Consider the following 71466-nt stretch of genomic DNA (forward strand, 5'->3'; position numbering starts at 1 on the left):
CCTTCAGGAATCATTCTCTTTTCTTTTCATTTAGGTGATTGGTGAATAGGGTGGTTGGTTTGTGGACTGGATGGGCACTCCCAAAAGGGTCCTCTCTACCTGGATTGTTGGTTTCCCTTTGGGGTAGTGGTTACAAAAGTGGGGGCATTGTGGGCTTGTTCAGATATGCCTGGTCCTGAGAGGTGGTCTCGTTGAAGTTCTCTGATCCTTGGATGTGAGGACATGGGAACGTGGATGCACAAGCTTGGGTATCTGAAAGAATCAGAGAGAAAAAAGGGTCTGTATGTGTGACAAACTTCATTCTGGGTCAAAATAAGGCAGAAAATCCACCATCTTGGGGTTCTTTTGCCAGGCTGGGACTCAGTCTTTGTCATGGGCTGGCTCCTGGTAGAAAACCTGTAACAGGCTTTTCTGCTCCCAGTCAACCCAAAATGGGAAAGAAGAGGAACAGAATGTCTTTGCTAATAAGGAAGGCTCTTAGTGGAGTTGAGGGAGTTGTGGGGTCTCTGGCCATGCTCTCCCATGAATGTGGAGGGTTGATTGGTGAAACCAGGTCTGAGTGGTCAGAGAAAAGGAGCTGGTCTGGGTGGAGTAGGGGCTGCCTGATCTCATTCCAGAGTATCTTCTCATCTCCTCATCTCTCTGCTGTAGAGTGAAGGTCCCAAAGCCAGGAACCCAGGGCTCTAGACTGCCATCAAGATGGTGGGTGATGGCCCCTGCCTTATCTCTGATCTGGACTGGCGAGGCCAGCAGAGATCATTTTCAGAGAGATATGACCCCAGCTTGAAGACCATGATTCCAGTGAGACTCTATGCAAGGTAAGCCAGGAGGAGGATTGGAGGGAGGTCCTGGGCAGAACTTCTAGGAATCATTTCCAGCCCATCAGGAGAGTGGACCGTGACCCTGTTCCCCATGTTGCTGCTCTATATGCTAGTCCTTTTGTCTTTCCATCCATCTATCCATCCATCCATTTTTTTCATTTATTGACCATTCACTTCATGAATCCTCCTGTCCTTTGGTGAAAGGGAGACAATAGCACATGTTTAAGAGAGCTTTCCATGTGCCAGGACCTGTTCAGGTGTTTTACAAACATCTTCTCATTCACTCTACACAACCACCCTGGAGGTGTTGTGATTATCTTTATCTGATGGGTGAGTAAGTGAGACACAGCAAGGTTAAATAACTTGCACAAATTTAATCAGGTAGATTTTGCTTTGTAACAAACTGCCTCTACATTTAGTAGCCTGAGACAATTGCCATTTATTTAGATTACAATTTTATGGGTGGGTCAGCACCTTGGGCTAAGCCTAGTTGGGTGATTCATCTGGTCTTGACCAGGCTTTCTTATGCATCTGCTGGTCAACAAGATGGTTATGCTTCTGGGGGTTGACTGGCTGGGGGAAGGTGTTCATAGCCACATGGGCTATGAACCTCGAGCAAGCTAACCTGCCCTTGATCACATAGTAATGCAGTAGGTGGCCAAGAGGATGAAACGAAGCATATAGGCCTTCTTGAGACTCAGGCTCAGAACCGGTACACCATTTCTTTCACTGCATTCTATTGGCCAAAGCAAGTCACAAGTCAGCACAGATTCAAGGTGTGGAGAAATGTCTTGAAGGAAGGAGATCCAAGGGTCTGGGATACAGGTGAGGAGAGAGAATTGGGTCAGTTTTGAACCACAGAATAAGAACCCAGGCAGGCTGGTTTCCAAGTTCACATGCTTAACTATAGCGTCATATTATAATATATATGTATTCTTAACATTACATTAACTATAACATTATAGAAAGCTGCCTTTTCTACATGAGAAGTGCCCTATAGCCTGCCCTCTGAGCAGCAGAAGGCCAAGTAGCATCTTTATAATGAGGTGATACAGCACTGCTCTCTCCTAGAATCCATGGACCAAAGATACACCTGTGAGCCCTCTAAGGTGAGAGGTGAAGGTTGAAAAGTGAGGGCTTGGTGTACCATCCTTAGCCCCATGCAGAAGAGCTCTAACTACCCACCGTTTTGGCTCAATTTACAATTTCTTTGTGGAGAGGAAATGTGGGATAGTGCTTAAGAGGATGATGGGACCCTGGAGTCAGCAAGCATTGGGTTTGAATCCCTACTTCACCACTGACCAGCTACAAGATTTTGGGCAAGTACCCTAACCTCTTTGTGCCTTAATGTTCTTGTCTATGAAATGGGATCATAATATTTCTCAACTACTTATCTCACTGAGCTGTTGTTAGGATTACATGAGGTAATGCATGACCTCATCATTAAAGTTACCCTTTAGGAAACATTTACTATGCACCAGGCACATAGTACCTTATTAATATTATCTTAGCTTGGGTTCTCCCAAAAGCAGAGGCTGAATGAAAAACTTGGATGCAGGTAGCTTCTTTGGGAGGTGATTTCAAGAAGCAGGAGGGAAGATTTAGGGAGAGTGAGGCAGGGAAGGAGAACATGGGGTGTGTCATCAGTGTCACTGCTGTAGACATGGGGACTGGATTCTACTAGGTCCCCCCAAGAAGTGTACAATTTTCCACCCATAGGATGGGCGTTGGGACATTTGTCCGTGGGCTCCTGTACTCCATTAGTTAGGTTTTCTTCTTGGGGACATTAGCCTCTTGCAATTCTGGGCTGCACTTATGCTCTGAGAAGACCCCAAACCCAGTAGTGAAAAGAGGTACAGGGTATCTGTGAGATGGGATGCTGTCAGCATGAGCCTGAGCTGCACAGCGCTGTCCTCCACATCTGAGATCGGAGGTGGATGTGACAAAGATTCTTGACCACTGCGCCACCAGGGACTGCGACTCAGGACATCTTGACAGCATCTGCTACACATACCAAGCTCTTTCAGGGCCTGGAATATAACAAACACTCAGCAATTAGTAGATACCACTCTTGTGTCTCTGACTCTCATTCCATCTTAGATGGCTAGTTCCTCAAGGGCAGAAACATATCTCTTCCTCCTTCTTCATTGTTTCTTCCTTTTCTTCTTCCTCCTCTACTTCCCTTTCTCCTTTCTCCCTCCCCTGTCCTCCTTATTTTTCTGCTAGCTAGTATTTATGTAGCAGCTTACATGTATTAATCCTCACAATAAACCATGAGTTTGCCTCTAGCTCTTGCCTCCTTGGACAGCCTCACCTCTACTTTGGCACACTGTGCTCTGACCCTCCGCATCCTCCTGAGAGCAAAAGCCAGGCGTCCAACTCCTCTGATGATCAGCTACTGGGTCTCCATTTCCTCATGCCAAATGGAGCAGGTACCCTCTTTCCCATGGGGTGGTCACTGGTAAATATTCAACAACTGGCTCACTAAAAAATTCCCTGGTTCATAGCATTTGTCACTCTTTTGATGTAAATTCTCCTACCATGGCTGATTTCAACGTGATGTCACTGAGCGCAAAGTTGGGAACAGATGTATGGTCATAGAGCCCTATCCTGTGTGGTATTTCCACCACAGACACCACAGACTTAAATAATCTAAAGAACAAATACGAGTAAAATCTAGTAAAATAATCTTGGAAGCTATGAGTTTTGAGTATTGATTGCCTTTGTCTTTAAGATAATTTACTTACATTTATGTAATTTAATTTTTAATATAGGCTGTGTTTAAGAACTGACTTGCAGAATTCCTAAAAATCGAACAATCAGCTCTTGCAAGCTGGTAGGAGCTGGCCCAGCACACCGCTGCTCATGGGGCTGATGATGTGAGTCACAGGTCTGAGCGTGGCTGTGGTTATCACTGTAGTTAAGAATTCCAGCCAGGGACTCAAGGCAATGACCCCAACAACCTGGAACACCGAGTGTTTCGCTTGTTTTAGGCTGGCACCCAACCCTGTGGATGACGCAGGGCTGCTCTCCTTTGCCACATACTCTTGGCTCACGCCAGTGATGATGAGAGGCTACAAGCACACGCTGACTGTGGACACCCTGCCCCCACTGTCACCGTATGACTCATTCGACACCAATGCCAAAAGGTACCAGGATTTGTCTGGGTCACATCTAGAGAGGAGCCCGCTTTGGGAAGGGACCCGTGAGTCCTTGTGTGTGCTCCCATTTCCCTTTGCGGAAATCAGCGCCCACTGGTTTGGTGGCTGTTCTCATGGCTTATCTCTGAGATGAGGGCTGGGCTGACTGACCTTCTTGGCCTAGTCTCTGGGGAGGTGAGTACTGGGGAGGTTTGGTAGGGAGAATGAACTTCTTGAGAGCCTGAGGCTTCAGGCTTCTGGCAGGGCCATCAGCTATTTTGTAGGATCACCACATCAGGGCAAGAGTGGCCGGAATCTCACTTCGCTCTGTGCTGGCTGGACACCACCTGGGCTGCTTCCAGGCATGGTGTTGTATTTCCCTTTAAAAATTGTCATTGGACTTTTAAAGAAATTTTTTATTTTATATTGGAGTATAGTTGATTAACAATGTTGTGTTAGTTTCAGGTGTTACAGCAAAGTGATTCAGTTACACATATACATGTAACTATTCTCTTTCAAATTCTTTTCCCATTTAGGTTATTACAGAATATTGTGAGCTTTTATATTACAAAATATGTTTAGGTTGAACCAAATGAAAACTTCCAATATTTGACAATTTTGGCTTGCAAAAACATGTATTTCATTGATTCAACCTAATTCAGATTCATTATAGAAATGTTAAAGTAACAGAAGTTCAAGCAGTGGAAGTATCCCCACCGTACTCCAGCCCCACTCCCCAGAGGTCAGCACTGTTAAATGCTGGTGTGCATTTGTCCTGGATTTTTTCTACTCAGGTTAAATACACCCTGTGCTACCATCTTCTGCAGATCAATACCTCTTCTTCTTCCTCCTTACTCACAGGTCATCTTTTTTTCTTTGAACAAAAACTGAAGCATACTATCTCATGGTTAACCATTTTGCTATTTTCAGTGAAGAGTTTATAAAGATTTTTCCACAGCCCAGAACCTCAACTTCATTCTTTCTAACAGCTGCATTGAACTTCAAGGTTCATGTCTTAAACAATGGGGAAGATCTCATCGCCCTCTCTCTGCATTTCTTTCTTCTGGAATTCTCTTTCTCTTCGGCCTCATATGCTTGAAGGGCTGGGAGTTATAATCATGCTCTTGCAATTGCTCCTACAATTGTGCATCCCCTCATCTGTGTCCTGCAGAAAACTCTGTCAGTAGTAGTTTCTAGAATCTATAGTCTGGAGAAAGTTGCCAGGGAGCACGGAGAGAAAGGGGCTGGACCAGTGCCTGTGGACCAGGTTTTCCTTCTACCTCTCTGTCGGTTTTTAATGTTGCCTTCCATCTACTCAATATCAACTTAGATCCTCTTCCCTTCTGTGCTAATGTTCTCCTCCAAAGGCTGACCCACCAAACACATGTTGACAACCTTAATAACACACTGCCTTCAGTCCACGCCTCTCTTCCAGACTCTGAGTCCATACACCCAGCATCCGACTGGACTTGGATGATTCACAAGCATCCTGTATCTAAAGCTGCATTCTTTTTTTTGTTGTTTTGTTTCTGTTTTATTTTTTGCGGTACGCGGGCCTCTCACTGTTGTGGCCTCTCCCGTTGCGAAGCACAGGCTCCGGACGCGCAGGCTCAGCGGCCATGGCTCACGGGCCCAGCCGCTCCGCGGCATGTGGGATCTTCCCGGACCGGGGCACGAACCCGTGTCCCCTGCATCGGCAGGCGGACTCTCAACCACTGCGCCACCAGGGAAGCCCTAAAGCTGCATTCTTGATCTTCAGCCCCACCTGACGATGTTCCCTCTTCCCCCTTTCCCCATCTCTGTGAACTGTATTCCCACAGTTGGTCAAGTCAGAAAACTGGGGCCCCTGATCCCCCTTCGCCTTTTCTCCCACATCTAATTCATCAGTAAGCCCTGTTGTCTCCCCTGACCACCTTTCCCTAAATCCAGTGTCAAGCCACTGCCACCTCCCACCTGGATGCCGATAGTCTCCCACTGTGGTCTCCCTGCTTCCGTCTTTGCTCCCCACACCCATAACCCACTACTCTCACAACAGCCAGATGTTCTTTTAGACATGTAAAATAATCTTGTCATGTTGGTTTAAAAGCCTGCAGTGGCTTCCTTGGCAATCTAATCTCCTTCTTGAGGACTGTGAGATCCCATGAGATCTGGCCCTGCCTTGCCTCCCCGTGTCCCCACACGCCTGTCACACTGGCCTCCTTTGAGATCTTTGAAATGGACAAACTCCTCCCTGCCCTGGAGAAGATTTTTTTCTTGGTTTCTCTGTTGCCTCAGTGTTTTTATCACAACCGGTATTGTGCCAGAGACAGGCAGGAGGAGGAAATCAAGGCCCGGAAAGAGCCCAAATGCCAGATACCAGCTTGTGCTGTGTCAGGGCTCTGCCCGCTGCCTCGCTCATGTCCCATCCACCCTCCAGAAGAAGAAGGGAGAACAAATGCTATTCTTCTGAAGCCACCACTGCCAGGGATGGGGGTTGTGCTAAGAATTCTTGCAAAGTTTTTTCCATCAGAGTAGCTTTGAGCAGCAAGTGGGAATGTAAATCTTTTTCCTTCTTCCTGTTCTTTCATCACAGATTTCGAATCCTTTGGGATGAAGAGGTAGAAAGGATGGGTCCCGAGAAAGCCTCTCTGGGCCAAGCGGTCTGGAAATTCCAGAGGACGCATGTTTTGATGGGTATCGTGGCCAATATCCTGTGCATTATCACGGCAGCCGTAGGGCCGGTGGGCGCGCTGGCCCTTCTTCCGCCTTGTCTCCCAGGTTCCCAGACTGGCAAAGAATGTCATTAGTTATTTTCTCTACGATCTGGTGGGTCTAGTACGTTGTTGTTATCTTTGCGCTCCTTGGGGGCGAATTTTCATAAAGCTAATCCTTTGTCAAGCACAGCAGCAGCAACTGAAATTAATTAAAAAGTTTGCCTCATAAAGTCAGCTTGCTGACATTATCTGAGGCCTCCTGTACCTACCCTGACCCCCAGCAGCACTCTTCTCTCTTCACCGCGCTGTTTTACAGATGATTCTCATTCCCCAAATCCTCCAGCAGACCCAGAGCATCTCCAGGAAGGTCTGGGTTGGCGTCAGCCTGTGCACAGCCCTTTTCACCACCGAGTTTACCAAAGTTCTCTTTTGGACCCTTGCCTGGGCCATAAATTACCGCACGGCGATCCGGTTGAAGGTGGCCATCTCCACCCTGGTTTTCGAAAACCTGGTGTCGTTCAAGACGCTGACACACATCTCTGTTGGTGAGGTAAGTTGGTCCAGAAGGAGTTTAACTTTAGGAAACTAAATTCCGAGTTTTCTGAATATGTGTGAGATGTGCTTCCTGGATGGAATATCTGCCCCCCTTTTGGTTGTCAATATCCTGCCCATCATGTCCCATCTCCTTGCTTAGTGAAGTGGTGGAGACTCGAAACACCAGAAGAATTCAGAGAAAGGAGAGCTCCATTCAAGCTGGAGAATTTGGAAAGGCTTCCCTGTTCCACTTGGAACAGGGCTTAGGGGTGACCTCATCCAATCCCTTTGACCGTCAGTGAGGACACTGAAGCAGTACAGAGAACACTACAGTATTTAATAAAATTGATTGACTAATGGATCTGATGATTCCAAATGTGTAGTATTTGGGATGCCAAGCCCCAACAAAGACCATGCCTGTTGGACTTCAGAGCTGACATTTTCTTAAGCCCTTAATCCTTAGCAATAAAATCTTCGCCCTTTACGCAAGAACATTTCCCTGGCCAAGGGAAACCTGGGTGGTGTGAGGTAAGGGAAAAGACTTGTTTCTTTCTTACACTTGCTCTTTCAGTTTGTTCAAAATATCCTGTATCAATTATGATTAGATTCAGTTGCATATAACTGAAAACCTCCCAAATCAGTGGATTAAACAGGATGGATTTATTTCACTCTGTGTAAAAGGAGTCTAGAAGAGGATGATCTGGGGCTGGAGTGGGGACTTCCAGGCTTTTCTATTTTTCTTCATCACTACCTTAGCATGTGGCTCCCATAATGGTTCAGGATGGAAGCTGCAGGTCCAACCATCCCAACCATGTTTCAGAGAGCCGGTAGGAGGAAAGAGACTTCCAAGTTGAGTTGGCTCCCTCTAAGAATTCATCCCCAAAGTTCCATTCAGCACTTTGGCTTATACCTCATTGCCCTTAACATAATTACATGGTCACCATGCTTCCACAAAGGAGGCTGGGAAATGTGGTCATTTTGCTGGGCCCATGGATGCCCTGATTAAGCAGGGTTGTACTAATAAGGAAGAAGGAGATAGAGCTATCAGGTAGGCAGCTGGCAACCTCACCGGCATGTTCCCAGGTGGTACTTAAGCCTTTCTTCATTGGGATTCTCAGTTCTAAAAGACAGGCCTCTCCAAAGTCACACTAAAATGAGACCCACGAAACTCACCCTGTTGGTCCTCTGACAATTCTCTCCCCCTATAAGTCAGTTTTTCTCTTCCTTCCTCAGACCCCCTCAGCCATTCCAAAAGCCTTCAGTTGAGGAAATGTTTAGGTGGCCCTTCCAAAGGCTGAACCCATGTGCTTTCTTTCCAGGTGCTCAATATACTATCAAGTGATAGTTATTCTTTGTTTGAAGCTGCCTTGTTTTGTCCCTTGCTAGCCACCATCCTTATCCTAATGGCTGTCTGTGTGGTGTACGCCTTTTTCATCGTGGGGCCCACAGCTCTCATTGGGATATCCGTGTGTGTGCTATTCATCCCCATCCAGGTAATGGCAGGTCTCTGCTGTTGTACTTCACACACACTCTCACTGAAGTGGACTTTGTGTCCAGGGCCTGGCCCTGAAGCCTGGGCCCTTACTTTGAGCTCACAAACAGTACAGTTCTTTTACAACTTGAATTTGAATACCCTGGGGAAGGGGAGCATGCTTCTTCAGTTTGGCAAAGTCCCCAGCACTTTCCTTGCATCCTGGCAATTCATGCATTGGCCTCATCTGCCCTGACCCCAGTCGTGTCCCCCAGAGCACGTCAGCCACAACTCAAGGGAAGGATTCAGCTGAGAATCTCGGGCCTGACACACTCCAATCCCTGGATTTTTAGGCCAACTGCAACTCAGCAATTCTCTGAACACACTGTTTGTACCTCGATTTCAGATGTTTATGGCTAAGCTCAATTCAGCTTTTCTATGATCAGCAATTTTAGTGACAGATCAGCGAGTTCACACGATGAATGAGTTTCTGACCTGCATCAAGCTGATTTAAATGTACACCTGGGAGAAATCTTTTACGAACGCCATCCCAGGTAGGATGAGCAGTTGCTGAAAGAACCACTTACCCTGTAGAATGTGCTCTTCTAAGGGGTTCTTAAGGGTCCTGGGGCCGGGCATTCTGGAAGTTGGCTGAAGCGACCCCCGAGCTGATCTGTAGGCTTTTCAAAAAATTACAGAGATTTTAGAATAGACCCAAGGGCTCAGCAGGTGAGTGACATATGGTTTAGCCATACTGAGGTCAGTGAATCCTTGTACTGGCCAGTTACCTTTCACAAAAATAGTCCACTAAAACATTACGAGCAGGAGAAGAGCTGGCTCAGCCTATTTCCTTGACTGGGAAGATGTCCACACGGACACACGCACACACTAACACTTACACACATGTCCCCTCCTTGCCGGCAGCAGCCTCATCAGGATCGGATGTCTCACTGACTTGACATGCTTTGGGCAGATAAGAGAATGCATATATAGCTGTTTTGTTTTAAAGACGATATGAAGACTATTTCAATCAAATAAAAATGCAAATCTAATTGCAGGAATAGTTACATAATTGCTGACATAGACTCAGGTGGTTGACCGGTTAATGATTTGAACCACCGTTACAACTAACTCTCTGGATCCACAATTACACTTTTAGACCAGCATGTAATTGGGCCCGAAGCTGTGTATCCACATTTTAGGAAGCAGCTTTAGAGAATCTGCTTTTGAGACTGCCAAAGGAAGTGCCCCAGGTTGGGATGCTGGCAGCCCTATTGTACCCTCTTTGAAGACACAGAAATACTTCCTCACACTCTGAACTCACATTAATACAATTTATTTGATGTGATTAAATTTGATTCCATTTGACATCATTCAATTTAAAACTCAATTTAATTCAAGTCAGTTTAACTCAATAAATATGTACCAAGTTCCTACTATGTGCAAGGCCATGGGAGTCACACAAAATAATTAGGAAAAGGGTCCCTAGTTTTAAAATTGAGGGAGGATGAGTTAACTAAGCTCAAAAATAGCTATTAGTTTGCTGGCTCTACTTCTAGAATATATCTGGAATCTTTCTGCTTCTCTTCATTCTACTGTCACCCTAGTCCAAGCAATGTCCTCTCCCTTCCAGCCTATGGCAAGAACTTCTAGATGCAACCCCTGCTTTCCTCCTTCCCCCTAAAACCCATGATGCACTCAGCAGCCAGAGTGACCTTTTAAAAATGTCAGTCAGATCTTGTCTCTCCCCTGCTGAACAAGCTTTAGTGGCCTCTTATCACACTTAGGTTTTTTCACGTTTAGGTCTTTTGGATGAAGTCCAGATTCCTTCCTATGGGCTATTAGATCCAGCACAGTCGGGCCCCTGCTGACCGCCTGACCTCATCACATCTTATCCCAGGCCTTGGTACCTCAGCTTGAGCCACAGAAACCTTCTGTTTTTAGAACAAGATCCACACCCGTTCATGCCTCAGGATCTCTGCCGTTGCTGTTCCCTCTGCCTGGAATGTCTTCTGCTAGATGTTCATGCTGACTTTGTCTTGACTTTGGGTCTCCTGAAGTCAATGTCACTGACTCAAGAGGGCTTCTTTTTTTTTTTGCGGTACGCGGGCCTCTCACTGCTGTGGCCTCTCCCGCCGCGGAGCACAGGCTCCGGACGCGCAGGCTCAGCGGCCATGGCTCACGGGCCCAGCCGCTCCGCGGCATGTGGGATCCACCTGGACCGGGGCACGAACCCGTGTCCCGTGCATCGGCAGGCGGACTCTCAACCACTGCGCCACCCGGGAAGCCCTCAAGAGGCCTTCTTGACCACAGTCTCAAGCAGGTCCAGTCCCCATTCACCTCTTAATCACTTCATCCTGTTCATTTCTCTCATATCACCCAACACAGTTTGTAATTATCTTATTTACTTATTTGTTTCTTTATTGTCTATCGCCCCTACTGGAAAAGCTGAGACCCTGTTTGTCCCTATATTCCCCAGCACCCAGCACAGCCCCTGGCATATAGCAGACATCAGGTTAAAATGTGCTGAATGAGTGAACATGTGAATTAATTATAGGATAAAATGGGTAAAATGCCACAAAAGAAACTGAGAGGAGCTCCATGGGTGTGAGAGATGAGCCTCCTGGCAGAGGTAGCGTTTTAGACAGGCCCTGAAGGATATAGCAGGGATGTGGAAACAGATGGAGCTGGGGAAGCCCCCTGGGCAGGAGCAAAGGCCTGGAGGCTTTGCGTGGGGAGAAGGAGGTGGCTGGTGTTCTTGAGGGGAAGGGCGTGTGGACAGCATGCTTTGGATCCCAGCCTCTTAAGAGGCAAGTCACTTAACCTGCTAAGCCTTTCCTCTACTGTCAGAAGGGCATAATGATGGCTTCTGCTGTGTCACACTGTGGTGAGAGCAGCCGAGGGAGAGCGTGCCTGTGCAGGGTTCAGCCCAGCACCTGGTCTGTAGGCAGCCCTCAGCGAGAAGGGCTGTGACACCATGTTGCTAATGTGAAAGGGGTTTTGCAGAGGACGCTGGGATTGCCATTAAGGACTCTTTAAACAGCAGGGGAGGGAAGCTTGAATTTTATGTGTGAGTGGTGCGGAGTCATGGCCTCATCTGGACTTATGGAAGGGAGATGTGCTCTTGGGTTTTTGCAGCTGTTCCTGAGACAAAGGGCAGGGGCCTCAATCTGGCAGTCTTCAGGCTGGCATATGTGTTTTGTTTGGCCCCTACAGTACTTTAACTTTTTCAATTAGTTCCCAACATTTAAGAGTAGGGAGATGTCTCATAAAATTCCACATTTCAGACTTCAAAACAGTCTGGTGAGCCTGGGACATCCTCGCTCTGGTATTGCTCTCTGCCCACTCCCTTCATTTACCTTACTTGCCTGACCCCTGTAGGCATCTGAGTGTATGACTCCTGACACACAGAGAATCAGATCAGGAGGGACCTTGGAAACCATCCAGCAATGGCAGCTGACATGTACTGAACCCCCAGTACATGCTGGCATTGTGCTCCGGGCTGTCTGTGCTTCCTCCCATTTAAACTTCACAACAAGAGCCCTTAACACTCATCTGCAGGAGAACAGGGCAGGAGTAATATGTTTCTTTTTTTAAAAATTGAAGTATAGTTGGTTTACAATGTTGTATTAGTTTCAGGTGTACAGTAAGTGATTCAGTTATACATATATATATTATATATGTATGTATATAATATATATATGTTCTTTTTCAGATTCTTTTCCATTATAGGTTACAAGGTATTGAGTATAGTTCCCTGTGCTCTACAGTAAATCCTTGTTGTTTATCTATTTTATATATAGTAGTGTGTATCTGTTAATCCTAGACTCCTAATTTATCCCTCCCCCTTCCCCTTCCCCTTCGGTATCTATACTTTGTTCTCTATGTCTGTGAGTCTCTTTCTGTTTCCTAGATAAGTTCATTTGTATTACTTTTTTAGATTCCACATATAAGTGCTATCATATGATATTTGTCTTTCTCTGTCGGACTTACTTCACTTAGTATGATAATCTCTAGGTCCACCCTTGTTGCTGCAAATGGCAATATTTCATTCATTTTTATGGCTGAGGAATATTCCATTGAGTAATACGTTTCTTAATGCTGGTGCTTGACAAGCAAAATAAGACCACCGTGGACTGCTTCTATTTCACAGATATAAGGAAGAGAGAAAGGAGATTACTGGAAAAAGCTGGATTTGTCCAAAGTGGAAACTCAGTGCTGGCCCCCATTGCATCCACCATAGCCATTGTACTGACATTCACCTGCCACATCCTCCTGAGATGAAAGCTCGCTGCCCCAGTGGTAAGCACCTCTTTAGAGCTGGCCTCTTCTGTACCCAACTCTGCAAGTGCCAGGTGGGTAGCTCCTCTGGCACTGGCATCAGATCACCCAATCACGGTGAGCCAGAAGACAGCAGAATTCCACCCTGACTTCTAAGACAAGTACTTGAGCTGACTGGGAGCCGAGGAGAGCTTAGTAGCAACTCTTATTCAGTCTACAGCAGGGCAGGGGTAGTAGTTAATGCTGGAACACAATTTTTCATTTGGACATTGAAACCAAAGGAGCCCTTGGCTATTTTATTCTTATTTATCCATATATACGCCAAGAAAAGAGTTGGTGAAAGTTCTCCGGGTTGGAGGGGTGTCAGTATTGGGAGAGGCAGTGTGGTGTCCAGATCAGGGTCCCCCTTGTTTAAAGCCTGACTCCACACTTGCTAGCTATGACTTACAGCAATTCACGGAACCTCTCTTGTCTCGGTTTTATTATCTGTAAATGGGGTGATGACAGTCCCTATCGTAGTGAGGATGGAAGTTGTCTTCCACAAAGCACTCGGTCAGCACCTCGAATGCGGTAAATGCTGCGTAAGTTGTTGCTGTTCTCATTAGCCTTATGCTCACCCAGGCCAGGCATATTCGGGTTGAAAACCTCAGAAGGAGAATTGGAGTGAACGTGAGGGGCTCAGGACCTGAGCTAGAGAGGAAATGGCCCCTGACTGAAATAAAGAAACAAACATTTCAGATATTAAAGCAGCGTCTGAAGGGCAAGTTGGAAGAAAGAACGTAAAGGCAAGAAAAAGAGAGAGAGAGAATGAAATAAAAAAGGAGAGGTATGCTCACCAGAAAAGAATTGCACCAAAAATCAGGGATCTGGAGGGGAAGGACGTTTGAGAAGGCAGGATCCTCTTCTGGGGCATTCACTGTGGCGCTGTCAATCCAATTACTGCCCCGTGTTTCTTTGGGAGATACTTTAATTTTCTTAGTTTCTCCACACACATTTTTCTCTCACACACTCTGGGGGCTTGAACATAGCCATGAACTGAAAGCCAAAACGAACAGCAATGGTTGATGTACAGAATGAATGTTACTGGATTATAGTGGCTGCTTGTCTACCATCCCAAACCAAAAAATTTTTTTTTCCCAGAACACACCAAGCAAATTAATTTGAAACCAAATTGAGTGCACATTGTTAATATTTTTTAAAACAATGATTTAGAAGAAATCTAGACCAAGAACAAATTCCCTGAATGCGAGGCTCGTATTTCTTTGGCCTAAGAATCCCTTTCAGTCTCCTCCTCTGCCAGAGCCACATGAGTAGGAGGTCAGCCCTGAGGAGCTGTCACATCAGGCAGCCCGGGGACTCTGCTAGCCAGGGCCTGGGCTTCCTGAGCCAAGATAGTGCTCTAGGACCTGGGGGAGCTGAATTCTCTTTGGGGATGTATTTAGGACCAGATGTGATGAAGGGAGCATCTTTCATCATCCTCTTAATGAACTAACTAGGATTAGTTGAAGCCTGGGGGCCCTGTCCATGGGGCCCATTCAACAGCAGGAAGGATCACTCCAGATTTGTCGATGGAAGTTGTGTTTTTAATTTCTTAGATGGGTGGTTAGGGAGAGGCTGCTAATTACAAGGACAGATGAGAAGATGAAAGCTGAGAGATGAGATCATGCCCCCTGTGGGGCACCCACAGAGCAAGGAAACTTGTCTTCATTGAGGCTATATGATATTATCCACCCACCATGCAGGGCTCAGTGGGGAAGGCCCTAGTGAAGGGGGGTCATTGTTCATTGTTTTGGAAATGACAGTGGAACCAAGGCTCTCAAATTGGTCCCTTATGTGTGTGTGGAAGCAGGGCATGGAGGCCAGACCCTGAGGGCAGGAGAACCAGCAACCAGCCTGGGCCAGGCACATAATTCTAGGGAGCTTCCACCTTCAACACTGGTCTCTGTGTGGTATGTAAAAGGATGCTCTATCTCTGAAGGGTCAGATGCCTCTGAAGCAACTGAGAGAAGGGGATAATTTAGGAAAAATCTGCATAGGTTTTTTTTGTTGTTTTTTTTTTCACGGTACGCGGGCCTCTCACTGTGTGGCCTCTCCCGTTGCAGAGCACAGGCTCCGGACACTCAGGCTCAGCGGCCATGGCTCACGGGCCCAGCTGCTCCGTGGCATGTGGGATCTTCCCGGACCAGGGCACGAACCCGTGTCCCCTGCATCGGCAGGCGGACTCTCAACCACTGCACCACCAGGGAAGCCCTGCATAGGTTTTTGAAAGAATGGTCTAGGCCAAATAAGGATATGGTATGGATGGAGATTTCCAAAGGTCCTCAATTAGAGGCCCTTTTCAGACCTTATCCTCTGGATTGACAGAGATAAGGGGATAAGCTTCCCACCATTTTGGTGAAAATCGAAACGCAAAATAGTTTAAGATGTTAATACCTTCAATTTGCCAACCCATGATTTCTGAGCCATGAAATGAGAAAATTTTTCCTCTGAGAATCCCAACTGTGCTACTGTTTCTCATCTCAGGAAGTTTAATCCCCATGGACTTAATGGTTCAAAGCCAAGGCAACATCCCATCCTGAATTCTATACCTCTCTTTTGTTCTTCAGGCATTTAGTGTGATTACCATGTTTAATGTAATGGAGTTTTCAATTGCAATCTTACCTTTCTCGGTCAAAGCAGCAGCTGAAGTCAATGTCTCTCTAAGGAGAATGAAGGTATAACTAACACTGGGTGAGCAGGGAAGAAAGTTCTCATTTGGGGGCAGGAAAATTCCCAGATAAGGGGAGGCTGTGTCAACCCATTGGAGGGCTGGGTCACTGGTTTGGTGGGTGTTGGGAGAAAAGCCTCCATTCAGTGTTGGATACACAAATATGCATCAAGCAGGATATAGGCAGAGTATTATAGGTGGCCTGCCCTTTTAGTAAAACTGAGATGGAGTCTGCACCCAGGGCGATGATGTTCCTGACCCTCTACTCTTTCTCCAAGCCATGAGTCTTAACTTGTTCCAGGAGTGGAGCTCAGTTTGCACTGAGCCATCTCCCCTTTGCCTACCTAGTTTGTCCTAGGATGTGTGTGGTGACAGAAGTGATGAAGACGGTGGCGGGGGGAGACACCATATTTATACACTCATTTAGTCATTTTATTTATTAATTTATTCATTCATCAAAGATTTACTGTGTGAGTCCCAAACAGGATCAACACAAAGAGAACCACATAAAGACACATTGTAATTAAAATGGCAAAAATTAAAGATAAAGAGAGACTATTAAAAGCAGCAAGGGAAAGCAGCAAGTTACATACAAGGAAACTCCCATAAGGCTATCAGCTGACTTCAGCAGAAACTCTGCAGGTCAGAAGGGAGTGGCACCATATATTTAAAGTGATGAAAGGGGAAAAACTACAACCAAGAATACTCTACACCACACGACTCTCATTCAGATTTGATGGAGAGTTTAAAACTTTACAGACAAGCAAAAGCTAAAAGAGTTCAGAACCATCAAATCAGCTTTACAAGAAATGTTAAAAGGACTGTTCTAAGCTAGAAAGAAAAGAACACAACTAGAAACATGAAAATCACAAAAGGAAAAAGTTTATCAGTAAGGGCAAATATACAGTAAAGGTAGTTAATCAACTATGTATAAAATTGGTAGGAAGGTTAAAAGACAAAAGTAGTAAAATCATCTAAATCCACAATATATAGTTAAGGGATAACAAAACAAATTGATGTAAAATATGGAAAAACAGTACTTGTGGGGGAAGAGAGTAAAAACTCAGGGTTGTTAAAATGCATTTGAAATTAGGAGATCAGCAACTTAAAATAATCGTGTATATATATGTATAGATTGCTATATATAAACCTCATGGTAACCACAAACCATACATTTATAATAGATAAACACACACACAAAAAAGAAAGGAATCCAAACATAACACTAAAGATAGTCATCAAATCACAAAGGAAGAGAGCAAAAGAAGAAAAGAACAAAAAAGAACTACAAAAACAACCCCAAGACAATTAACAAAATGACAATAACTACCCATTATTACTTTAAATGTAAATAGACTAAATGCTCCAACCAAAAGACATAGAGTGGCTGAATGGATATGAAAACAAAACTGATATACATGCTGCCTGCAAGAGACTCACTTCCGATCTAAAGACACACACAGATTGAAAGTGAGGGGATGGAAAAGGCATTCCACGCAGATGGAAATCGAAAGAAAGCTGGAGTAGCAATACTTATATCAGAAAAAATAGACTTTAAAACAAAGACTGTTACAAGAAACAAAGGCATTACGTAATGATCAAAGGATCAATCCAAGAAGAAAATATAACAATTATAAATACATATGCACTCAACATAGGACCCACTTAAATATATAAAGCCAATATTAACAGATATAGAGAAATTGACAGTAGCACAGCAAAGGAAAGCATTGGCAAAACGAAAAGACAACCTACTGAATGGGAGAAAATATTTGCAAATGATATGACTGATAAGGGGTTAATATCCAACATATATAAACAGCTCATACAACTCAACATCAAAAACCCAAACAACCCAATTAGAAATGGGCAAAAGAACTGAATAGAAATTTTTCCAAAGAGGAAATGCAGATGCCAACAGGCACATGAAAAGATGCTCAACATCGCTAATCATCAGGGAAATACAAATCAAAACCACAATGAGATATCACCTCACACCTGCCAGAATGTTTATCATCAAAAAGAACACAAATTACAAATGTCGGGGAGGATGTGGAAAAAAGAGAACCCTCGTATACTGTTGGTAGAAGGTAAATTTGTGCAGTCACTATGGAAAACAACACTGTGGAGGTTCCTCAAAAAACTAAAAATAGAACTACCATATGACCCAACAATTACTCTCTGGGGTATATATCTGAAGAAAACAGAACACTAATTTGAAAAGATACATGCACCACAATGTTCATAGCAGCATTATTTACAAAAGCCAAGACACGGAAGGAACCTAAGTGTCCATTGAGAGGTGAATGGATAAGGAAGATGGTGGTACATATACACAATAGAATATTACTCAGCCATAAAGAGAATGAAATTTTGCCATTTGTAGGAACGTGGATGGACTTGGAGGGCATTATGCTAAGTGAAATAAGTCAGACAAAGAAAGACAAACACTGAATGATATCATGTAAATGTGAAGTCTAAAAAAGTAAAGCAAAATACCCTGAATATAACAAAAAGGAAACAAACTCACAGATATAAAGAACAAACTAGTGGTTACCAGTGGGGAGAGGGAAGGGGAAGGGGCACGATAGGAACAGGGGATTAAGCGGTACAAACTGTTATGTATAAAATAAATAAGCTACAAGGATATATTGTACAGCACAGGAATATAGCCAATATTTTATAATAACTTTAAATGGAGTATAATCTATAAAAACTTTGAATCACTATGTTGTGTATGTGAGACTAATATTGTAAATCAACTATATCTCAATTTAAAAAAAGATTTACTGTATGCTTCCTATATGCAAGGCACTGTGGAAAATGCAAATATAAGGAAGAGAGTCTTTACTCTTAAGAGCCTCCAGTCTAGTACAGGACCAGGTATCCCAGTAATTGCTATATATAGTAAGGGTGAAAGTGATGTGTAGGAAGGGCAGATAAAGTGGTTTTGAAGTTGAGGCAAGGAAAGGAAAAGGAGAAGCACATTTCAGTCAAGAGAACAGTGCGTTCAGACCTCTGTGAATTGATTGGAAGATCTTATTTACTCACGTCTGAAATGTGGATGTCATTTTAAGCATCCTAGGTGCCTGTATCCCTCTTCTCCCTTACCATCCACATTGAACCAATCAAGAATCCTGTTGGGACTTCCCTGGTGGTGCAGTAGTTAAGAATCCTCCTGCCAATGCAGGGGACACGGGTTCGAGCCCTAGTCCGGGAAGATCCCACATGCCGCAGAGCAACTAAGCCCGTGCACCACAGCTACTGAGCCTGCGCTCTAGAGCCCTTGATCCACAACTTCTGAGCCAGTGTGCCACAACTACTGAAGCCCACGTGCCTAGAGCCTGTGCTCCGCAACAAGAGAAACCACTACAATGAGAAGCCTGCGCATTGCAATGAAGAGTGACCCCCACTCGACACAACTAGAGAAAGCCCGCACACAGCAACGAAGACCCAATGTGGCCAAAAATTTAAAAAAACAAAAAAAGAATGACACAAATAATAGTTAAAAAAAAAAAAGAATCCTGTTGACTCACCTCCTGATCACTGTATTCCTTCAATTTTAAGAGGCACCATTTATGAGATTGGATTGGAAGGTGCACTGTTGAGTTATTACATTTTGAACAAAACACAGACTTAACCTCATGACATTAATTGTGTAATGATATCCAATATCTTAGAGTAGAGGAACAATGCTATTTCTTGACTCCACAACCTCCACTCTGTCCCTAGTGTCATCACCTTCATTCAAGACTTCATAGTCTCTCATCTGAACTATCACAGTGACTGAAGAACCAATTGTCTTTTTCCAATGTTGTCCTTTTCAATCCTTGTCCTTCACTCTCCAGGACTGAGCCTGAGTCCTCCATCAGCACGTCCTCAGTTATGTCTCCACTTCATTTCTTATCCCCTTCCTACCTTGAGCTCTGGCCCTCGGTTATACTGAACTTCTCGTCTTATACCTCTCATCCCCCCAAACCATGCTATTGCCTATTTTTGCTCATGCTGTGCCCTCTACTAGAAAGCTCTCCTCCCCTAACCCCTCCCTCATCTTTGCCTGTACAGCACTGTACAGACTCAGCTCAGGCATCAATTACATGGGCCTCAAGGTTGTGGAGCCAAGTGTCCCATCCCTGGCAGTTACAGGGCTTTGTCCCTGTCACATTTCACTGAAATGATCTGTGCATGTTCCCATCTCCGCCTGGACTGCAGTCTCTTCAAGGACAGGAAGCACGCCTTATTACTAATATTTGCATTTCTGTCGTTTACCCCAGAATCTGGCACAGAGTAGGCACTTGGCAGGTGTTTTGTTGAACTGAGCTGAGTGGGGACTTAGGAAGAAGACACAGCAGAGACAGAACATGTGACCTTGGTTTCATAAGCATTAGTGTCAAGCAGTGAAGCCAACCACCCAAAGACTGGCAAAAGCTGGCCATCTTGGGCATAAGGGTAAATTGTAGCTGGGATCAGCATTCTCCAATGTGGGTGACCCAGATACGCCTTGTGCTTAAAAAGGCATCTGTTCTACATAGTATGAGCTAATCGACTATTTTTGCTGCAGCTTCTCCTGGGGGAGTATCTTCAGAATACCTTTCCTGGATGTCCCAGGTAGAATTCCCAAGATTATGATTTGGGGTCATTAGAAGATATACTGGGATGATTCTTGCAAATGGATGACGTCTGCCAAGTTAACTTTGTTTCTTTACTCTTAGAAAATTCTCATAGCTAAAAGCCCCCCATCTTACATCACCCAACCAGAAGAGCCAGATACGGTCTTGCTTTTAGCAAATGCCACCTTGACATGGGAGCAAGAAACCAGGGGGAAAAGTGACCTAAAGAAAGTGCAGAATCAGAAGAAGCATCTTCTTAAGAAACAGAGGCCAGAGGCACACAGTTTGAGTCCATCAGGTCAGGGAGTCACCAGTGCCCAGGAGCAACATGGCAGCCCCAAATCGGTTCTGCACAATATAAGCTTTGTGGTGAGAAAGATGGGTATGTGTTCCAAAGGTGTGGCCTCCATCCTTCTTCCTTTTGTCACGGGACGATGGCCTTCTCAAGGCTGAATATAATTCAATTTGAGCAGGAGGTCGTGGTGGGATGTCTCCATTTCTCCCCAAATTTTAAAGCTATGCAAATGAACCCTGGAGACATCTCTTCAAGCTGAGAGAATACTGTTGTCTTAGTGGTTGTATTAGTGCCGATATTCAAATTCCACAGGAGTTGAGAGCCAGTTGCAGTGTTTAATGGACAATCCATTTCAGGTGGCTAGACTCAAACTGACTAGCTTTCATAAGTCTTTTCAGATTTGTTCTTAATTTCACGTTGAAGTCCAGTAATAGATTATAATAGCTGACAGTTATGAGCAATTTCTGTTTACGAGGCACATAATTAACTCATTTAGCTACCCCAATAACCTTACGAGGTGGGTGTATAGCTGCCCCACTTTATGACTGAGGAACCAGAGACACAGCAGGTTAAATAACTCGTCCAAGTCATACAGCTCGAAAGTGGCAGAAGAGGGCTTCACACCCAGGGTGCCTGGTGCCACCACCTGCTCTTAACCACCAAGCGACACTGCTCTTGTAAAAAGCAAAATGAGTGCCACAAGCAGCTTAGGAACAGAAGCCGGCCAGATTCTGCTGACTGCCTCCCTCCCCTCGGGATTTGGGGGTGGAGTCCTTAGAGCAGCTCTGCATTTGGGGAATGTTTGACCTTCTCTTGCATGTGGTTTTCTTGCCCTGGGTACTCGTCAGCCCACAGCCCGATGGCAGTGTTGATTTTGCTGCAAAGGGCTCAGCATTAATCTTGTGCCTAATATTTTAATCTCCCGTCTTGTTGACTCACCCTTTCCCCATGTGAGCACTATAGAGGGAGAGGTTCTTATGTATTATGTGACGCTAGGCTCAGTAACTGGGGTAGAGTGATACCTCGTAGCTAACAAGGCTCTCTGCACATATTCATTGGAAATGATATTTGGTTGGCTGAGTGCAATTGAGCTTGGCTCTCAGTGAAGTCTTGCTGTGTGCAGCCCACTTTCTTTCTCATCACTCTTCCCCGCCTCTGACGTGCAGCACCCAGATTACTTCAACCATGTCTTCAGTGTTGCTCCAGAGAGGACTCAGTGAACAGCTCTCGTGTTGTAAAGAAGCCTCCTCAGCCCTTCAATCGCTTTCCTCCTTTTCAGTACGTTGGTGGCTCATGACTTGTCGTCAAGGACATGGTCAAATATTTTGTGAAATAAGGTGAAGACAAAGGGTGCAGCACAATATCTTGGGGATTAGGGCTATGCCTCTCTAGCCTGGTGGACCCGGGCTCCAGTCCCAGCCACTCGCCAGCTGCATGGCCTTAAGCATATTGTCTAACTTCTTCAAGCCAGTTTCTTTACCTGCTCCATGGGTATTTTAATAATAGTACCCACTTCACAAGGTGGATGGGAGGATGGAAAGACACATCACGCACAAATGCTAAGTCCCCACGGACGGGAGCTATTGCTGTTGCCTTTTTCCTCTAACAATCATGTCCAGCTTAAGTGCTGCCCTTAAATGTCCTAAACTCAAGGCATCTATGTTTTTCCAAATTTAGTTCTAAGATTCCATTAGACCATAGCCTCCTTGAGGTCAGGGTACGTATCTGTGAACTTGTTCACAGTCGTGTGGCCTTACACTGAGCCCAGAGCCTGGCACAGAGTAGGTTTCCAATAATGTTTCCCAAATAATCAGAAACTCAGGGGTGCAGGCCTCATGGATTTCCTGCTGAAGACAAGGATGAATCTAGAAGGCTTAGATCTGGCCACAAGTAGTGGACAGGACTCAACTAAGAGCCAAGTGTCTAGGGAAGCTGGATCCATCCGTGTCTCTTTGTCCCAAAGTCTTCACAATGCCCCGGTTCCTTGTCGTCCTTTTGGTGGAATTAAAATGGATCCGCTTCACTTACCTGCAGCGCCAGGGACAGTAAAGGCAAGGACTGCATCTACCTTGATCACTGCTTTATTGCCAGTGCCTAGTGCAGTATCTGGTGTTCAGTAAAGGCTTATCCAAGGGCTGAATGATGACAGGCAACAACGCTCTTGTGCTGGGGGTAGCAGGCAGGCGAGGGGCCCTCTGGTCTAGCTCAGGTAGGAAAGAAGCCACATTTGGCCCCGTGCTGGGCATCTTTGCTCTGAGGCATCACTGGGAGCAGGTCTCAGTGAGAATGTTCTAGATGTTCCAACTGCTGCATTGCAATATCTGCTTGAACACAAGAGTGGTCTCACCTCAGAGTCTCCACATGGACTCCTATTCTGCCAGCCATGCCCCCCCCCATAACTACACAGCTCACTCCCTTGCCCCCTCTGGGTCTTACTCAGACATCACCTGTAGCAGGTACTGTCAGTGACCCATCCATGTGGCCTGGCCATCTTCCAGCTGCCAGATCTGCATCTGTGTGCCTGAGGGCCCTCCCCACCACCCTCAGTAAGCCGAGGGAGCAGCTCTCAAACACTGACTGTTGACTGTTTAACCTGACTCCCTCAGCCATTGCGGGGACAAAGCCATGCTCAGTTTCCGCAATTCCTTGAGTTTCCCAGCGGCATTGAGCTTCATTTGCCTCCTGTGGGAGCTGACCTAAGAGCACTCCCTCGATGGGCCACCTTCCTCCTCCTGTACCATCCCCCTCCCCCCAGCGGGTGTTTTCTGCACCTCCCCAGCAAGCTACCTTCACTCAATTCCTGCTTCGGGGTCTCCTTCTGAGAGCTCAAGCTAAGAGGTCCACGTGTCCAGTAACGCTCCCCGCCCCCATCTCCTCGCTGCTTTATCTGCTCCCACGGCATGTATCTGATATACTCCATATTTTACTTATTTATCTTGTTTACTGTCTCCCCAACTAAAACATAAGCTCCGTGCGGGCAGACCCAGACTTTTGACTGTGATGTTCTCTGCTGTATTGTGCTATTGCTGGTGTTCAGAACAGCACCTGGCACAAAGCAGGCTTTAGCAATGATTTGTCAGCTGGATTGATAGATCTGCGGCTGTAGAAAAGTCCATGAAGCCAACACGCTGGAACAGCGTAACTGCTCAGTAATTTCAGACTGAGTTGTGATGGAGGAAGGATGCTCTAAGAGGACTTTTAAAAAGCACCCGGCCTCCTGTACTTGCAGGCTGTCACTGTCCCTCTGGGTTGTGCAGCCATTGACGTCCATTAGATTTACTTTCCTGGAGTCAGCACAGGACCACCCTCCTGTTCAGGGCCTGTGTGTCCCAGAGCAGAACATGGCTATTCTGCACCGGTGCTTATACATGACTTCTAGAAGCCCTCCGGGTGCTGTGCTGGGGTGTGCAGAGGAGGCTCTTAATTAAGACTGAGGCTCCTGCCTCCTATGAGGCCGTGTATCAGGGTTGGGGGGTGAGGCTGCAACTGCCACCTCACAGAGCCAGCAGTGTCCCACTGGTCCCTGCCTGGCCTGGCCAGTGCAGTTTGGTGGTGACCCTCTAAGAACTCGGAGAATGACTGTCTTTTTTCTGTTTCTCTGGTAGGGGAAGGTCTTGGGCATCTGTGGGAATGTTGGAAGTGGAAAGAGCTCCCTCCTTGTAGCTCTCCTAGGACAGGTAAGCTGTGTGCTAAGCGTTGTGACGATGGAGTGGCTCCCTGTTGGCCGCGTTTGGGGCCCTGGGCTCGGCCGCACTGGACTCTGTGCTCATAGTTAACGGTGATGCCCAGGAGGTCAATGCACTTGGCAGTTCCAGGCCCATGGCAGGTGGGGGCCGGGCCTTCCACGCACTCTCCCCAGTTTGCCTCCTGAAGACATGAGTTAAGCAGCGATAGCTTCCTTGCCTGGAGCTCCATCTTGGTCAAAGGAAGCAATGGGTCATTAAATCCATGGTTTTCTCATGACATTCTTGGCCTGTGCCAAATAGAAAGGCCGGCCAGGCAGCTTGGCGGGGAAAATCCCAGGAACCTGCGACTCTCAGTGACTTTAGATCCATCTCCATTTCCCCAGCGTCTGCCCTGAGCAGCTGTTCCTCAATGGAGGAGGGGCTGAATGAATGTGTGAACCAAAGTACACCTCATGGTAGCAAGGGAGGGCGGGTGCACTCTCCTCCTTTGTCTGCTGCTTCTAGCTGCTTGACCCCAGGGAAATGGCCAAGCCACATCCACAGTAAATGAATAGTTCACAGTTGCCAAGGCTTCTCATTCCAAATGAATGAGAAACTTTCTGGGGAAAGAAATTAAGTTCTCTTTCTCTCCACTCTGTGTTCCTAAAGGGAAGGTTGGACACCTGGGATTGCCTTTGCCTGCCATAGAGACAGGGGGATGCTAGGCTCAGAAGAGCCCCTCCAGACCAGGGTGACTCATTCTGGCCTCAGCTGACTCATTTGTAGAAAGAGTGACAACTCCTTCCCTGCTTGAAGGCGGAGGCAGGGGTTGAGTTAGGTGAGCTGTGGCGGTTCCTCAGGCTCCGGGATTCAGCGTGAGTGCCTTTGATAACCCTAGAGTCGGTAGGGGCATTACAGGTGACCCAGCCCAATTCTCCACCTAATAACATGAGTCCTTTCCACTGAATCCTATAAGAGATGAGTCAACCTCTGCTCAGATGCCTCCAGTGATGGGGAACTCATTATCTCTTTAGAGAGATTTGAGGTATATGGGAGTGAAATTTGCCTCATTTTAACTTCTACCCTATGGTCTGCTCCTGTGGAATGTCCCAGAGAAAACAGAATCCATCTCCCATGTGACAGTGGTGGGATCAGGCCCCTCACGTGGTCACTTGGGAGGCCCCTCACATGGTCACTGGGTTAAATGAGTGGGCTCTGGACGGCATGGTTTCACCAGCTATCTCAGTTTCATGAGCATGGATAAGTCACTTAACCTCTCTGAGCCCTGGTTGGCTCATCTGTAAAATGGGGCTAAGGATGTTGTGATGAAGACTAAATGAGATAACTGATATAATAGTAGTTACAGGACAATTCCCAGCGCCAGCCACAGTGATTAGCATTTTATATGTACTTAACACAGTGCCTGGCATACACCCTATTCATTTTAGCTATTATTATTATAGTTGTTGTTGTTATTGTTATTATCATTCTCTCTTCTCCAAGTCTAATGTTCTCTATCCCTTAGACCATTCCTGAGGAGGAATGGGGTCACATCCCTCAGCCACCTTGGCTATCGTCCTTGGCTGTGCCCAACACACTGCCGCTGGCCCATGAGCACCAGTCCTGAGCACCACGGCCTGCCTCATACACCCTTTCCTGACAGCTACAAGCTGTCACCACCACTAGCCTCTCCCGTTATCTGCTGAGGCTCACCATGGAGGGCCATCTTAAATGAACGTGGGTACTCAGGGTCACAGGCCGGAGCCCATGCATGTTTCTTAATTGGATTCCTCATTGTTTTGAAAGTTCAGAAGTTCTACATGAAACTAGACTTTGCAACTCCTCTTTAAAAATTAGAAACTCGCCACAGCAGGCTTGCATCCTTGCTTGGCACCAACTGTGCAATGGAGTCAAGGTTGCTTCCTTAGGATGGGGCATGCCAGGGCCACCATCCACAGCAGTGCAGGCTGTGCCCTCTCCCTGGGGGCCTGACTGAGGAGGGTGGGGTCTAGCCAGTGCACCTGGGGGAAGAGGGAGCCTTTGTGGTGGGTCTGCTCAGAAAGCATCTCATCCTAGCTACACAAAGGTGCACATGTGCCAGCAGCAGCCTTGCAGCCTGTGCTCTCCAGAGCACAGGGCTCACCTCTGCCCCTTCTGGAACATGCCCACCTGGGCTCTCGCAGATGTTTGACTTTGAGACCCTTGGTCGGCACAGCCGGGCTTTGCAGTGTGTGGCAAGACAGCTTGTCACCCTCTTGCACCTTCCAAATTAATGCTCATACATTAAGTGGGTGGCGAGTGTGCAACAGGCCCCACCCCCACCCCCGCCGAGGAGAAGGTGGCGAGGCCTGGCTCCTGAAGGTTCTCTGGTGTTGTTGCTCCAGATGCAGTTACAGCAAGGAATCTGGGACTCTGGCCTACGTTTCCCAGCAAGCATGGATCTTTCAGGGAAATGGGAGAGAAAACATATTATTTGGAGAAAAGTATGATCACCAAAGGTAATATTAACTTTGAAAGCATGAGGCATTTTAGTATTTGGTATAATCTGCTACAGATGCTGATGCCATTGGTAATGATTGCTAACTGGGTTTCTTTAACGAGTTCTGATTAAACATTTGTCAGATCCAAATGGATGTTGCTTTTTCTCTTCCTGATCCAAGAGTTCTGGAGAGGTGCCTTCTGCAGACCTTTTTCTCTTCCTGATCCAAGAGTTCAAGAGAGGTGCCTTCTGCAGACCTGTGATCACGCTCTCAGAAACGTACGGAATCGCCACTCAATCCCAGTGCAGAGTAGCATATGTTCTGAGGTTCTCTGTAACAGTGCATATGGTGTCTGACTGGAGGAAGAGGAATCTGGCAAGTTTGCTTTAGGCCAAGTAACAAGAACTTTCCTTGAAATTGAGTGCAGCAGGTATGCAATTAGTCAGCCCTGAAACTATTAATTGACACCAGTTTTCAGGATATATCACTGCTGATGTCCCCAAAACGACCTAATGGAATGAAAACAAAGTTCAAGTCATAATTTTTGAATTCACTTTGGACCATTATATTTAAGCTCTGGAAATAGCTTCCTAAGGTTCTTTGCCGAGTTTGGTGTGCTGCCATGTACATTCTCTCATTAGAGCCCCATAATCACCCATTTAAGGGAGGTCCTGGCATCATATCCCCATTTTACAGATGAAGAGGTTGAGGCCCAGAGAGGAGAGCTGACCTGCCAAAGGTCAAAGCTATTAAATGTCAGAGGAACTGCAGGCCAGCATCATTTGTTCCCACTGGAACTGCCTGACAGCCCCCTCAAGTGCCACGATGCTGAAGGAAAGACAAATGGGGTTGGTTTTACAAATCTGGCTGTCAGCTCTTTAACTGTGGTCTGGACTTTCACATCTTATTGCCTGAACCCACAAACTCTATCCTTACTGACACCATCGGCCAGCATGTGGGTTCTCAGCAAGAGATCTGTTACTTCCCCTCCTTTTTCCTGGCCACGACATCCTGTCATCAAGAGGCTCAGTCAGGGAGTCCTTGGCACCAGCCGAACTGCTCTGCTCAGCATCTCCTGGACTGCCTTTGCCTGTGCCTCCTCCCAGCCCCGCCTGGAATGGCTTCTCTTTCGCCAGAAGCAGACTAGAGGGAGGGATTCCTGTCTTTTATTATTAGGACACCAGAGAGCAAATATTTACCAAATACCTGCAAGACACAGGACTATGCAGGACCATGTGGGCCAGCAGGGTGGCTCAGGTGTAACTTTGACCTTGAGGTGCTCAAGTCTGTAAAGGGTTGTAGGAGATGCATAATGGGCCAAGGAGGAACGTGCCAAGGGCAGGAGACTGTGGTGGACTGTTCAGAGGCAGCGGAGATCACAAGAGGGAAGAGAGGGTGGCGCTTGAATTGGGCTTGAAGGATGGACTGAGCGCCTTCCTATGTGGCATCTCTAGCAGGGGTTCTCCTCCTGGGGTGGATATTGAGACTCTCAGGACCACAGGAAGCAGGAGGGTGGGAGGAAGTTTAAGATGGGGGTGGAGCTGGCAAGAAGATGAAGATGGGCTGAGCAGTCTGAATCTCACAGTCAAAGATTGGCAAGGTGATAACATTCATTATAACTACCGCTGATGGAAAACTTGCGCACGACAGCATGCTCTTGGCTGTGTTCCCACTTCTCACAACCCAATGAGAGTTAGTAGCCTATTGTGTAGAGTAGAGAGTGAGGATCAGGGAGGTACAGTCATTTGTTCAAGGTTACCCAGATGGATTCAAGCCCAGGTTGTTCTGATTCCAAAGCTGCTGGCTTAACCACCAGGCACACCAGCCCTAAAGTTGACACATGGGCACAATGCTCAGGGCGTCAAGAGCTGCCAGGACGTAGTGCGCCACCTGCCGGGTAGCTACCTGTGACCTGCCTGCTCACTCTAAGCTGGCACCGCCCACACGCTTCTCCTCGTCTACTAGTGGTCTTGCGGCCTCTGGGAGGCCCCCTCCAGCGACCTCAGCCCTCATTGGTGACTCCCTGCTCTGACTCCCACGAGCAATTTTCCCTTCAGGTGTTTCCTGTGCACTGATTTCATCTTTCTCGAATGGTGGGAAGCCTGTGAGCAGAGGGGCCCTCCCAAGTCAACTCTGCATCAGGTAAGCGGGGCAGAGGTCAAGGGGAAGCTGCCCTTGGACATCAAAGACCAAGCAATCAGCCACCTCCTCACCTGCCCATGGCACCAGCGCACCTTTGGAGCAACCTAGGGCTGCATGGGCGTGGGGTCTTTCTCACCGTGCTGACTTCTAGCTTTCCACCCACAGGTATCAGCACGCGGTTCGTGTCTGTGCCCTTCAGGTGGACCTGAGCACCCCACCTTACGGAGACTTGACTGAGGTGAGTCAAACCCAGAGCTCAGCCCCACAGCGGCTCATGGCAGATCAACCGCCAGGTCCAATGGGCTGAAGCTCTGCAGGCAGCAGCTCCTTCATATCCGTGTACCCCAGAGGACAGAAAGATCCCGGGAAATGTGGGGAAAGTCAGGTTCTACCGTTCTGCATTCTCCACCTGGGTCCTTTCTTGGGAGATACCACAATGGATGTGACACCAGCTCCACTTGTGCTGGGCTCAGCCTGGTCACTCTTGGGGTCACTTCCAATTTGCCTGTCATCTCAGGGAAGGTTTCTGGTGAAAGGTGCTTCCTCACCTCCTGGGCCAGCTCTGTCATCCTAAGACAGAGGTCAAGGGTACAGCATTGTGGCTGGAGGCCCAAGGGCCCCTTCCTGCCTCACTGGCCCTGCCCGCCCAGGAGTATAAGGGTCATCTCCAAACATTGCCCCCCAGGATTTGTTTAAAGGGCGGGCTGGGTCCTGGGCTGAGCCTGCCAACTCAGGTGACCCAGGGGAGTCACCGGGCCACCTTCTGTCTTCCCATCCCAGTGTACCCTCTGCACAGTCTTCCCACTCTGCCCAGGAGCCCAAAGAATGAGGCATCCTGAAGAAAGCCCAGTTCAGAGCACATTGTCATTCTCTGCTGGTACCTCCGTGTACCTGCATCAAAGAAATGGCCGTCACAGCCACTGCAGCCCTGGCCTTCCTGCCAGCGTTTGCTTCCACCCACCCCTACCTGCCTGCCTAGGTGTGCGCTCGCCTTCCAAGCTCTAGACCTCTGCTTCTGCCAGTTGCTACCCTTCAAGTTCCCACCCCAAATCCACACCCTTGAGGAAGACTTTCCCCAGACCCAGAGTCTAAAGTAATTTGCCCCAAAGTACTTAGTTTATGCTTCTCAGTTGGCACTTGTTAAATTCTTCTTTGTGCCATTATTATGTGTATAACTAGCAACTGCCCCCGCCCCCCCCCACACCGCTAAGATGCTAGTTCCCAGTAGACAGGGGAATTTTCTGGTCCCACTTCATGTGTCCAGCCCCAGTGCTCAGCACAACAGCTGGCTGAACTCCTGGAGGCTCACTTTGTGTGGTGTGGTGCCAGGCCTTAGGGATGTAATGACGAAAAAGGCTGACATGTCTGTTATCTTCATGGAGCTTAGACTTGCCTAGTGGGGGCGGGGAGTTGATCCACAGGTAAACAAAGAGAGACCCCTTGTCCCTCTTCTCCCAGACAGTTTTCCTTCCTGTTCACTTGTCCACTTGCCCAGAGCTTCCTGCTCAACAATGCCCTTTGGTGTTAGTGGTCAAGATGGAGCCCCTCCCTACAGGACTGCACTGGGATGGGGCTGTTGTGAGCCAGGTGCCTCTCGCTCAACACTGGAAGGAACTTTTCCCTGTTTGCCACTGCCCACCAGGCTTCCTGCAGAAGTGGAGCTTTCCAGGGTAGCTGGTGTGGCCAGGGGGTTCCTATAAAGGGGTGATGAGCAGTCTGCAGAAGATCTAGAGAAGCTTCAGGAAGTTCCTGGTCCCCAAGGACTGCAGGGTGGGGAATGGAGTCTGGTGGTGGACAGTAAGTAAGTAGCATTGCCCTTGTCTGCAGATCGGGGAGCAGGGCCTCAACCTCTCTGCGGGGCAGAGGCAGAGGATCAGCCTGGCCTGAGCCGTCTACTTGAACCATGAGATCTACCTGCTGGATGACCTGCTGTCGGCCGTGGACGCCCACGTGGGGAAGCACATCTTTGAGGAGTGCATTGAGAAGGTGCTCAGGGGGAAGACCGTCGTCCTGGTGACCCACCAGCTGCAGGTGACTGGGACCAGCAGGACCCATGAGGTCATGAAACGGGTGCGGCACTTGATGCTCACAGAGTCTCTTCTTCTGCCTAAACCTGTTGTCCTCACCTGGACCAGGTCAGGGAAGGGGAGAGGTGCACAGGAGACACCGTGACCGTCCCTGGCCATCCTGGCTCGCACCTGGCCCTGCCTGCTCCTCTCTGTGCACGGCTTCCGTTGCCCTGCCTTTGGGCTCAGTGGGGCCAAGACCTTTCCTCCATCAGAGGGAGATTCTCCAGCTCTGGACCACTGACCCCTACCTATGGGGTGGACACGGGGCACCTTCTCCAGCTCTGGACCACTGACGGTGGGGAGATGGGAAGTCGGGTAGGAACACTTAGACCAACCTTTCCTCCCGCAAGGGCTGGGCAGGCCTGAGGTGGCAGGGGATGACAGATCCCTTGATGAGAGGCCCAGATACCCCTGGCATCACTCCCCAGGGGAAAAATGCTGGAGACCAGGACTTCAGAACTAAGGCAAGAAGCTTCTCCCTGCCCAGAGCCACGCTCTCAGGCTTAGGAACATGAATATTGCCCAGGAAAGGGACTGACTGAATCCCCTGAATGAGCTTGGGAATTTGGCAGGGTGGGGACAGTTCTTACAGTGTCAGCCCCATGTAAAGGGTTCTGGATGCCTGGTGGGAATCCAGGACCCCTCTCTACCCTGAGATAAGCCAGGTTACCCCTGTCCTACAGTGACTCCCCAGAGATGTGCTCTGTGTGTGTGTGTACGTGTGCATGCACATGCGTGTGCACGCACATGCGTGTGCGTCCCCTGCAGGAGGAGAGAGCCCACAGGACTGGCCTGTAATGAGAGGTCAGTTGGAACAGAGGCAGCAGAAGTCCTGTCTTCTGACTCTCCTGCCACCTGTGGGGAAACATTAAACTAGGGGTAAGAGGCAGGACTCTCAGCCTTTGCAAAGGTAAGTCAAGCTGGGATGAGAGCTGGCAGCAAATGAAGTTGCCATGGCTACAGGATGCTGTAGCCAGCATCTTTAGCCTCCTCTGTCAGTGGCCAGAAGGGCTGGCCAAAGAGGAAAAAGTTTCTTCAAGACCTAGGAAAACCAGGCCTTCCTATACCTGTGGCTTTGCCCCCAGCCTCTGCCTCTGTTTGCTGAGAGCTAGAGACCTCAGAATAAGCTCCAAGCATCTGAATTTTGTGTGTGGGGATTGCTCAGGTTTCCTCTGAGTGGCATCTGTCACCTCCAGGAAGCATCCAGCTGGGCTGGTGCAGACAAGACCTCCTCGTTCCTCTGCTGGGCAGGGACCAGGGTGAGGAGAAGGTTGGATTTCTTCTGGGCCCCCATGAGGTGACTGGGAACGGGCTCTCGCCCATCTAGGGTGCTAAATATGGTGACCACAGTTCTGCAGTGCAAGGGTCCAGTCCCTGGAGACCATGTGTAGCAGGGAGGGCTGTCCTCCTGGAGTCCTGGGGGTGCACAGGGAGACTCCTGGCACCTGACGGATGTGGGTCAGAGCTGTCTTTGCAGGAGTCCTCAAGGGGGGAGAATGTGACCTTGGCCCTGGCCCAGTCTCTGACCCTCACTCACCAGCGGTATGAACTCAGGCAAGAACCCAGGAGGCCTCAGAGACTCTATTTTTCACCAAGGTCATTTCATCTTACTTTTTGTGTGTTGAAAAATACAGGCAGCCACCAGATGGCACTGGAGTCTCAGTCTGGCCATCAATTGTTGGGGAGGAGGCGCTCAGAGCCCGGACCTGGAGCCTGTGGGCTTTTCCAGAACACTTCTCGGGCTGCTTTTACTCTGGGGCCCACAGGCAATCTGTATGCTTCCCGGTGCTCAGGCTGGACGATTGCCCTTCTATTACTTGAGGAAACAAATGAAATGAGGCCGCTGGCCTGCCACTGAAATCCAACCCAGGGCCAGATTTCGTGAGTTTGCAGAACAAAGCTGCTCAGATCACACCTAGTCTCACTGGAGAGAACTGGGAGCTTGCTGGCCAGAGGGGCTGCACCAGGAACTTCAGGGGCTGGAATGTGTGTCCTTACATCTGTGCCTCAGTTTCCACATCTGAGAAATGGGCTGATAATAATGCTGCCTGCTTTCTTCACTGGGTTGTGGGAGACTGAGAGATAGGAGACGAGATCGGCCTTTGAAAGTTAGAAGATGCTGTGCAAAGGTGAGAGGTGATTTTCAGGAAAATGGCTCTGTCGGAAAGTGTCTCAACTGGACATTAAAAGCCAGACTGTCCCTCCTTGGGCTGTCTGGGAAAGTGGACAGGGCAGTTAGTACAAAGGACGCAGAAAGGCTGGAGCTGTCCAAAGCCAAGCGAAACTGCTGTCATTTGGCCTTTGGGGCACCACCCTCTTCCCCGCAAACCCAATCAGATGCACAATGACCGAATGCAGCTACTTCTTTCAGGGTTTCAATCAAGAGCATCAAAGGTAGATTTGACCTTGGGCGAACCCCAAAGCACAGGGGAAAGACCTGTATTTCAAGGCCATGTTTTGGCCGAACCATCTTAGATCTCACAGCATCTTGTCCACCTCTAAGAGGGTCTTCCTGCCCCTAGATGGGCTGATCCTATGGGGAGGGCTTGGTCTCATTCCAAAATGAAAGGAAACTCCTCTTAGCAACTCTTTGATTTCAGGCATGTTATGGAAATGAAGGGAACTCAAATTAGAAAAACAGAAGTGCTTTGGGCAAAATGTAGGATGCTATCATGAAATGCGGCTATATTTTTATTGTACAGATAAAGCTGGTGTAAACTCCTCAGGCCAGGTCGTGTGGCCTGGAGGCCGGAGACTGCACGGTAGGCTACATCACCTGTAGCCTAGATGAGGATGATGAGGTGGGCTTGTAATGTTACAACAGAGGGAAGCCATCTCTGAGGTCATATTTCCCCTCTCCACCAAACCTTGGCTGCAGGGACTTTGTCAATTTCATACTCCCAAGTCTCCATGATGAGATTTCTCAGCACAGCAGCTCACATAGGAAGCAATAACAAAGGAAGGCTCAGTATGCTTCACGGTGGCAACCAAAGGTCTCTTTTATACTCATGAGACCCATGGGCACTAAATCAGTGCTTCTCAACTGGGGGCCGTTTTGCCTCCTAGCCGGCACTGGGCAATGTCTGGAAACGCTTTTGCTTGTCACACCTGGGGGAGGAGGTGCTCCTGACATCTGGTGGGTAGAAGCCAGGGAGGCTGCTAAATATCCCACAATGCACAGGTCAGTCCCCACCCCACCCCACCCCCCAACCAAGAATTATATGGCCCTCAATGTCGGTGGTGCCAAGGTTGAGAACCCCTGGCCCAGATGAGCCTGGGACGCTGCTGAACGGGAGTCTGGCACGGCTCTCTTCTCTCTCTTCCAAGGCAGGAGCTCGTTGTAGATTGCTTTAATACCTCTGCAGTTCCTGGAGTGTCGTGACGAAGTCATCTTGTTGGAAGATGGAGAGATCTGTGAAAAGGGAACAGTTAATGGAGGAGAGAGGACTCTATGCAAAACTGATTCACAACCTCTGAGGGTTGAAATTCAAGGTAAAACTCTTTGGCCTTGGGTGCAAAAGATTGGGTGCCTTCCCTCATGATTTCTGGCCTGGAGAAGTTCTTTCATTTCATTTTCAGAGGAATTTCATTTTGTCTCCAGGATCCTGAGCACATTTAGGATGCAGCAGTGGTGGAAGCCCTTAAGGAGAGCCCTGCTGAGAGAGATGAAGAAACTGGTACAATCAGAGTTCCAATCACGCCTCTATTATCACCCATGGCTCACGAGTGGACACAGATCTCTCCTTATTTCTCACCCTAGTTTTGGCTCCAGAGATGAGAAACATGATGGAAAAGAACCTGAAACAGAATCAGAGTCTGTAGACATAAAAGGTATTTACTTTTCATTCCCTCAGTTACCTACTCTTAACTATTTGCTGGGCACCTACCATTTGGGACAGAGAAGTGTAGGCACACTGTATGTCCTTTGGGGCAGCTAGAATTATGTGGTTTACTATAGTGTGAGCCTTGGAGCTCAACTGCCTGAGTCCAAATTCTGGCTCAACCACTTACTAGTTTTATGACTTTGAAGCAAGGTACTTGGCCACTCGGAACCTTAGTTCCTTAATCCATAAAATGGGGGAAATAAGAGTACCAACTTCATAGGTTCTTGCAAAAATTACATTAGAAACTGTACATAGAATGAATAACACAGTGCCGACATATAGTAACCCTCAGTAGTTGTTGTTATGATGATGATGATGCTTAGTTGGAAAGATCAAAGCAATGCACAGAGATTAATTACACGCAAAAGTGCACACAGGAGATGTTTCCCAGTCTTTATGGGGAGCATTGAGAAAGAATTGTGCAACCGTGAAGAGACTGAGGTGGGATAAGGTTATTCATTCTTTCCACAAAAGGACTCAACATTCTACTATGTGCCAGGCACTAAGCTAGGCTGGGGAGAGAAAGAAAATATGCCCCTGTCCTCGGAATCTTTTGGTCTGGTGGGAGCCACCTGCAAGAGGATAATCATGGGAAACTGTGATAAGAGTAATGGGGAGCTGGGGTGGGAGTGAGAAGTCAGGGAGGGCTTCACAGAGGAGGTGAACTTTGGACTGGTCCTTTAAGCATATGTAGGAGTTTGCCAGGGACACTCTGGTGACGAGGAGGGGAAAGGGGAGGACTTGGGCTCGAGGGCATCAGGCAATTCCAGGAAGGCAGAGAGGAGAGATGTGGGAGATAAACTTGGCGAGCTGTCTCTCCTCCTTAGACTCTGTTGCCTTCCATCCCTTTATCCAGTCAACATTTGTTGAGCACCTACTCTGTGCCCTGCCCCTCACTGGGCACTGAGAGGGCAGAGATCAAAATACCCCTAGCTCAAAGTGCCCACAGCAAGGTCCCTCAAAAATGTGTAGCTGAAAAAAACCCTTAGCATATTTGATCAAATTTAAGATGCCATCCATTTTGCGAGCACCATCGTTTTATGTAGCACTAAGAAAAGTCTCTGCCAATTAGATGATGTGGCATACTACCGAATGGGACACATCCTGATTTCAGAGATGCTAAAATGCAGGGAAAAAATGTGAGTCTTCTTATCGATGAAAGTTGGCACCATTAATGGTGCTTGTGACAAATGCGTGCCCATTTGGAAAGACAATATATTTTTATCACTCTGGAGGCGGCCAAGGCTGAAGTGGGGGGGCCTGTAGTCTCTTCCACGCTTTCCCAGGGAAGCTCCAGGCTGCTCAGGATTTGGGGTCCTGTGGGGAGAGTAAATCCTGCCCCTCTTCTCCTCCTCATGCCCCTTCTCTGGAGAGGAAAGGGAAAGTGTGAAATTAAATGCTCTGAGAGCTATAGGAAGGGAAGGGTTGAAGGTGACAGCCCACTGGGCTGGCACGAGGGCATTTTCCAAGGGCAGCGAAGGTGAGCAGAGCATCAGCAGCACGGCTGACTGGGCGGGGGCTGCAAGGGGATCTGACAGTTCCTTTTACGCTCTAGGGTGCCATTCGTTAGGCTCTGCCGACCCATCGAGGTGACCCCCTCATGCTGCAGCCCCAGAGGGAGACACAATGAGTGAAAGTCAGGCTGAACATTTCAAAGAAGCGCGAGGGTTCCCAGGCAGAGAGGATAATGGCAGCTCTATTCGTGGAGGCGCCTTTGAGATGGGACAGTTTTCCTTGCCAGCACAGGATGCAGAGAGCCCTGCGAAGGGGGGCCCCCTTGTCTGGCTCTATTTATCTCTGTTTACAAGAGCCAGGTATAACTACAGCATGCTGCTTTGGAGTGGACATTTTCATGCTCCTCTGTGTAGGAGAGGGAAGAGACGTGCATTCAACCCTGGCTTCTGGGAGCTCTTAGGCAGCCTCCCTGCACTTCTGAAAGCTGTTTCAACGAGAGCTTGACAGTCATTTGCCCTCACCCTTTGGGAAACGGAGAGGACTTGGGACAGCCACGTGGAGGGAATCAGGAATCCACCTGGGAGGATGCCCCAGGTTTCTTCTCATGGTGTGAGCTCCATGGTAGATGCCTTCTTGTTGGCCCTGTAGTAGATGGTGTGGGTGCCCTTAGCACTTCTGCGCACACAACCCAACACCCAGCTGCCATACCTGCATCCCTTTGCCTGGGGCTCTCTCGTAGCTGCCAGCTGCAGGTCAAGGTAGAAGTGCTGGGGAATTAGCCCCTGGGGAGAGCCCTCACCCAACAGCCAACGGGAGTTTGTGTAGAAACATCCCAGATCCCGCTGATCACGAGAAAGACCTCTGAGTTGTAGTTCTGTCCCAGCCTGAGATTTCTCTGTGCTGGGTTAAGCTCCCATCGCCCACGGGTGCTGCTGCCTTGATGAGATACCTTTTATTGTTGCCTTCCTTTCCCTGTACCCTTTAGCTCTGGAGTAAACTGCATGCATTCACATCCTCTTCTTAGGATCTGCTTCTGCAGAACTAGATCAAGACAACCCCTGTCTCCCCAGGGCTGAGCACGTAGTAGGTGCTTAATAAATATATTTCTCAAAACACTGAAAATCACCTGCCTCACAGGGCTGTAATGAGGACCAAATAAAACAAAATGAGCAAAAGTATGTTGGAAATTTCAAAGCATAGGGCTAGCGGAAGAAAGGATGGCAGTTGGCCCTAGTGGTGGTCGGGAGTGGGCGGGAGGGGGCCTGCCCTGCCGGGAGCGCCGCAGGACTTGTGTTTGTCCCCACCGTTCCTCTGCACCAGCTCATCCAGACTGAGTCCCCCCGGGGAGGAACCGTGACCTGGAAAACTTATCACACGTACATTAATGCTTCTGGAGGTTCGGTAGAAAACAACGGGTTTCTTGATTTAATTTGCATTAAAAAATTCTTTCTTAAACTGTTGGGTTCATGTTTTATGGTTTCTTTAACAATTACTCTCTTTATGCTAGGGTCATTTATCAGTGCTTTTATTCTTTCCTCCTAAAAATCTAAAGTCTGATAAAACAGCCTTTTAAATGGAATCATCCTTTATCTCCATTAAAGCTGCCAGACTCTCTTTATTGAAACTGAGTGAGCAGCAGCGTGACCCAGCTGTGGTTCTTGTAACCTCGCTCTCTAATCGCTGAGGACAGCAGCCACCCACTCGTTGCCTGCCTTCAGTGCAAGAGTCATCTCCATGAGCAAAACATCCCTGAGCGTTTCATTCCTTGTCTCCCCTCAGCAAGACTGGGATTTTGTTTGTTTTAAAATACTGAGTCATATCTATTAAAGTGAATAGTGGTGGTTTTTTTTTTTTAATATGTTGACCATTTGGACCCATGTTCCAACCAGGTGGAACAGATGCTCCCATGGGGGGTTCAGGGACCTAACACTCAGACTTGTCACATCAGCCTAGAAAGTGGTTCCCGGGGTAGAGGCCATTTTCCTACAGGCTTTGATTTTCCCACCAGGGTTGGACCCAAGGAAGAGGAGTCCCCGACAGCCCCCTGGCCTCTGTAACCCCTGGCCCTCTATCCTCCCCTGCAGGGTACTTCCTCTCTCCGGGGTCTCTCTTCCTCGTGATGATCGGCAGCTCTATCTTCAGCGACGTGTGGCTGGGTGTCTGGTTAAACAAGGGCTCACCGCTGAGTTCCCTTTTGGCTTTGGGAAATGCTGAGTCAGTTGCTAATGGAGAGTCTGAACACCATACAATGAGCCTTCCACAGCCCTCTCCACGAGGCTGAGGTGAGCTGCTTACACTACACAACTCAACTTCTGAAATCCCCTTTGATTTTTCAAGACAAGCAGGGCATCCAAATTTGTATGTGCCACGTTCAAATGTTAAAGGATTGGCGGAAAAGCTTGTGCCAGCCAATGCAGCGTGGCTGGAGCTGTGCACATGCAGGATAGGGTCAGTTCTGCGACCTCTGTTGTAAGGCACCTCTGAGGAGTGTCTGGGAAGGGCTCGGGAAGCCTAACACAGATTTCTGTCTTCTTGCCTCTGAAGAGAAACTGGCATCTTGTCATGGACACTGTCTGGTGTCAGAGATTTCTACCTGGCTCTGCTCCCCTACAGGAATAAGACATTCAAAAGTCAGACGGGGTCCCTGGATGTGCTGTAGGGCCATTGGGGGGCCTCTCTCTGCCTCCCAAGCTCTCATCTAGGCCAAGCCCCTCCTGGGAAGGACGGATAAATCTGCTCTCCCTCAAGCTTGCTGGAAACTCTCCCAGATTTTGGCCTATGGTTTCAAAGCTTTCCTGGAGCCCCAGGAAATGCTGTGGGGTTGCCTGCCCATCCTCCAAGATTACATTTTGGTACAGTTCTGTTGCTATGACAACCAAAGGGAGGAGGTCCTGGGAAGACATGCGCAGGGGAGAGGATGCAATTGCCCTCCTGGAGTTTGGCATAGCTTCCTGAGACCAGTCCCAAGGGGAGAAGCCAAGGGGTGGCCTTCTCCATGCAAAAAGAGAGCCATCTCTGGAATGTCCCCCAGATCCCTGCTTGCTCATGAAGAGCCCTTTCCTTGGAGAACCCAAGGGGTGAGTCAGAGCGGAGCCTCTCCCTATGCGTGGTGCCTCCCCAGTAGGCCAGTGCCATTCTAATTGGGCAGCAGCAATGACGGCTGACCCACGCATTGGCGCCACCACCAGACACTGTGGGCATAGCCCACAGCGCAGCGAAACCTCCTCTTCAAGATGGTCCTTTGGTCAGTTAGCTCCCCAGGGATGCTTTTGCTTTTACGGATGTTCATCCATCAGCCTCTGGTTTACGTTTCCGCTATTGCTGTAAGAAGCAAAATGGCATTTAGAAGAAAGATGCTTGTTCGCTCCCCAAAGGCAGTCTTGACTTTTAGCACATGGCTCAGAGAAAAGCAAAACTGCCAGTTTTTCAGGAGGAGGAGATGGCCTCCCTCCAGAAATGCAGGCAAAAACACGTGTTCTCCTCGTGCAAGATGGAGCCAAGTGTGGTCTCCTTGAATCCTCCCAGAGCCCTTGGTTCATCAGGCTCCCTCCTCCCACCGCCGACTCCAGGGCAGTGGACCAGCGCCCTCCTAGGTGCACCCTGAGAAAAGGAAAGGCAGAGGGCCCTGGGGGGGCGCTGGCCCATCATACAGAGAAGCGCCTGAGTCTCCCCGAAGGCCTGGTGGTTTCTGCCAGCAGGTCTCTGATTCCCTGGCCTGTTGGGCTGCCTGAGTGTTGCTCGGCCAGCGTATGGAACACAGATATTGTTGCTTCTGTGATTTTCCTGGCCCAGCATCACCTCTGGTCTCCTGAGGTGCAGTTGGTTTCTGAGATGACTGCCCTGTACAAGTCTGGTTTGTCTGCTCTGCTTTTCTCACTGGCTGTGCTAAGCCTCGTCAGCCAGGGGCCCTTGGGGGCCCAGCGGCCCAGCAGGAGGACCATGCAAAGCTCAGGAGTCCCCACAGGGAACTGACTCATTCTTAACAATTATGCACTCCTTTTTAGTTTCTTCTCCCTGGAAAGATTCTCTGAAAAATTCCCATTCTTTTGACAGTTGATCAATTCCTGGTGCCTCTTGTTTTCCTCCCAAGATGACGTGTGGGCCTCACGGCATCATGAGCACGTGCGAGGTGGGCCCGGTGCAGGCAGACACCGGGCCGAGCGTGTACCAGTGGGCGTTCGCAGGGAGCATGGTGTCCGTGCTGGTGTTTGGTATCAGCCAAGGCTTCACTTTCACCAAGACCACGCTGATGGCATCCTTCTCACAGCACGACCGAGTGTTTGACAAGGTACAGGCTCCCCATCTTGCGCCCCAGGGGCTGCCTGTGCATCGGTACATCAGTCAGTGGGGTTTATTGATCACCTGCGATGTGCCAGACACTGTACTCCGCTCTGGGGTGGACACTGCTCACGGAGCTTATAGTCGAGTCTGGGAAGAGTCTCCCAGTATCTACTTATCAACTGCAAAGGCAAACTTCAGGGAGCTGTGGGTGTGTCATGGGCCCAGGCAGGGCTGGGGGTGAAGGTGTGAGTGGTCACGAAGGTCTCCCTGGGACACTGCCCTGGAGCAGACGCGTGCAGGCCCAGAGGGCATCTCCTGATCCAAGGAGCTCTGAGGACATCAGGCCCCCTCTTCATTCCGCTGTTGCCATGGAGGGCCCTGGCCGGAGCACACAGGTGTGCCCCCCATCCCACCCCGCCACACACACACAGGGGAACTTGGCCTTTTATTGCCCTGGGCAAAAAATCCCTCCCTCCTCCAAGGAGGCTGAACCCCTCCACGGTCACTCTCATCCACGGTGGTGGCGAGAAAGGGCCGCATTCTCGCTTTCCCAGGACGGCCTGGCACATTGTGTTGGCCCCCAGAAAAAACCTCAGGCCTGGCTCGCGATCCCAGCCCCAGGGAGCGCCGGACGGGGCAGGGGTGGGGGTCACCAAACAGGCACCTAGCCCCTGACCCTCCATCGTCGCCCACAGATCCTGGAGAGCCCGATGAGTCTCTTTGACAGGACTCCCTCCGGCTGGCTAATGAACCGTTTCTCCGAGGACACGAACGAGCTGGATGTGAGGCTGCCGTTTCATGCCGAGAACTTTCTGCAGCGGTTTTTTATGGTGCCGTTTATCCTCGTGATACTGGCTGCTGTGTTTCCTGCTGTCCTTTTAGTCCTGGCCGGCCTGGCTGTAGGCTTCTTCATTCTTTTACGGTAGGTCAGTGCATGATTTAAAGAGGAGCACACGAAACCTATGCATATTTGGTTAACCCTGTGCAGTGACCCGGTAGTATCCGGTGGTACTGAGTCCTTGCTGTCTTCTCTGAATGGTGGAGCACGTTGATTTTTGGTGATGTGCTAAGTGCTCGGCATACATCTGGCATTTGAGCCTCAGAGCAACGCGGAGGGGTGGATATGGCTGGGAGATTAAGTCACCGGTCCCAGGCCAGGAAATGAGCGACCGTGGTTGCTGTCTACCTGCTGTTATGTTCTTAACCGCTGGGCTTCGCCATTCCTGCTGCTGGAGGATAGAGGAGACCAGTCTCTCCGAGCTTTGAGAAACAGCCCCACCTGGCCACTGATGTGGTGAGAGAAAGGCCTTGGCTGCTTGGCACTGAGGGGTCCCCGTGCCCACCTTCACACCCACCCTGGGGGAAAGCAGGAGGGCAGCATAGGTCCCAGCTTTCCTGGAAACCCAGCTCCTCAGGCCCTCCCTCGCCCTGGGCGAGCTGGAGTTCTCAGCAGGCAGCCTGCTGGGTATTGCATGAGGGCTAAGGATTGGAAATCAGTTGAAATTTGCAACAGGGTCCCAGCTCTGCTGCCAAACTAGCTGGAGGACCTTGGAGATGTCAGAGGAACGCTGCAGGCCTCAGTCTCCTTATCTCTAAAATGGTAATCATTGGAACATGCGCCTCGCCTGTTCTGCAAGGGTTCTCAGAGGATCAATAAGTGTCTTGTAAATTAGAAATGGAACACAATATTATACAAACTTTGAGTTTCTATAAAACTCAACGAAATGTTTATCACGTTCCTAAATGTGCCCAGCCCTGGTCTGGACACGGAGGGTCTTGAAGAGGGTGCCCAGATTGCAAGGATTCAGCCCACAAATCGTAGACCCACGTCCACCTGTAAGCAGGAACATCACACTCAGAGCTGAGTTTTAGAAATATTGCTGCGGCCATTGCACAGTGTGGAGGGTGGATGAAGCTACAGAAAGATTGAGACAAAGCTATAGGATTGGAGACTCTTGCAATATAGAATCTGAGTGAGAACTGAGACATAGGCAGCAGCAGTCAGGACAGAAAAGAGGTGGATTCGGGAGCCATTTCACAGATAGTCCGTTGGGGTTGGGGGATGGGAGAGGCCAAGGATGAGTCCAAGATGGGGAGTGCTGTGAAGACAGATATGAGTGATACAGGAGGAGACGCAGTTGGGGGTGATCAAGATTACCGGTTTGATTTTGGATGGTTCAAGGTTGTGGATCAAGTCCACAGATGATGCCACAGACAGTGGGGAATGTGCGTGTAGGGATGCATGGTCAGAGAGGCTGACTCCACATCCTTGGCCGAAGCTGGCGTCGCCATGGGAACTAGCACATGTGCCCTGGGAGTTGGGGGAGCCGGGCTCTCGCTTCAGTCTCCCACTGCCTCCTTCGTGACTCTGAGAAAGGACCCATGGGCCTCAGTGTCCAGATCGAATTTATTGCAGCGACCAAATACAAATAATTTCTGCAAGTCCTTTACAAACCATAACAGGTCCTGGGTGCCACTTCTTAAAATGGATTCCTTGGGCTGGTGTTTGTTTTAGTAATCTGTGTGTTTATCTGACCATTGTTCCTGTCTGTTCTCCCCTCTGTGCTGTTGACTTACTTAGTAAAAAGTTTTTCTCTGCCCTGCACCCCTACTTCTTGCTACAAGACAGGCCAGATCAGGCTGATCCAGACTGAGTTACCCAATGTTTCCAACTAAATCATTTGAGCTCTGAATGAGGTTTCCCTTCCTCTCCCCTGGGTGAGTGTCAGCTGAGCCTGGAGTCCAGATCAGATTCGCTGTCACGGGCCAGCTGCCAATGTGCGTGCCGAGGGCAGTGGTCTCGCACTCACCGGGGCCCTGGGGGAGTTACATCCCCTGGAGCATTTGGTTTTAAAATCAGCTCCTGAGGTGACAATGTTCAAATGTTGTTCAAAATTACCTTAGAAAATGTCTTTAGAAGATCGCATATTGGCAGTTGACACACCAGATCCAGATTTTCCTCCACGATTGGAACAGATCCCTTTTTCTTTGGTCGGGTACCCAGAAGTAGCTGGCTTGTATTTAGGGGCTGCACTGTGTGAAAAACACTAGTCTTCAAAGAAGAGAGTCACAGCTCGTGCAGCGAGACACATGCTGCAAGAAGCCTTCAGAACTGAGACCACAGGAAGGAGTGGCTCAAATTTCTGAGACCCCACCCTCACACACAGGGATGGGCCCCCCCCAAGAGGAGAATGGCGGGCTAAGCCCCTTCTCCCTGGTTAGATAGCACCGTCCGTCTTAAATGTCTTGAGTGCCCAGTTGGATTTGTGTGAGCTGCGGGGAGTATTGGGAGACCCCATTTGGGGCCCTCCGGGCCACACTTGGTTTTCCCAAAGCATTTTTTTTTTTTTTTTTTTTTGTACGCGGGCCTCTCACTGTTGTGGCCTCTCCCGTTGCGGAGCACAGGCTCCGCACGCGCAGGCTCAGCTGCCATGGCTCACGCGCCCAGCCGCTCTGCGGCATGTGGGATCTTCCCGGACCGCGGCACGAACCCGCGTCCCCTGCACTGGCAGGCGGACTCTCAACCACTGCACCACCAGGGAAGCCCCCGCAGCATTTTTCACAGAGGAGTCCAGGAGCTCAAGAAGGTCGAGAGCGTCAGCTGGTCCCCCTGGTTCTCCCACGTAGCCTCGTCCATGCAGGGCCTGGGAACCATCCACGCCTACAACAAGAGGGAGGACTGCGTCAGCAAGTCAGTCCTGGGCAGGGCCTGGCCCAGGGCTTCTGCTCCCTGTCAGCCCCAGCGGGAGGCCCAGAAACGCCGGCTGCTCTGGCTCTGAGGAGGGAAGTCCGGGTGGCGCGGCCTGACTGTGGACGGAGAGCCAGTAGAACGGAGGAGGTGCCCCTCACACACTAGGCCTTTCTCCCCAGTGTCCGAGGCCCCCAAAGACTCGAGCTCATCCAATGACAACCTCAGTACAGGGCTTTACATGTTTTATTTGTTTCTCCCTAAAAGTAAAATGTGTTCAGTTCAGGAAAATAGGAGAAAACAGAAAAAAAACAAAAAATCACCCATGGACCCCCAACTCAAATCCTATTAATATTTTTGTGTATTTCCTTCCAGTCTTTTCTTTTTTTCTATTTCTGAAGTATTTACAATCATTTTTGTCTTGTTTTATTTTTAAATAGCATTTTTCGTGTTATTACATATTCCTTGTAAGAGTCATTTTTAAAGACATTACATCTCACTTCGTAGATGGACCAGTTTTCTTCTTTTTAAAATGTCGGGACTAGATTAATAAATTTCTCTGGAGTCCTCCAGCTCCAAACTTCAAAAACACCATATAATCACATATAATTAGTGTGTATCAATCACAGTAGGCTCACTGTGGTAACAAACAACTACAAATTTTAGGGGCTTAACACAATACATATTTATTCTTCGTCAAGCCACACCTGAATGGGGGTCCATGGGGCAGGGGTAGGGAATTCTGCTCCACACTCAGTTACATGGCCTCTCTCCATCTGGGGCTTTTCCATCCTGAGGGCCTTGGGGACCCTTCCAGGATCCTCTGGTCTAACTGGAAGGTAAGAGGAGAGATGTGGGTGGAGGACCCCAATGAAGGCACTCATCATTTCTGCACACTCATTGGCCAGAGTTCAGTCACATGGGTACACCTAACTGCAAAGGAGGCTGGGAAATGTAGTCCAGCTGTGGCCATAGGAGGAAAAGAAGATGGAGTTTGGTGAATCTATAGCTTCTCTGCCACATAGATGGTCTTTTTCCACCCCCATCCTTTCCCTCCTTAAAATCCTAAGACACACTTTAAAGTTTGTGTCTCTCTCTCCCCACCACCCACAATCTCAGTGTGGACCTGGCACCCCGGCCTGTCTTTAGTTCAGTCAGCAGCTAGCCCCGTTACTGGCGTGACCTGAACATCATCTATCAAGAGTCCTGCATCACACATCCACCCTTCCAGTGTCCTGGTCATGGGCCATTCATCAACTCACAACCAACTGAACAGATTCAATCCTTGTCTTCCAGCAGATTCTCCCCCAAGGTTTCCAAAATGATCCTATAGGAGAGCCGAGCCCTATGCCATTGATGGGCTCTCCCCTCTTTTAATCCTTTCGTTCCTTTCATGGAGTTTCCAGAGGGCTTGGGCTTCTCACTTGTACTGCTTCTGTGAACAGACAAAAATGCTACAGCACTAAAAAGAGGTTCGAGGTCAAATTCCAATTCGATCCCTGCCAGTGATTCTGTTTCTGCACAACCTAACCAACCACACATGTAAGACCGCAGATGACTCCTAAGTCACTTAAGCTGTAAGTTGAATTTGTAGGCTTTATAGAGACATGGTAGAAAGATGAAAGTGTTTGGAAGAATATTTTAACTAAGCTCTGGGAAAAATTAGTTGGAGTGGAAACAGAGAGGAGGGTGCTACAGGGCCCAGCCTGGGTAGTCAGAGGGGCTTCCAGCCAGAATCCTTTGAGGAGGTTTAGAACAGGATGGAGTAGCAATGCCCGAGGACGTCATGACTGCACCAATGGAGGAATCTCAACTCTTTAGGGGTTTAAGCATGGAAAGTTTTTATTCTAATAATTTCTACGAGTTGTTCTGATGAAGCCCCTTTCCCAGTAAGTCAGGGGAACCTTCAGTGGCAATTGTGATTAATGTCCCTTCTGGTCAATGGTTAGCTCAGTCCAGTTAAAACTTCAATCTTGAAGGTACTCAGGTCACAGCCCCCCACCCTCCATCTGCTCAGAGGCTTGGCGTGGGCATGCTGTGCTGCTCTATGTGTCGGGCAAGGGGGCAGGGTCACTGCTGGGAAGCACCCAGTCTTTTCTTTTAAACACTCTCTCCCTTTTCCCTGAGCCTGGTTCTCTGAGGCTGGTGCAGGGGGATGGAGGTGGGGAAGGACACATCCTCAGGTGACCACCCTGTCCAGGTCATTCTCCTTTCTGCTGCTGATTTCTTCTGGTCCAGCTCCCAGTGCAGATGAGGTGTGGCAGGGAGAGCCCCCAACGGGACCCAGGTCCCCAGCCGCTCTGCTGGGCACTGCCGATGGGCAGGCTCTGGCGGGTCCTCCCATGAGCTCCGCCTGGCAGCCTCACACTGCTTTCATTTTATGTGGGGCCTCTTGCCTCATGCCGATCAGTGTGGCATCAAGACTGCAGCCTCACATGCCATCTTCCCTCTGCACCCCAACTCTAGGAACTGCAGGAACGGGCAGGACCCACCTTCCGTACATCTGGGGACCGAGCAGCTCCGGGGCTGGGTCTCGCCTTCATCCCTCGGCGGTGTCACCTCTCTGTCGCTCTGCCCTGTGCTCCTTCTCCTCTTTGGCTCAGGGGACATGCAGCAGGTGTACAAGATGTCAGCTTTCTTTTTTTCCCTCCACCTTTATAAACAATTGCCTTGACTCTTCTTTCCCTGACCTGGGGAGGAGAACCAATCCAGCACCCTCTTTTCCCTCCTCTGCCATCACAAACATTGAGATCTCCTCACCTCCCACCCTGTATAGATCAAAGGGGTCAATGGTCATTTCCACAGGGCCTTTGGGGGGTGGCTACCTCCAAGACAGCGGTCCTTTCGAGGTAGAGTGTGAGGTTCTCAGCCCCTTTTTTTCTCAGCTGTGGGTTCCAGTTGCCAGTTCTGGGAAAGATAGAAAGAGCCCACTCAGCACCATATGCTACTGCCATGTAGGATTTCTCAAAATACGTGCAAATCAAAGATGCCCATGGCAGCAGATTTTAAAGAGTATGAATATATGCTCATCTTTGTAAGAGATTCCTATATAAGAATGCATTGGGGGCTTCCCTGGTGGCGCAGTGGTTGACAGTCCACCTGCCGATGCAGGGGATGCAGGTTCGTGCCCTGGTCCGGGAAGATCCCACATGCCACGGAGCAGCTGGGCCCGTGAGCCATGGCCGCTGAGCCTGTGCGTCTGGAGCCTGTGCTGTGCAACGGGAGAGGCCACAACAGTGAGAAGCCCGCGTACCACAAAAAAAAAAAAAAAAAAGAATGCATTGGCCCTTGAGTAAAAATTCCTCTCGCCCTATTTCTCCAGTAGCCCTAACCCTAAGTCTGTGGAAGCACAGCCTGACCTCCTGTTTTGTCTGATTTCTTAATTTTAGGTTTCAGATGCTAAATGATGAAAACTGCAGCCATCTCCTGTACTTTAACTGTGCTCTCAGGTGGTTTGCTCTAAGGATGGACATCCTCATGAACATCATCACCTTCATTGTGACCTTGTTGGTGACCCTGAGTTTCTCCTCAATCAGTGCTTCATCCAAAGGCTTGTCATTGTCTTACATCATCCAGGTAACACCTAGTGTAAGGCTGGGCCTGGCCTGGAGGCTCTGGCATAGAGTGTCTCAGGGAAGATGGACATAATAGAAAACCCAACTCAATGGGTTTAAACAATAAGGAGAGCTCAGTGGTGAAGTTCACATCATTAAAAGGTCTGGTGCCTGTATGGGCTTCAGGCACAGTTGGATCATGGCCCCTGAGTTTGTCCTCCTCCTGGGATGACTTTCTTCATTGCTGTGCAATGGTGACTGGCAGCCTCTGGGGGCTATAGCAGGAAGGAAGCAGGAGAAAAGCGTTTCCTGCCCCAGCCACTGAACAAAAGCCCTGTGTTTACTTTCACTGGATTAATTGAGGCATCCCCAAACTAATTTGTGCCTCGATGGGGTGCGGATGACTGGCTTAGGCCAAAGGATGGAGTCATACCCCATGCTGCTCTCATGTCACACACCGCTGCCCCACAATGGGGAGAGGGAAAGGAATGCTGGGGGGCAACCATGATGTCCATGACAAATAATCACCAACTTCTCTTTTTGGTTGCTTTGGTGTTTTTCTTTTGAAAAATAAGAATAACAGGGAAACAATAATAATAGGGAATAATAATGATAATAGGGAAACACATGTCATTTTAGGCACTGTTGTAAGTTCTTTACATAAATTAACTCATTTATCCCCACAATAACCCATGAGGTAGGGATGCCATAATCCCGGTTTTACAGGTGAGGAGACTGAGGTCCAGAAAGACTTGTCAGAATCACACACCGGCATGTGTGAGAGCCAGGATTTGAACCCACGTCATTTGGGTCTGATACCAATCTGAGTCTGCATCTGCTCCTTGTTACATACCTCACACGTCTGTCTTTGGAAGCTGTTCCCATGCAGTCCTTATCCTCGGTGCTCTGACATTCCAGGACAGTGAGTCTGAGTGGGGGTCTGTTTCCACTTATTCTGTTCAAGACTGGGAACAGAATAAAGTCAAATCTCTCTTCAAGTGGAAAAATTTCTCCTTTTCCTCCTTTATTCCTTTTTCTCCTCTTGATAATTTCCTTGTCTCCTTTCCCTTTGTTTTCCTTTTCTGTCACTCATATTGGTTGAATATTGGTTGAATATTGGTTTTCTTGCATCAGTCCTCTATGTTTCCTTTCTTTCATCTCAAAGTTTCCATGTTCTTGTTTTTTTATCTTTATTCTGGGAATTTTCCTTTGCTTTGTCATTCGGCCATTCTCTTGAATTTGAAGATCATATGTTCGTATACTTAATTTCCACAAACTCTTTCTTAGTCTCTGAGTTTTTAAGCAAATCATTTTAAAATGGGTGCAACATATTTTTAATCTCTCTGAGGATATCAGTTACAGCTCCTCACCTTTCTTAAACTCTCCTTTCTTATTTGACTGATACCTGTTTTTTCCAGGATCAGTTTTTTTGTTTGTTTGTTTGTTCATCTGGTTCTTGCTCTTTCATGCCATTGATTTTGTTCATATGTCTCTTGATCCATTTGTGGTTAAGGCTGAGAAACTTGTTTGGATTTTCATGTTTTCATCTGCCTTTGTATATGCCTTGGTAGGTCTCTCCTGATGGGACGTTTTATAACTATGGATAGGTTGGTTGGACTTTTCCACAGTCTGGCTTCACTTCAGGAAAGCAGCCAGAGAGCTGGCCTTCAGACACCCAAAGGCTAGATTTAAAGATATTTTATCTAGGATACTATTCTGGGAGCCCCATTTATCCCCAAGTCATTTATCCACTTTCTTTAGGGAAGTGTGTGTGTGTGTGTGTGTGCGCGTGCGTGTGTGTGTGTGTGTGTGTGTGTGTGTGTGTTTTGGCCTAGGGATAAATTGCCCAGCTACCTCTGGTTGGGAGGAAGATGAGGAGGGGCAGGAAATGGGCCCAACGGGAGTAGCTGTCTATACGCCACCTCAGTCTGTCTCTTTGTGGACCCCTTCTCTTACCTGGAGCCTCTCTGACTTCTGCTGGAAGAAGGTTCTGGAAGCTCCTGCAGTACACTCTGCCTCCATCCTATCAAAAGGCTTTCATCCTCTTTCCATCTTCCAGAAATGTGTAACTCTCTCCTTCAATGATATCTCTTGATATCTCTTCCCAAGCCCCTTGCTGTTAACGGTCTATTCCTTTTTGCAATCTCTGTACTATCATTTTAATAATATTTTGGAAAGGAAGAGGAACAAATATATGCTCAGGACTCTATGTTAAGTGAGGGAAATGAGTTTTCCTTGGGTAGGCAGTTTCCCTCATTGATGGATGATTTTTTTTTTTTTTTTTTGTGGTACGTGGGCCTCTCACTGTTGTGGCCTTTCCCGTTGCGGAGCACAGGCTCTGGACGCGCAGGCTCAGCGGCCATGGCTCACGGGCGCAGCCGCTCCGCGGCATGTGGGATCTTCCCGGACAGGGGCACGAACCCGTATCCCCTGCATCAGCAGGCAGACTCTCAACCACTGCGCCACCAGGGAAGCCCTGATGGATGATTTTATTTGTTGTTACCTAGTAAAATATTAAACAGATGATGTTGAATAGATTCCCTTACTTGGTCCAAGTGAAACCACTTTCCTCAACTGAGGTTATGCTCTTGGGATATATCACCAGCTTTCTATGAGACTGTTTTCAAACATTCCTGTGAGGCTGGAGAATTTGCACACCTCAAGATCTAGGGGGTGTTTCCCCTCCAGCTGGCTTTGGAGCTTTATTGAGCATTAGCCCCCCTTTGGAGAATACAGAAAATCCAGCTGACAGAGCTTCCCTTGAGAACAGAGGAGATGCCCTAGGTGGATGAGAAATTGGTGTGAAGTCCCACAGAGCAGAAAGTGAGTGCAAAGTAACATCACATAACATCACAGACGAGGATGAGCACTTCCTGGGGCCAGCACTGTGCTGATAAGGGAATTCTAACCCCATGGAGGGCTGCCCGGGGCCCTGAGAAGCTGATACCCTTGAACTTAACAAAATACTTATATGCCCTTCTCAAGAGCAGAGTTCATTCATTCACTCAGCAGACGTGTCCACTGAGCACCTGCCAGGAGCTGGAACCATGCCAGCTGCTGTGGGTTCAGCAGTGAACAAGCTGGACAGGTCTCTGCACTCATGGAGCTTACATGCTAGTGGGATATAAAGGGATATAAAGTGGGATGGAATAAATAAGTGTGCAAGTAAATAAATAAGGAGGCTTCAGAAACTGTTGAACTGTTATGAAGATAATGAAGCAGGGTAATTGACTGTAAGTGGGGAAGCAGCATTAGACCCCCATATAGTCAGGGAAGGCCTCTGCCGGGAGGTGACTTGCAAGCTGACACCTGAATTTGATAAAGAAGGAGCCAAGGAAGTGCTTCAGTCTGAGGGGCCAGGGAAGGCTGGGGGTAGGCAGGAGACTGGTGCCTTTGGGGAACTCAGAAGCTCCTGTGGCCTGAGCAGGGTGGTGGAGAATACGATATGAGGGGTCGGCGGGGCTCTGTCAGCCGTGGGCAGGGGTGTCACCTGTCTTCTAAGAAAGGCTTTCTCGCCTGCAGCACTGTGGACATTTGGGCCAGATAATCCTTTTTGACAGGGGCTGTTCTGTGTGTTGCAGGATGTCAGCAGTCTTTCTGATCTCTAACTAGGAGATGCCAGTAGAATCTCCCGCCTCCAAGGTCGTGACAACCTAAAATGTCTCTAGACATTGCCAAATGTCCCAGGGACAGGGTGCCTAATCACCCCGGCTGAAAGCCAGTGCCCTAAGAGAAATGGGAAGCCAGTGGCATGTGTAAAGCTGGGAGGCAGCAAGGAGGCCCACTGAGATGAGCTCTCGGAGGGTCTGGACCCACACTGCTCTCACCTCATCCACCTGCTCAGGACACACTGCCTCCTTCCTGTTAAGGCCCCTTGCTGCTACCCAGAGTTTGCTTGGCAGACTCTTATCATGAATGCTTCAGCACACACCATCTTCTTAATCACCCCAACTAAGGTAACGCCCCAGCCCAGCCCTAGCCCCTCTTTCACATCTTACCATATAACTGACATTCTTAGGGTTCCTGGACATTGCCTGTGTCTCATCCCGCCGGCCCACTAGAATGCAAGCCCTGGGACTTCAGGGGTCTTGTCTATCACGTTCACCCCTGGGAAACCAGCCCCAACTGTGCCGGCACCCAGCCACTGCTCACCTTGTGAAGGCCTGGTCCTTCCTCCAGCCCACTAGCCCACGCTGCGACTGAGGCAGGTGCTGTTGGTGGCCCCCCTTCCAGGGCAGGCCAGCGGGCCTCCCACTGCTGCGGGAAGGTGCTCAGTTCAAGGCTGAGGCAGGTTGCACCTGCGGCATGGGGAGTCCTCCCAGCGCCTCAGCAATGCCTGCAGGGAGTTAGGGGAGGTGGAGCCGCATCCTCGGGACAAGTCAGGTGTGTTCCTTGCGGACTCCCAGGACCCCCAGGGGCGTCAAGCTTCAGTTGCCCACCGTGAAGCCTATCCGGACTCTCCTCCTCTGTGCCTCAGTTCTCCCAGCTCCTACTGGGACTTTTTGGGTCCACCTCCTGGAGGTGTTTCCTAGGGCTGCTGTAACAAATTATAAACTAATGGCTTAAAACCAGAGAAATGTATTCTCTTGTGGTCCTGCAAGTTGGAAGTCTAGAATCAAGGTGTCTCTAGGGCCATGTTCCCTTGGAAAGCTCTAGGGGAGAATCTGTTCCTTGTCCCTCCGGCATCTGGTGGCTGTTGGCTGCCTGGGCTTGTAGCTGCATCCCTCCAGTCTCTGTCCTGTCTTCATGTCTCCTCCTCCTCTGTCTCTTATATGGACACTTGTTGGATTTAGGGTCCACCCAATAACCCAGCTTGATCTCAAGGTCCTTAATTACACCTGCAAAGACCCTTTTCCTAATGAGGTAGCATTCAAGGGTCCCAGGGATTTGGATGTGGAATATCTTCTGGGGGGACCTCCATTCAACCTGCTTGCCCTCAAATCTCAGGGTTGGCTTCTGGGGGATCCTGGCCTAAGGTGGGTGACCTTAGCAGGCCACCGTCTAAGCCTAGAGTTTCTCATGTCCGAAGCAAGCAGATGGGCTTGATGGTTTTCTTCCACTTCTGATACCTGTGGTGATTGGGTTTCAGGTGCTTCCAGGATGCAGGTGGGATAATCGGGGAGGGCACAGAGGTGCAGGACCCTACCAGGTGGCTGCAAGTGCTGGGTTTCCAGCAGTGTGGAGGCCCTGGGAGAATTCCTGCTCACAGCAGTTCCCCACCCCTCCAACCAAGAAGCTTGTGCCTGAGCAGTGCTGTGATGGGATGACTCTGCCCATCTGGAGTGCCAGGGAGAATATAATTACCATTTGTTTCTAAATACAAAGGAAGTGTTTAAAGGCAAAACACCCCAACAGGAGTGTCTTTACATCTGGACACTTGGCTGGGAACGCAGGCCTGCTTTTGGTGTGGTCCTGAGTGAGACGGAAGGGGTGACTCACAAGCCGGCCCTGAAGGCAGACAGGGCTCTGACTGTGGCTGCTTGTGGCCCCCTCCACAGCTGAGTGGGCTGCTCCAACTGTGCCTGCGGACAGGGACGGAGACCCAGGCCAAGTTCACCTCCGTGGAGCTGCTCAGGGAGTACATTTCGGTAAGAAATCAGTGCAAGAGGAGGAGCCAGTTAACTCTGGCAGAATTTAGGTATTTGATCTTTTTACATGTGAAAGGGATCTCTTTAAAAATTGAAATCGGACCACAACCCCTTTTCTTAACACCCATATTTACAATATAGTCTAAAGTCCTTGATGATGAGGGAGAGGTTCTTTTCAAAAAAATTTCCTCAAGGGCTGTTTCTGTACACAGAAGAGAGAATTCAGTGGCTTACTTTAGTTTCTAAAAATTAATACTTATTTGACTAAAATTGTAAATTGAAAAAAACTGTCTTCTTTAAAAGCTTTTATGTTCCCCTTACAAATCCTGCTATTCTTTGAAAAGCAGTCTTGCCAATTCAAGCAATCATTTTTAAGGGCCTTTGAACAGCATTTGGCCCCTCTTAATTAAATACTTTAAAACATTTTAAGCTGCATTTTAAAATTTAATGCATTCCATTTCCTTTTTAAGTACCTCGATAATCTGATTTAACAAACAAACCTTCCTGAGCTTATATAAATCTAATAAATTAAACTTATAAATATGGTGAGCTTTAAGTTCTCATGACAATCCCAATGCTGTATATAAACAGTAAGTTTTTAAACTTAAAACCATGTTAAAATAAGTTATTCAATTTTACATTTTAAATTAGAATCACAAGCCTGAATGTTATTAACATTATGAATACTTAAAGCACCAAATATGCAGATTCCATAAACTAAAAATACTACTATTCCAATCATGCTTCTCTTAAATATTAATATTACTAATTCTAAATCTTCTAGGGATTAAAAATACTCACTGTCTAGGAATACAATTCTTTTTTCAGCTAATTGTGGTTGCCTTTCGACCAGCGATGTGGGCTGGTCAGCCACCCTAATGGGGAACACGGGAGCTCTATTTCTCCCGGTTAACAGGTACTTTATAATTCAGAGGAGGGGTTAGTCTTATAATGCAGTCAAGTTGCTCTCCTCCTTAATTGGAGGAAATTTGCATTTCTTGGGCTCTTATAAAACTTTAATTCCTCTTCCATGTAACTCTGAACTTGACACCCGGTGCTACTGTCATCTTCCTGCTTCTAACACCACAGTGACTCTTGCAGATACTGAAATTGTATCTGATCGAATTCTGCAAATCTCAAGGCTTGGTCTGGATTTGTCACACAGCTTCAAGGTCACACTGCTGACACTTGCCCAGGCTCACAAGGCCCAGTATGAGCTGCCACTTACAGTCATCCATTCTATTCACTAAGCTCTAGCCACACGACTTTTCTTTCTGTTCCTCAAAGTCCCCACACTCATTCTGGCCTCAGGGCTTTTGCACTAGCTGTCTACTCTGCCTGGAATGAATCTTTCTGTAGCTGACATCTTCTCAGCATTCCAGGTCTCAGCTTGAATGTCACATCCTCACAGATGCCTTCCTCAACACTTAAGTAACTTTTACCCCTCCTACCCTTCCACCCCACACATTGTGTGTTCTGTTACCATACTCTGTTTTATTGTCTTCATTTCTCATCTCTTTTCTTGTTTATTATCTGACTTCCCCACTGCAATGTGAGTTTCTGGAGTGCAGTGGCCTTATTGGTCTAGTTCACCAGCATGAATACCAGTACCTAGAATTGTGTGAATGAATGAAATGAATGGAAAAGCAAATGACTATTAACCCATCATTTGTTATTCTGCTTTTCAGACCTGTGTTCCTGAATGCACTCACCCCCTCAAAGTAGGGACCTGTTCCCTCGACTGGCCCAGCCGTGGGGAGATAACATTCAGAGACTATCAGATGAGATACAGAGACAACACTCCCCTTATTCTCAACGGGCTGAACTTGAACATCCAGAGCAGGCAGACAGTTGGGATTGTTGGAAGAACAGGTTCTGGTGAGGACAAGCTCTGATTGTGTTTCTTTTAGGTTGTTTTCTTTGCATTTCCACTGGGCATGCTAGTTAAATCACACCAGAGGGTGATGTGCATGCGTGGCAGATTGGTTGTTTTTTCCCTGACATCTCTTTACTGTAAATTAGGATATCAGGTTGGATGGATGTGTGGAGTTAGAAGTAAACACACATCAGTTTTTGAATTAATTAAATGAGAATCATTCTGGTGAGATGAGGCCCAGAGGATGAGTCATGTGTTAGTAGCCCCTGCAGGGATGGACCGGTTAACTGTATTAGGGTAGCTGAGTGCCCCTGCAGAGTGGGATTTCTGTCTGCACAAGGCCATTTTCATTGCATTAAAAATTCCCTTGATTAGATAGATACTCAGGTATGATGAAATACAAACTGATGTTTGATTTGCTGCTGTTGCATTTATTGTTCCCAGGCAAGTCGTCCTTAGGAATGGCCTTGTTTCGTCTGCTGGAGCCCGCCAGTGGCACAATCCTCATTGATGGCATGGATATCTGTACTGCTGGTTTGGAAGACCTCAGAACCAAGCTGACTGTGATCCCCCAGGATCCTGTCCTGTTTGTAGGTATAAGGTAGCTGTTTTTGATCGTTGTGCATCCGTATTTTTGGATAGTGAAATCAGACCAGCAAGAGCTTTGTGAAGCGCCCGCGCCTTGGCTGGCCTGGGGCTGTCCTATCCTGAGTTGCTCGCAAGCCTTGGGAGGAGCTGAGGACTAGGGGCCTGAACATTACTTGTGTTTTATAAACTACATCACAAATACGCAAGATGCTTATGTGCAGGGTGAGCAGACATCCCAGTTGGCCCTGGAGAGCCCTGATATATGCCTGTTTCAGCATCCTATCAGGTTTAGCAGTGGCCACTCCCTGAATTACCCCAGTTTGCACAATCAAATAAATGGTTATTCTACGTATGTAGCTATCCTTTCGGAAGTACGTCAATTCATTCCCACTAAGAAGTGAACAGAAACTGCTCAAGTCCAAGAACAGTAGGGTTGCAACTTTTACAGGGCTCAAGATCTGTTGTCAAGGCACAAGAAGAAAACCACAGTTACTCACTTACCCCAGTGTAGCGGCTGCCCCTCTAACAAGAGGGACATTTCCCCCATTGAGCACCAAATAAAGTAGGGGGCTGTATTGAGTGTTGAATGAAAAGGACCTTCCGCGTCTTGAAATGCTAGACTCACACCCTGCATGTAAGGTGCTCACCCTCTGCAAGGCCCGGGAGCTGCAGATAAAGCTTTTGCCTCTGAAGGCAGAGTGAACACACCGGGAGGTGGAATTGCTCGCTGCCTCTCTCTCTGCCAAGAATTTGCATGAGGTCAGATCCGCTCTGCTGCACACGGCCATGGAGAGGACCAAATGTGTCTCCCTGGTGCCTCGCTTGGGGCTATCTCTTGGCAGGGTTGGTGGTCTGCCCATCTTGGTGGTTTCTGCTGCATCCCAGAGTCATGGGTCCTCGGTCTCTTGGCCTGAGGTTGGTATTTCATGAACCACTGCCCTGGACTAAGCACTGCTCTTGTTGCTGTGGCGTCATCACACACCACCTCCCGCTCTCCCCCTCATGCTGTGGAAAACATGCTCTCCCATCCTCTCGTCCTCAGAAATTCAGCTTCCTCTCCTTTCCTTCATTGCAGGTACAACTTGGATCCTTTTGCGAGTCACAGCGATGAGATGCTCTGGCAGGTTCTGGAGAGAACATTCATGAGAGACACAGTAGGTCTCTGGGGCTGGCTGGGATGAGTCCGATTCCCAGCATCAGTGCCCCAGATGCCTGGCTCAGGTTTAGATTTGGCCAGTTGTTTGTTGGCACCACATATGTCAATCCTAATTGCTCCTTGTTAAAAGCAACAATAGACAGTATTTATTAGGCCACTGCAATGATTCAGTCAAGAGCGCTACGTGCATTGTCTCAGTTGGTCCTGACTACAACCCTCTGAGGTTGGTACTCCTACCTCTACTTTTAGAGATGCAGAAACTAAGACTCAGGGTAGTCAGGTGTGAGTAGCAGAATGGAGACTTGACCCCAAGCCCATCTGACTCTAGACCAGAGGAAGTGCCCTACTGCTCTGCCAATAGCCTCATTTGCTTATTGAAGCAGATAAACTCTGGGAAGGTGAGAGGGCATGGCATGGAATGAACCATTTGTGAGATGGAACCCTGTCCTATAAGAGCTGCAGCTGGGGTCAGCGTGTGAGCGTGGCCACCTCTGCAGCCCAGAGGGAATTTTTTTTCCCAGGACTTGGTACCAAGGTGAGCATCGCCCAAAGCCACTCTGACTTGTCCTGCTAGATAAATCAGACCCTGTCTTTACCTTTCCTCGATGACCAGAAAACTCCATCCCATCTCCATTTTATGCATAGAAATAAGGATCCTGAAAGCCATTTACACTTGTTTGTGTTTCTCTGGAGCCATATGTGCATGATTTGTCCTCTTTTGGCAAGGTGTCTACGGGGTTCTATGAATCGCACTGTGATTTTAAATTATGAATGACTGCCTACTCCTTGGTCTTTCCCTGGTGCCTGTTCGCAATATTGAAATGATTGTTGTTTTGCACTTTCTTTTCCGCAGTAAAATAAAGCCAGCCGATAAATGCAAGAGAAGGGGGCAATCAATATGGAGGATACAGGACAATTTTATAGATCATCAGCACAATATGGCATTCTCTGTGTTCTATAGGTAATGAAACTCCCAGAAAAATTATAGGCAGAAGTCACAGAAAATGGAGAAAACTTCTCAGTAGGGGAACGTCAGCTGCTTTGTATGGCCCGAGCGCTTCTCCATAATTCAAAAGTAAGGAAACAACGTGGAAAACAGATTGGTCCAATTTTGGATATTTCCTGCAGCGCCACTCAAGCCAGGAGGTAGAGCCAGGCGTTTGTCTTTCAATAAAGAGAGAGCAATTGGGCCATTTAAAAACCGATCACTTTTTCTTAAGACAAAGTTGTGAGGGGAAAAAATTGAAAAATAACAGCCATTTACAGCAATAGCACCTGCCTCCCCTGAGCCTTTCCCTGGGAGGTCTTGCTTAGGTATTATCTCTGTCCTCCTAAGTCGTTTGGGTTTGAGAAATCTGCCTCTCAACTTTTTCCCTTTGTCCCTGAATGATTCTGAGGCCTGATAAACAGTACTCAAGATACTAAAGAAGGCCTTCAGAATGCCAGGATATAAGGTCTGTAAAATTTATACTCATTTTTCTTAGTGACTTAGCCATCTTTGCTTACTGATTTCAGAGAAGGGATTGCTGTTGCTTTAGAAATCCCATTCTCTGAACCCTGATCAAAGTGTAACCCATCGTGTGTGCTCTCTACATGTGCTAACGACAGGGAAGGGAGCAAGCATGCATTCAGTCCTGACTGTGGCACTACACAGTACTGAGTGGTTGATGTGTTGTCTTTGCATTTCGTGTTCATGATAAGGTGTAACCCCTTTTACAGACAAAGAAATGGAGCCTTGGGAAGTCAAGTAATTTAGCCAAAGTCAAGCAGAGTTAGAGCTGAACTCAAGCCCTCTGACTGGCAAACCAGCACTGTGGCAGGCAGAATAATGGCTCCCCCCAATGTTGCCCATGTCCTGATACCCGGAATCTGTGAACATGTTACCTTACCTGGGAAAAAGGGGCTTTGCAGATGTGATTAAGTCAAAGATCTTGAGATGGGGAGATTATCCTGGATTACCTTGGTGGGCCCAGTGTAATTACACAAGTCTTTATAAGGGGAGGAAAGAGAGTCAGAAAGAAAGAAGAAATGCAATGATGGAAGTAAAGGTTAGAGTGATGCCAGAAAGAGGCCACGAGCCAAGGAATGCAGGCAGTCTCCAGAAGCTGGAAAAGGCAAGAAAACCTTCTTCTCTTGAGCCTGCAAAAGAAATGCAGTCCTGACAAGACCTTGGCTTTCTTCTCTTGAGCCTGCAAAAGAAATGCAGTCCTGACAAGACCTTGGCTTTAGGACTTCTGATCTCCAGAACTGTAAGATAATAAATTTGTGTTGTTTTGAGCCTCTAATTTGTGCTAATTTGTTATAGCAGCAGTAGGAAACGTAACAAGTACTGTTATTATATCTCATGTTAACTCATGTAGTACAGTAGATAAAGACCATGGGGCATTTCTTCTTACTGGTTTGTAGGATTAGAATAAACCATTCACAAAAAGGGAAGCAAAGAATATACAACCTTTTTTCTCCAGCAAGTCCCTCTGAGGAAGATGAAGATGGTGCGATATGACTTTTATTCTCTTGTTCTTTTTCTAACTTTCTGAGATGGATACTTAGCTCATTACTTTTCAGTCCTTCTTTTTTAATAAATTGAGGTAAGACTATAAGTTTCCCTCTAGGTATAGCTTTGGCTTGGTGTGACTTTCACAATGCTCCTTCCTCAACAGATCATTCTCCTTGATGAAGCCACTGCCTCCATGGACTCTAAGACTGGTACTCTTGTTCAGAGCACCATCAAAGATGCCTTCAAAGACTGCACTGTGTTGACCATTACCCACCATCTCAACACGGTCCTCAACTGTGACCGCGTCCTGGTCCTGGAAAATGGGAAGGTGCAGGAAGTTGGCGTCACCTCTCCAGAGGCTTCAGTGGTTTGGGCTCTGTGGTGGGTGGATATTTTCTGACAATTTCAGCTCTCCTTCTCTGACTTTCAGGTGGTCGAGTTTGATAAGCCTGAAGTTCTTGCTGAGAAGCCAGATTCTGCGTTTGCGATGTTACTAGCAGCAGAAAACAAAGTCTGACTATAAAGGTCCCCATAGGGGCCACATCAGCTGATTTTAGAGGAAGAGGAGGCTGTGTGAGATGAGTCAGCTGTGCCTGCAGGGGGAGGGGCCGTTATCTCAGGGGGCAGCTCTGGTCCACCATCCCTCCCACGCCTGGAGCACAGGCAGAGCTGGGGTGGAGGTTGTTTCCTTGCCTCGCCCAGCACATGCCTCCTGACCTCACTTGGAGGGCATGGGTCTGGTCCTAGATGATGAACAGAGGCAGAAGAAGCTTGTGGGTTAAAAAACTGCCCCTCACCTTCTAAAACCCTAACCATCCCTCATGTGTCCTTATCATTACCACCTCAGTGCCTGGGAATGGAACCATTGTAACTTTCAGTTAAAAACTGGTCAAACAGAATGGAAAAATGCCTAAGGATGGACTTTGTAAAGGTTTCCTGCCTTGTTATCAGAAGGGAAAAGAGCAGAGTTTTCTTCCTGCTTAACTCCTATTCACATCTATTTGGAGTGTGTGACAAGCAGTTAACTACACAGATCTGTAGCATGAAAGATTGATTACAGTGTTTGGTGAAATTTTTTTTTAAAAAATCATATCGTATGTCCCATCTGCTCTATTAGAATAAACAGGGAAACAAAATGTTGGAGTTTTTCTGTAAATTAAATTTTTTATCTTCTATATTGGTCATTAAAATGCAGTAGGAAATTAAACTACCCTGAAAGGTTGCCTTGCAATTATTTTGCTGAAGATATTCCAGTTTCTGTACTATTTACTCTCACAGACCCTCTTTGCTTTCTCCATTGACTCAGTAACAAACCTCCACAGCGTTTCCCAAATAAAACCTTTCTTTCCAGCCTCAAAGTTTGCTATGACGGAGGCAGTAAAGACATAGTCCCAGCAGCCCAGGAGTGAGTGGCATGGGGCAGCCGTGGCCAGTGAAGCCCCCGCCCCACTCCTTCTTAGTCTTGGTCCCATCCTTCACCCTATCCATCCAAACATGGAGGAAGGCAAGCCTGGCACATAGTACTCAAGAATGAGTGACATGAGTGCATGACACCATGATGAACTCATCCTGGCAGGTACCTGCCATCTCCCTACTCCCAGGGTATATTTACATGTTAAGGGTTTAATCTGGAGAGGCTGAGATTTAGGGCACACAAGCCATCCACTAGCATCTCAAAGGCTGGGTCTGTGGCGTGTGCTTCCAACAAATCAGTCTCCAGCTCTCCTCTGGCCAGGCCTGGGCAGGTGTCTGCAGGACCAGAGGTGAAGCAGGCACAGCTGGCTGCAAGTAGAGCTCCCCGTCTGGTGACCGTTAAGGCCCTGGCTAAGGTAGCTGGGCAGCAATTCTGCCATCAGCAGAGGGCACAGAGCAAGAAGGATGTGGTTGAAAGGCCACGAGTGAGGGGGCTCCGTTCACGGCAGCTCCATGCCAAGTTCAGATCTCCCTGTGAAGGGACACAGTGCATCGTAGAACGGTTCACTGTCCTGACCTGATTCTTGCCTTATCACAGTATGTGAGGCTGATCTGAGGTCTTCAAATCCGCATCCACTGGGCTCTGGAGCAGCTACTCCAGGCTGAGTGTGGCCTTCACTTTGATGGATGGATGTCCAGTGACTCCTCCGTGTGGCAAGCAGACCAGGCAGTCTGTGCTGCTCGTGGAAATCCATGCCAGCTGTGTGATGGAGGAGGATGCTCTGTTTTCTACCAACTCAGCACCAGCCAGACAATCAGTCTATGATTTCAGGAAGGTGTTTCCAGGAGGGCAGGAGGGCGCCAAGGCTACGAAGATCCCTGTGGCCCATTCAGATGCACTAAAGTATGAATCATCTCCTGCTGCTTGTTTTTGCCCATGCTCCCCTTGGCTTGTACTGTCCGGAAGAGAATACCAATCCTGACTCACCCCTGTGATGTGCCAGGCACCGTGATAAGCATTTTTACATGAGTAATTTCATTGACTCTTCACCTCACAGCAGGAGATGGACGCTTTTATTATTCCCATCTTCCAGAGGTAGAAACTGAGGCTCACTGAGGTTAGTAGCTTAGCTATAGATGTACAAAAGGAAAAAACAGAGGCAGGATGTGAACCCTAACCAGTCTGACTCTAGCACCCTGCTCCTAACCCCTCCACAAGAGCCCCTCATGCCCGTCCCGCTCATCCTGTAGCAGGGACAGTGATGGTTGTCAGGATGGCACCCAGCAAATAGCGACTTCCGGAGGGATGACTGTTGCTTGCATGTGCAATGGCATGGATTGGTCTCAGGGAGCCCTCCCCTCCCACCCCTATTGTCACTGAAATGTTGGCCAGGGTGAAAGTATGTTGAATAATAATAACCAATGTTTAGCCAGTACAGGCAGACCTCGGAGATTCTGCAGGTTTTGTTCCAGACCATGGCAATAAAGCAAGTATTGCAATAAAGTGAGTCACACATTTTTTTTGGTTTCCCGGTGCACATTAAATTTATATTTGCACTATACTGTAGTCCACCAAACGTGCAAGAGCATTATGTCTAAAACAAAGTACATGTCTTAATGAAAAAATATTTGATTACTAAAAAATGCTAACTGTCATACAAGCCTTCAGTGAATCATAGTAACATTAAAGGTCACTGATCACAGATCACTATAACAAATACAGTAATAATGAAAATTTTGAAATATGGTGAGAATTACCAAAGTGTGACAAAGAGACAAGAAGTGAGCAAATGCCGTTGGACAAATGGCACTGAGAGACTTGCTCGAGGCAGGGCTGCCACAGACCTTGGATTTGTAAAAAACGCAGTAACTGTCAAGTGCAATAAGGCAAAGAGCAGTCAAGTGCGGTGTGCCTGTAGTCCTCAAAACACAGACTGAGTTCGTCGAATCCTCACCATATTGCTGTGGGGAAGGTACCAGTGTTACCTTCATATTACGGATGATGACGCTGAGGCACTGAGAGCCCCTGGACCAACGTCACACAGAGAGTGAAATCTGAATCCAGGCAGGCTGGTGCTGGAATGTGTGCTCTGCTGGAAACCTGACACTCTCCAGGTGAGAAAGAGCCCAGTGTTCAGAGCTGTAAAGCCTGTGTCAGGATTAGGCTCAGTTATGCCGTGGTAACAAACAGCCTCACAGCTCAGTGGTTTATTTCCCGTTCACAGGACATGTCCACCATGGTCGTCTGTGCCTGTGCTGTTTATCTTCTTCATTCTGCAGCCCAGGCTGGCAGAGCAATCAGAAGTGCCACGTGCCACTTCACCACATTTCATGGGCAACAAGTCACATGGCCATTCCTGAGTTCAGCAGGGAGGTGAGGCATGTACTCCACCTGCGGGGGTTGGGGGGCGTGACAAGGCACATGGTCAAGCTTGTCCCTGCAGGGAGTTGTATAATCCACCTCTTGGGAGGGACAGCAGATATTTTGAACAACATTACAACCTACCACAGCCTGGGTTTGGGTGTTAATTTTGGTACTGAGTGGCTGTGTGATCTGGGGAAAGTAGCTTGCTCTCTCTGAGCCTCCATTCCCTCATCTGTAAAATTTGGGGGTTTGGACTGAGTTCTTTTCAGTCTTGACTTTCAGTACAGGAGGAATAAAAAGGAGATATGGGGGCTTCCCTGGTGGCGCAGTGGTTGAGTGTCCGCCTGCCGATGCAGGGGACACGGGTTCGTGCCCCGGTCCGGGAGGATCCCACATGCCGCGGAGCGGCGGGGCCCGTGAGCCATGGCCGCTGGGCCTGCGCGTCCGGAGCCTGTGCTCCACAATGGGAGAGGCCACAACAGTGAGAGGCCCGCGTACCGTAAAACTGGAATTTGGACTTCCAAGGGGATTATAGTGAACCCTAAATGTAATTAAACATTTGTAAATGTTAAATTTGTAAAGTAACTTGAACAAGGTTTAACTGAGTTCTGACTCTTCCTTTAGTGTCTACTTTGATGCTCATTAGGACATTAGAAGGACTTTGAAATTTTTATTCTCACTTTATTTGGTGCCCCGGTTTTGCTGTCTTCTCTTAATCTGCCTGTCTATTAGGTGATCATATGTTCAATGTTATGACTTAGAACTTCTCAAATATCCTTTATTAGGTGCCAGCAAAGAATAGAATAAGCCACCAATAAGCATTGTTATTATAAATTAATAACAAATTGCCCGTGACATGCTTCAGAACGGCTGATCTAGAGTGGGGATGGCAAACTACAGCCCATATGCCAAATCCAGCCTGCCTGTTTTCATAAATAAAGTTTTATTGGAACGCAGCCATCCTCCTTTGTTAATGTATTACCTCTGGCTACTTTTTGGCAGAGCTGAGTAGTTGCAACCAAACGCATGTCCTCAAAGCTAGAAATATTTACTCTCCTGGCCCTTTACAGAAAAAGTTTAGGCATTGCTGTGTAATGCAATTCAGGTCAATGAGACGTAAGAGGGAAGTCAGCTGAGGGTTGGAGGGTGGCTTCTGGAAAGCGTTCTCTCCCGTGGCCTGGTGTGTGTGTGTGGTGTCTGAAGCTGCGGCAGCCACCTTGTGCCCACGGAGGAAGTAGAGAGATGGACGGAGCATAAGTTCCTGCTTATGACATTGAGCTGCTGTTTTGCCGACCCTGAAGTCACCCCACCTCTTGTCATGTGAGAGGCTGCATTTTCTTTATGGTTTAGACCAGCTGGAGTTGACTTACTGTTACTTGTGGCCAAAAACATCATGAACGATGCAGAAGACAGTGACATCCTCCTTCCTGGGAAGATGCTGAGCCTGACCCGAGGAAAAGCAAACCTGGGTCCCTGCCCTGGAGTCACACCCATTTTCTCTACCTTAGAAGTGGCCCAAATGGGCACTAGTTCACATCCAAGCAAGAAGGACTTTCTAATTCTCATCTCCTGCCAAAGCTACATGCCACATATGAATATTTCCCTCACCTTCCCTCCCTGCTGCTTGAGATCAGAAGGACCCAGAAAGAACTCACAGATTTTATTCTTGCTATTCAAGTGAACAGATCTGAAATCAGCCAAGAATTGTTGGTCAAAATGTGAAATATTCTTTGCTAGGAGTTGGAGTCACTTTGGCCAGAAAGCATGATTTAAAATGAATTAAAAAGCACAGGAGGTCAGTTTGGGGTCAGATGGACGATCAAAGAAACCACTTTTCTTTTGGCCCTTTGTAGAAGGTCACCTCCGAGTGAGGCTAAATCGGGCACTAAAACCTTCAAATACATGCTGATTTCCATGGAGAGGGTCTGCCTGCCGGACTTCCCGATGTGCATGTTCATGGCTTCTGCTGAAAGGCTTTCCCTCTGGTGGGACTGGCATTAAAGGGCCCGACCCAGGCTGTTTCTACAGTTTCAGCAAGAAACACGGAGACAGCCAGGCTGATCTTTACCCTCAGCTCCAGGAGTCTCTGGCAAAACTCACACCCAAAGGAACCTCAATTTGGTTTGTGGCAATTGTTTATATTTCTTTAAAACATTTTTTATTATGTTAAAAGATATGTAACATAAAATTTACCACTTTAACCACTTTCAAGTGTACAATTCAGTGGCATTAAGTACATTTGCATTGTTGTGCAACCATCACCGTCACCCATCTCCAGATCCTTTTCATCATTCCAAACTGAAACTCCATAGCCAGTGAAAAACAACTCCCAGTTCCACCCTCCCCCCAGCCCCTGGTAATCACCATTCCACTTTCTGTCTCTGTGAATATGACTACTCTTGGCAACTCATATAAGTAGATTTATACAGTGTTTTTCTTTTCGTGACTGGATAATTTCTCTTAGCATAATGTCTTCAAGGCATGTGTCAGAATTTCATTCCTTTTTAAGGCCATCCTAATAAGCGTGAAGTGGTATCTCACTGCGGTTTTGATTTGTCCCTGATGTTTAGTGACATAGAGCATCTTTTCATGTGCTTATTGGCCTTGCATTTCTTTTAAAGAGAAATTTGCACAGCATGTAAGAATCTTAACAGAAGAAACAGTCTTCCACCACCTTGCAAATTCCTTCTCTGATATAGTGTCTTGAATGAATATTCTCATTGTTTCAGAATAGGGACAGGAATTTAGAGACTGTAATTATCAGCTGTGGGCTAAACACCTAACATGTGGCATATCATTAAGTATTTAAAGCAACTCATTAAGTCTTCCTGTTTGTCCAAGGAGGTTACAGGATCTGCCTAAATGGTAGACAGAGGAGACAGGATTTGTACTCAAGAGCCCACTCAGTTCAATCCCTCCGCTCTAAAGACTAGGGAGCTAAAGCCCAGAAAGTCTAAAACTGGTCTGAGTTCATCTGAAGAGTAGGGCGGGGGGGGGACTAGGATCCTGAATTCCAACTTGGTGCTGCGTCCGTGACGCCACACTGATTGATTCACAGACTGTGCTCAAAAAGATCGACGGTGGCCCAGTTCTGTGACCTGAACCATAAAAGAAATAATAAATAATAGTTCTTTCCTCCAGGAAGCTTATAATATTACTGGGGAAGTGACTTAAAAGGGCACGCCTGCCGATGCAGGGGACACGGGTTTGTGCCCCGGTCCGGGAAGATCCCACATGCCGCGGAGCGGCTGGGCCCGTGAGCCATGGCTGCTGAGCCTGCATGTCCGGAGCCTGTGCTCCGCAACAGGAGAGGCCATGGCAGTGAGAGACCCGCGTACCGGAAAAAAAAAAAAAAAGTGCCAAAGAGCATACAGTAAAATGCCGGCAGATGGAGTGTAACATTAGACGTGAGCTCATTCATTCATTCTTTCATTTATTTATTTATTCATTCTTTAAGTATTTTATGTGATCATTCACTCTTTTGATCCTTCCTTCCATTTAAAAAAGGGGAAAGTGAATGAAGTTTGGAAGCGGTGAGAACGATTCTGAAAACAACCGACAGTCCCTGTAGGATAAGTAGGGGCCGCTAAGGCGGGAGACTGGGAAGGGTGTTCCTGGTTGGGGAAATCATCCAAAGACCTCAGGTGAGGATGAGGCCTGGTTGAGGGAGATGGCAGGTGACTGCCTAACTAGCACTGAGAACTGTTTGGAAAATTGTCAGGCGCTTCAATGTCTGCATCTCCAAACACAGGTGGAGACCACCAATGGCTTGGATGTAACTGGATATAGTTTGTTGTGGAACCAATTAGGGCAGGTGCTGGGAAGAGCCCATTAGCAATCCAGGGAGTCTGGCCAAGGAAAGCAGGGTCTCGGACAATCCCACTGCCACAGAGCCAGTGGAGCCAACAAACGATGGGAGGACAGAGATGGGTTGGTTCCGCCATATTACCCCCCATCCCCAGGGCAGGATGCATGTCCTGAGGACAAACTGCCAGGGACATGCAAGGGTCACATTCACCAGCCTGTATCGTGCCTGCTGCCCGCCAGCGGGAAGCTCTCTCCCGGGCGCTCGGTGGAAGGGAAGCCAAGTTCCCTCTGGCGCATCCGTTTCCATGGCATGTCTCTTTGTTTCTGGAATAGGTAAGGCTGAGATGATCTGCACAGCAGGACCATTTAGGAAATGATGAGGCCACCCTGTGCAGAAAGCACATTTGTCTTGGCAACCAAAGGGCTTCTTTGGTAAGTGGTGATAACGGTGCTACAGCACTAATCTAATTCCTCAGTTTTCTCTGACGTGGGGATTTTAGAGCCAGGTATCCTCACTCTAAGTGGAGGCAACATGTTAATATCAGGATAGACAAACTGAAGGACAGGGCATGTGGGGGAGAGAAGCAAGCCTGGGCCCCGGTCTTCTAGGAAACGCTGTTGGTGCTCTGCCCGGATCCCTCTGGTCAGTGGGATGTGTCAGCCTGCTCTCGCTTCCAGAGGGCTCTACCTTTACCTCTTCTTCCCAGGACCACCTTGGGCTACTGGAGCCACTCAGCTCACACAAGGAAAGGCAGAAGAGCCTAGAAGTTTACGTTCTTCCAGGGCAGCTCTGAGCTGATAGGCCAGCTCCCTAGTCTCAGGGTGGGACTCTTCAGAAGTGTTAACACTCACTTGCAAGTTCCCCTGTGGGATTAGATTGAAGGGAGTCTGTACAGGACTTGGTCAGAATCTGGACCTCTCCCCTTCCTTGTCCTGCTTTCCCTCAGCCTTTACAGATTTTCCCTGGGAGCACTTCCTTGATAAATTACTAGCATATAAATCCTTATCTCTGGGTCTATTTCTCGGAAAGCCTACCTAAGACAGAAGGTCAAAGAAATCTCAGCTCAAACCCAAACCCATCATTTTCAAGATCTCAGCACCTCTTGGGGGACCATTACCCACTCTATTCTTAGCCCAGGACCTAGGCAGTTCAGATGATGCTTGCTGACTCACCAGCTATCTCCTGGGGTGGGCCTGGGATAAGAAGAGGCCAATCAGAGGGTCACACCTCTGTGGTGCTGTGAGAGGTGTGTGGTGGGCACGTGACCCAGGCTGGGTCAGTCAGAGTCAAGCCCAAGACTTTAGCTGGAACTAAGGGGGAAACGGGGAATTCTCCTGCCTGGATGGGGGGAGGGAACCACAGACCTCTTTAGCTTCCAGCTTCCAGATGCCATTTTTGATATCTCAAGGAGAGCATCTGCCTGAGAAAGAAGCCAACACAGAAGAGAGCAGAACTGAGACATGGGGAAGATGTTACCATGTGCCCTGGGCATTCCTCATCTCTTTTGGGTAGCTTGGTCTCTGTTGGGGATTTGTTGCTGATGGGGTACTGACTCCTGGTGCCCCCGGAGCTTCCCAGCCCCCAAACTACCTGCCATGCCAGAGCTATACTGTGTTGTGCCCTGAATGGGGAGGAGGCCCCTCACCAGAAGGCTAGGCTAGGAGCCAGATGTTCTTTCAGGCCCAGGCCTCCCCCGCACGAAGCCTCCTCCTACAAGTCAGTCCCAGGGGGTCTCCTGCTCTGTTACACTCTCCTACCAGAATCTTGAAGCACAGAAATAAGAACACATTTATTTAGTGCTTGCCACATGCCAGACATTGTTTTATGAGTTTTGCAGGATGACCTCACTCACTTCTCACAAGAGCACGGCTGGGATCCACGTTTCACTGAGGCCCAGGCAAGTAAAGTTACTTGCTCAAGGACCCTGCATATTAAAAGTATCACTGAGTTTTTTTCAATGATTTTACATCTTTAATCTCCTTTTATTGTCACAACAGTTTCCTGAATTAAAAAAAAAAAAAACCAAAGCATAGAAAGTTGAAATAAATTGCCTATGGTCAGACAAGGACTCTCAAGTCAGAGTTCACTCACAAAAACATGGAAGCTCAGAGTTGGAGGGAATTTCGGAAACCATGCAATTCCAGCTGCTCATCTAACTGTGGGGGAGACGGAGAGTCAAAGGAGAGAGAGGTCTGCCTGAAAGCAGGTTGGGGTCTGGAGTCTTAATCTTCCCAGCTCTTTTATTCTACCGTGCTCCTCAGAGGGGTGTGCCTCTCTCTGTCTTTGTCTCTCTGCAACTCTCTCTCCCTTTCTTTCTCTCTCTCTCTCTCTCTCACACACACACACACACACACACACACTGTGCCTGCCCACTGTCTCAGAAACTGCTCATCTCCACCCTCACCCTTCAACCCCTGAACCTGGATGACCCTCTAAGTTCAGAAAGAGCAGGTGGTCTGTGCTAGCCACAGTCCCTCTGATAAGCTAGGTAGAGTTTCAGCTCAAACCCGGATAGCTTTATTTCCCCCCAGAAAGTGTCCTCAGTGTCCAAGGGAGTTTAAGGTTTAATTTTTTCTGAGCTGAGGTGGGAGGCAAGTATATTATGGAGGGACCACCATCCCGGGGGATGGTCAGAGCTCCTGTGTGCGACAGGGCTGCTGTGAGGACTCTGGTCTTCCTCTGCCCCAGACCATGAGCGTCTGGGAGAGCGAATGGGAGGAAGACGGGAGCGGAGTGCTTGAGCAGCCAGCCAGCCAGGCCCATGGGCTGCCACTAATGCAGAAAAACACGAAAGGAGGCCACAGCCGAGGGGAGTTCATAGTCAGAAAGAGAAACCCATGCAAATGAAAAGTATCACCTGCACTAGGGGGGTAATGAAGAAAGCAAGTCAGCAGAGGCAATGCAAACTCCGACCACTAAGCCAAGCCTCTCCCCGCTCTCTTCTGAAAAGCTACCACGTGTGGATTGATGTATATCTCCTGAGTCGAAGTCGGCAGCACAAATAAGATTAATGAGAGCAATAGCACGGAAATGCATGATATTAATAGACTCAAGCAGACAACAAATGAAAATGACTTTCATGAATGAGTCCAAGCTAGGAAGAAAAAGAAGATGCAGAGGACAATAGGAGGTGTTGGGGGGCAGGGGTGTAGGGGAGGGGAGGGAAGACATGGAAAATGATTGCCAAAAGTTATTTCCTTGAAGCCATTGGTGACAGCAGCCCCAGAGATGAGCTATCTGATTAAACTGAAACATTAAAACATAGTAGGATTCAAGGGATTGGCACCAGAAAGGAGAATGAGGGTGAGAGCAGAGGAAAAGTTGAAAATCGAGAAAGTGGTGAGCATGATGCTACAAAATTGGGTTTTGCAACTGTGTGCAAAGTAGAGTACCTGGGGTCAGAGTTCCACTGGAGGAAGGCAGGGATGTTGGTAGATGCAGTGGAGAAGCACTGCTCCGTGGGCTACAGGCACCTGCCTGAAGATGGAGATCTCCTGTATGTTGGTAACCACACTGCAGAAGAAGGCCAGGGACCAGTGAGATCTGGGCAGTGAGTAGCATTTCCGAGGAAAGATGGACATAACAAGAGTGTTTGGAAGGCTTCATGCTTCACAATTTCCTGTGTGTTACTGGGAGCCAGGGCATGGGATCTCAGGCTGGGCAGTGTGAGTTGGTGACTTCCCCCTAGTGGTGCCCATCTTCCTCATCTGGTGAAGAAAAGCCAGTGGCAACTTTAGCTCCTACCTGTAGCAGAGTCAGTGGTCTCACCAAACATTCCATTGGCTCCTTCCCCACCCCCACCATTCCCTTGCTATTACAAGGGGAGTTTTGTAATTCTCTTGCAATGTTGGTTAATAGGCTTAAATGGAAAGGATACAAGTCAACATGGACTCATGCATGGAAAAACCAGTGCAAAGCCCTCCAGTTGTCTCTTCCACTGTTTTGGCCACATTCGAGATGCCATTCCATATGGTGGAGTCTCCATCATCCTGGGTTCCTAAGTAACTATGTGAAGAAGAATCCTCCTTCTCTCCCTACTCCTATCACCAGCTGACCTGAATGGAACACCTGGTATGAGCAGTATGAGAAAGAAATAAGTTTCTGGGATGTTAAATAAGAAGATGCAGTAGAAGAAGTCTTATTGCATTGGGTTCAAAAGAACCATGAGAAAAGCAAACAGCTGAAGCCCAGAAGCTGAGGTGTGTGTATGTGTCAGGGGGCAGTGATCAGGAAGACCCTACAAAGGTGGTAGCCCTTTGAACGGGGCTTTGGAGGAAGTGTACAGATGTATCAGGTAAAAAAGGCTTCAAGAGCATGCAAGTCAAAGACTTGAAGAAGATTAGAATACCTTCTGTTGGCTTCTCTATTGGACTAACTTATCTGCTACAAATCTTTTAAAGTTTTC

The 71466-nt window shown here is 48.1% G+C and overlaps 1 protein-coding gene across 1 annotated transcript; it reads left to right on the top strand.

Annotated features, from left to right (window-relative positions):
- The first annotated feature begins 699 nt into the window (after positions 1 to 699).
- ABCC12 (ATP binding cassette subfamily C member 12) lies at positions 700 to 59992 on the top strand. Its single transcript, XM_049703680.1, is given in 32 exon segments — positions 700 to 818; positions 3815 to 3970; positions 6534 to 6681; positions 6971 to 7204; positions 8508 to 8681; positions 9066 to 9213; positions 12813 to 12961; positions 15547 to 15654; positions 20360 to 20656; positions 24158 to 24229; positions 26602 to 26621; positions 26623 to 26715; positions 29005 to 29077; positions 30667 to 30870; positions 34274 to 34335; positions 34337 to 34400; positions 34510 to 34585; positions 34669 to 34677; positions 34680 to 34739; positions 37533 to 37643; positions 38332 to 38424; positions 40333 to 40535; positions 41224 to 41450; positions 44082 to 44219; positions 47606 to 47792; positions 53269 to 53358; positions 55047 to 55236; positions 55679 to 55835; positions 56898 to 56976; positions 57940 to 58053; positions 59639 to 59803; positions 59906 to 59992. Coding segments are annotated over 32 exon segments (4107 nt in total).
- Positions 59993 to 71466: the final 11474 nt, after the last annotated feature.

The sequence above is a fragment of the Orcinus orca genome, chromosome 20 (assembly GCF_937001465.1).
Source record: "Orcinus orca chromosome 20, mOrcOrc1.1, whole genome shotgun sequence".
Classification (NCBI taxonomy): Eukaryota; Metazoa; Chordata; class Mammalia; order Artiodactyla; family Delphinidae; genus Orcinus; species Orcinus orca.